The sequence below is a fragment of the Pseudonaja textilis genome, chromosome 4 (genome assembly GCF_049901715.1).
Source record: "Pseudonaja textilis isolate UNSWEBS1 chromosome 4, rPseTex1.2, whole genome shotgun sequence".
In the NCBI taxonomy this organism is placed as follows: domain Eukaryota; kingdom Metazoa; phylum Chordata; class Lepidosauria; order Squamata; family Elapidae; genus Pseudonaja; species Pseudonaja textilis.
This window is the reverse complement of record NC_141993.1, coordinates 5,963,061-6,034,691: the sequence shown is the minus strand read 5'-3', so window position 1 is coordinate 6,034,691 and position 71,631 is coordinate 5,963,061. Positions and strand designations below refer to the sequence as shown.

The window sequence follows — 71,631 nt, the reverse complement described above, 5'->3', positions numbered from 1 at the left end:
CAACTATGATATTATAGACAATGATTTCTCATCCCTTGATTGGCAATCTCTATTCACTGGATGCAATACTGTTGAAGACCATTACAACATATTTTTACTTGAAGTCAAAAGAGTCATCAAACTATATGTACCAATAACAACTCCACCCCCCCCCCAAAAAAAAAAAAACAGATTACCCATAACAATAAGGAAACTTCAATCCAAAAAGAGATCACTCTGGCGGAAAAACAAATCTGGTCACGTTGCCAACTTCAAAAGCCGATAGAAAAATTTATGCCACCAGATAAAGACTGAATGCACCAATTAGCACATTAAACAAGAGGAAAACCTTCTACTCACCTATTCCACCCGCGCTTTTTACAATTTTGTAAACAACAAACTAAAAGACTCAAGGTCCATCCCACCCCTGATAGGAACTAACAGTAAAGACTGCAACGACGACACTATTAAAGCCAACCTCTTTAATACATTCTTTGGTTCAGTATTTGTAAACAGCAATGGATCATGCCCAGTATTTCCTAGTCGAAACACAGAAAACTACAATGATCTAATACATATTGATTTTACAAAAGACAATATTGAAAAAGCACTACGCAATCTAAAACTATCTCTATCTATTGGACCAGATGGAATATGTACTTACTTCTTAAAAAAGCTATCCACTGCCATAGCTGAACCTCTAAGCATAATCTTTGAAAAATCTTTCAGGAACAGCTCCTTGCCTAACCTATGGTCACAAGCCATTGTCATCCCCATCTTCAAAAATGGAGACCTCATCCTAGTTGAAAATTACAGACCAATCTCTTTATGCTGCGTCACCTGTAAAGTCATGGAATCAATTATTAACCAATCCATTATCCTCCACTTAGAGACAAACAACCTACTCTCTAATAAACAATTTGGTTTCAGAAAAAATCTATCCTGTAATCTGCAACTATTATACTGCAAAAACATATGGACTACACAACTCGATCAGGGCAAAGCAATAGACGCAATCTACATAGACTTCTGTAAAGCCTTTGATTCAGTGGTACACAACAAACTACTCCGAAAACTAAAATCTTATGGTGTCTCTGGACACCTGCATAACTGGATAGGAGCATTCCTGTCAAACAGACAACAAATGGTCAAAATTGGGAGCGTCCTATCAAATTCTGTACCTGTCAATAGTTGTGTCCCCCAAGGCAGTGTTCTAGGACCAACTCTCTTCATACTCTACGTAAATGACCTCTGTGATCACATTAAGATCAATTGTATCCTCTTCGCTGGTGATGTAAAGCTGTTCAATCCTACAGACAATACTGCTACCCTTCAAAAAGATCTTGACTATGTTTCAGAATGGTCAATCAAATGGCAACTTCAAATCTCAACAAATAAATGCTCTGTCTTACATATTGGCAAAAAAAATTAGAAAATAAAATACGAGCTGAATAGTCAAGACCTTGTTGATGATCCAAGCTCTGTAAAGGACCTTGGAATACTCATCTCTAATGATCTAAGTGCTAGAGCCCACTGTAACTACATAGTCAAAAAGGCATTAAGAGTTGTTAACCTAATCCTACATAGCTTTTTCTCTGGTAATATCACACTACTAACTAGAGCATACAAAACATTTGCTAGACCAATACTCGAATACAACTCATCAGTCTGGAACCCACATTACGTATCTGATATTAGCACAGTTGAGAAAGTCCAGAAATATTTCACAAGAAGAGTTCTCCTCCACTTGTTGTAGAATACCTTATGCCACTAGACTTGAAATTCTAGACCTAGAAAACCTTGAAGAACGCCATCTTCAGTCTGATCTAAGTATGGTATATAAAATCATACATTGCAATGATTTACCTGTCAATGAATACTTCAGCTTCAACCATAACAACACAAGAGTACACAATAGATACAAATTCAAGGTTAACTGCACCAAACTAGATTGCAGGAAATATGACTTCAGCAACAGAGTGGTCAATGTCTGGAATATTCTACCTGACTCTGTGGTTTCTTCCCCAAACCCCAAAAACTTTAACCTTAGACTGTCTACTATTGACCTCACCCCTTTCCTAAGAGGTCTGTAGGGGGCGTGCATAAGCGCACCAACGTGCCTACCGTCCCTGTCCTATTGTTTCTTTTATTTTTCTTATATGTACCCATTTCATGTATTCATAACTATGTATATATTTATACCTATTATCTTGTAAGTGATTGACAAATCAAAATAAATAAATAAAATAAATAAATGTTCTGGGTTTCAGCCACTGGGTAAGAATGACAGTAATTCTATATATTGGTTGGCTAGCTGTCTTCTCTCTCTTTCTATCTATCTATCTATCTATCTATCTATCTATGTCTTTGTCTCTATCTATCTGTCCATCTATCCATCCCTATCTCTGTCTGTCTGTCTGTCTATCCGTCTATTCATTCACACACTATCATCTGTCTGTAGGTCTGTAACTATCTATCTATCTATCCATTCATTTATCCAGTCTATCTATCTATCTATCTATCTATCTATCTATCTATCTATCTATCTATCTATCTATCTATCTATCTATCTCTCCCTAGTGTATCATCCTTCCTTCCTTCCATCTATCCTATCTATCTATCTATCTATCTATCTATCTATCTATCTATCTATCTATCTATCTATCTACCTATATCTCCCTAGTGTATCATCCTTCCTTCTATCTATCTATCTATCTATCTATCTATCTATCTATCTATCTATCTATCTATCTATCTATCATCTATCTACATACTCTCTCACACTCTTTCTCACTCACTCACCCCTCTCTCTGTAGATGTCTCTCTCTCTCTCTCTCTCTCTCTCTCTCTCACACACACACACACACACACACACACACACACTTTCTCTCTCTTTCTCTTCCTCCTATAGCAGGGTTTTCCAATCTGAACAACTTCCAGATGTGTGGCCTTCCCAGCATAGCTACTGTAGAAAATCCCCCTCCCTTTTCTTTTTTTGTACAACCCTTCACACTTGTGCGTGGAAGAGGCCACAACCTAAGGAATGAAGAAGGGCAAATAATAGCATGTTCTATGCATTCTGTCACCATAATTGTTTTTAACCAATATAACACCTAAATGATATAAAGTATTCCTTGAGGGAGGGAGGGATAGAGGAAGGGTAATACCGTATCATTTGCAAAAGTCATCTTCCATGTCATATTTTCTTCCCAGGAGCAGCAGCTGCCTCCAGTCCAATCAATTTTAGCTCCCGCTCTGGTGCCTGACACTGTTTTCTCTTCCTTGGAGAGCTTAGTGCAAATTTGAAATATTTCAGCAACTGAGCTGTCCCGGGTACAATGAAACCATGACAAGCACTTTTTTTTTCCCTGGAGTGAAGGGCTGCCTTGTTTCTTCGAAATTTCCAATAAATCTTGTGACACCCTATGGCAAGACACAATGAAGTACGGGGCCAGCAGTATACACTGGGATCTTTGATGGCCACCATGCCTGCCAGATTTTGCATTTCTTGTCATCCCTGAAATTCTGGACCATTAAGGACAATAGATTTCTATCGCCCCAGTGGAATGGCTTAGCAGAACAGGGGATGGACATGACTTTATTGGAAGTCAAAACCCACCCCTCTCCTAGAAAAATGAAATATTTTAGGATATATTAAAAAGGCAGAATATTTCCCCTAAAAGAGAAGTAGAAACTCAGAGAGGCAAAAACTTTTCAGAATAACAAGAGTTGGAAGGGACATTGGAGATCATCTACAACTCAGCTCCCCACACCTTGGTTAATGGGCCATTAAGGCCCGGGCCAGTCTATTCTACATAACAAAGATCTACCTCCTTCAGGCAGAGCCATTGAATTGCCCTTCATTGCATCACCCAGCAAGTTTCAACCAAACTTAGCACACAGACAACCTACAAAGCTGTCTGTGACCTCTGACAGCAACCAATCAGGATACTTTTCCTGTGCCCCAGGAAGTTCAAAGCCCAGAGAGGGTATAAAACCCAGGGACTCTCAGCATCTCCTCCCCTTTTTTCTTCACCCAAGGCATATGATCCTGCCCACCATTAAACCATCTTTCCAAAAACAGCCTCCACGTTTCCACTGTCTTTCTTGCCACTTGGAACTGAGCCCAGAAGGATATTTCTTCCAACAACTTCAAGAAAGCCATAGCTGCTTTTATATGATCTTGAATACCTCACCTTCTTCGGTGTCTGTTGAGTAAATACAGATAGTCCTCGACTTACAACAATTCATTTAGTTTGATCAAGCAGAGATAGAAAGTAAGAAAGTAGAAAGAAAAGTAAGACCCAAGGAAAGACTAAGAAAGCAATGTAGTATCAAGTCTGCAAAATAAATCTGGGCTCCTCTGATCCCAGAAATTGAAGCTCACTCCAGGTTTGTAATACAGAAAATATAACCATGTATACTTCAACTTTTGTTCTACTTTATGGTTGTCATTAGAGAGTCTAGGAACTGCCAAATATGCCGCTTTTTTTCTCCATCAAATTCCTAAATGCGCCCTCTGTAGGCTTTCTCTGGAACTGCACCATTTCTCTTCTCACCAGCGGGCTGCTCAGCCGGTTTCAATTAACTTTGCAAGAATTTTATTAACAGAAACTATCTTGTGGATTCACACTTCATAAAAGTCTTGGGCAACTCACGTTATGTATTGCTATGGATTAAAAAGGCTGAGTCCCGATCGCGCTTTCCAATGCCTGCAGATTAAACTGAGAAAAAACATACATCTAGTCCTGGCTTGGAACGGCTGGGAAGGCAAGAAGGCTTTCGAGAGACTTGGCAGATACATGTCCACTTTCACAGAAAAGAAAAACTAACCTCTTCCTGCTCCCTGCTTCAAGTCATCGAAGATCTTATCTGTTTTATTCCAGGACAATCTGTCCAACAATGATTAAGCAGAACTTTGCCAGGAGCCATCTGCAATTCAGCAAAGGCTCCGCCCACTCAGCATGGGTAGTATGTTTAGGTTCAGGAGCTCACATTCAATACAATGTATGGAAAATACAAAGAAATTCAGGTATGTGATGTAAAACGCCACAGGAGCACTGTAGGGCAGGTCCCAGCATATGAAGCATAGCAGTGTGCTCTATTTCCTGACAGTGTGAACAATCCATTAGTGGAACAGCTTGCTTCCAGAAGTTATAGCTGCTCCATCACTGGGGGCTTTTAAGGAGAGATTGGACCGCCATTTGTCTGGAATGGTATAGGGTCTGAGCAGGAGTTGGACTAGAAGACCTCAGAGTTCCCTTGCAACTCTGTTACTCTGTTGTTATATTCCCAGCAATATCTGAAGCAAAAGCAACTGATTAACTCTTAGCACCCTGTTTCCCCGAAAATAAGACCCAATTACGATAGTCAACCAGATGGATGGATTTAGTACCCTGTTTCCCTGAAAATAAGACCCAACTGGAAAATAAGCCCTAGCGTGAATTTTCAGGATGTTCGTAATATAAGTACTACCCCCAAAATAAACCCCAGTTATGATTGTCAAGCAGATGGATTTAATACTGTATTTCCCTGAAAATAAGACCTAAGCAGAAAATAATCCCTAATGAGGTCTTTTGGAGCAAAAATTAATATAAGACCCAGTCTTATTTTGGGGGAAACACTGGTACTGTCATAAAATTTGTATTTCTCAGGATGGCTGTCCTTTGGACCAAATAGGTCAAATGCTTGAAAGCCACTGTTGTAGATCTTTGCCCCCTAAAATCGAGAAGCAGATCTGTGGAAGATAGAACAGCAGCCTTCTTCACGTTAGGCCTCAAATATATATATGCCTATCTTGCAGGCACCACAAGAGACCCTATTTTGCACTACAGTAGTCCTTCATTTACAACCATTTGTTTAATGAGTGCTCAAAATCACATAGGCACCCCAAAAAGTGACTTGTGACCATTTTTCACACTTAGAACCATTGCAACATCCCCATGGTCACATGATTTGGGTGCACTGATGTGTATTTATGACAGCTGCCCTGTCCCAGGGTGATGTGGTCAAAGTTTCTCAACTCAAAGTCAACTGGGCAAACCAGATTCATTTTAACGACTGAAATTTTTATTACTTAACAACTGCGGCGATTCCCTTAATGACAGTGTCTGAAAAGGTTGTAAAATGGGGCAAAATTCACTTAAGAGCTCTCTTCCTTAAAGGTAAAGGTTCCCCTCACACATCTGTGCTAGTCGTTTCTGGCTCTCAGGGGCGGTGTTCATCTAAGTAACAAAGCTGAAGAGACAACGCTGTCCGAAGACGTCTCCCTTGTCATGTGGCTGGCATAACTAAACACCGAAGGTGCACGGAATGCTATTACCTTCCCACCAAAGTGATCCCTACTATTTGCATTTTTAACATGCTTTCAAACTGCTAGGTTGGCAGAAGATAGGACAAGTAACGGGAGCTCACTCCATTACGCGGCGCTAGGGATTCAAACTACCGAACCGCCAACCTTTCTGATCGACAAGCTCAACGTCTTAGCCACTGAGCCACCATGTCCCTGTCTTCCTTAACGATGGAAATTTGGGGTTCAGTTACAGTCATAGATACACTTCAAAGAGTTTAGGATGGTTGGATACTGAGCTGGATTGCCTATTTAAATTATTTCTTAGTCTCAAAAGTGTTGGTGATACAACTTTATGGCTTTGTTTGTGTAAGCGAGCAAGGGTCAACCACATTCTTCTTCTTGGCCTTGTTCTGATTTCCCTTATTGGAACACTGATATTCTTGGATTTTCCTCTATTTCCTACAGGGAGAACCATTTCCTGACCATAATTTTTTACTTAACAACAGGGAATATGTGGAGTGGTATCTAAATACAGCAGAGGCTGGGATAGAAAGATATGGAGCGGCATGGTGAATATCTATTGGATTTAGCTATCTTACTTTGTTTTTATCTCAGTAATTTTAACCACAGCACAGAAAGAGAATTTATGTTTTACTTAATGGAAAAAGACTTGGGGCCCACTTTGATATCCAAATGCCCAGGATTTCCAGAATCAACATTCAGTTTTCGATTAGAGATGCTAGCGGTTAAAAAAAAACCCACAACTTCAGTCAGTCAGAATAGAGCTAGAAGGTACCCTGGAGGTCTTCTGATCCAACCCCGTTCGGAGACCCTATTTTCTAGAAATGCAAGAAAGATCTCTGGGTTGTTTTTTTTTTTTATATACAAATGAACAGATTGGACAAGTAACATTGGCAGTGAAATCCCCCATTAAATTCTCTCTGTGATTGTGTTTTAAACTAAAAGGAATATTGGGTACAGTTCAGACCACATTTGCAAGGAGAAGATAAGGACGAAAGGTCCGTGCCAGGATAAGAGATGAAATCAAGAAATTCTTCTGGTTTGCAATTTTTCACGCTGGGATTTATGAGAGTTGGGATCCAAGACATCTGGAAGACGCAAACATGTCAAAAGCTGATCTTATTTGTGTGCCGTTCCTCAGAGGTTGCAATCATTGTGAAGCACCGCCAAATTCATTTGAGAACTGTTTTGCTTACTTATTTCAAAACATCCAAATGGCCTCGGATACTTTAAACAATCGTGCACTTTTCTGCCTCCCCTCTGTCTGAAAGACATTACTCCATTCTTGCCATCGCTGGGCTGCAATTAATCACACCGGATGAAAGGTTTCTCCATTTTAAGGAGTGGGGGGGGGGGGTATAATTTACCAGTGCATGACGAAAAGACTCCCTCTGTTGGTGAACTGCTTCAAACTTCAGTCATCTTCTCCTGGAGACTTAATAACAGAGCTAGAAGGGACCTTGTAGGTCATCTAGTCAACCCCCCCCCACCCAAGCAGGAGACCCTACACCATTTCTGACAGAGGGCAGTCCAGTCTCTTCTAGAAAGCCTCCAGGGATGAAGCTCCCACAACTTCCGAGGGCAACTTCTGTTCCATTTGGTTGATTGTTCTCCCTGTCAGGAAATTCCTCATTTCCAGGTTGAATCTCTCCTTGTTCAGTTTCCATCCATTATTCCTTCTCTGGCCTTTGGGTGCTTTGGAGAATAGAATGACCCCCTCCTCTTTATGGCAGCCCCTCAAATATGGGAACCCTGCTCTCCTGTCTCTCCTGGTCCTTCTCTTCCCTAGACTAGCCAGGCCCAGTTCCTGCAACCATTCATCTTATGTTTTAGTCTCCAGTCCCCTAATCATCCTGGTTGCTCTTCTCTGCACTCTTTCTAGAGCAGGGGTCTCAAACTCACGGCCCGTGGGCCAATTGCGGCCCGCAGAACGATATCCTGTGGCCCCCACCGTGATATGAAAGTATAATATTAGTGTGGCCCTCAGAGGTAATGGACCTCTGAAGGAAGTCCCGCCCGCCGTTCCTCGTCATGGCTTCTTCTCCACCCTGAACTTTAACAAGTCCAAGTACTGGTCCAGACTTACTGATGATCATCTTCAAGCCATACTGAGGGTCTCATGTGCCTCCTCTCTTAAGCCAAATGTGGCTCAGATATGTGAGAGGAAGCGTTGTCAAGTCACTGGCAGCAAGGAGTACGCTGGAGAAGCCATGTTCTGAGGAACTGTTCATGACCTTCATTCAATGTTCCATTCATGTGTTCAGGACAGTTCATGTATTGGAGGAATCATTAACTGTTGATGACATTTGAGGATATTTTTTTAACAATGTTTTTTGTGGAATCCCTTATGCGGCCCAGCCTCACCCAGCCTCTGCCTCCAGCGGCCCCCAGGTAAATTGAGTTTGAGACCCCTGTTCTAGAGTCTCAACATCTTTTTCTGTGTCCTGGTGACCAAAACTGGATGTAGTACTCTAGGTGTGGCCTTACTAAGGCTTTTTAGAGAAGTATCAGTATTTCACATGATCTTGATTGAATCACTCTGTTAATGCGTTTTAGGATTAGAAAAGAAAAAAAAAAAGCAAGAAAGTCCAGTTGCTTCCTGAAAAAAAGCGTCTTTGGGACAACTATGACCTGGATGACTGAGAATCTCTACAGACTTTTAGCTATACCATTTGGGATGAACACCCTTGGAAGGGCGTGGGAGCAGAAATGGATTTCCAGAGGAAAACATTGCAGATTACAGGAACCATTTGCACTACTCAGGTGACCCTTAAGAAGACACAGACAAACCTCCAAGTGGCCTCAATGTCCCTCCCAAAGGATGCAAATGACCAGCTGTTTGTAAGGAATATAAATCCTTCCATTCCCCACCATCCAGTCAGAGCTGAAGAATCTTCTTGGGTGAGAATCAAAACATTTTCAAAAGAAAACAAGAAGGTCCAGTTCCCTCCCAAAAAAGCACCGATTTAGGATTGAATTGGCCTTTTTGGCTGCTGCCACACACTGCTGGCTCATATTTAATTGGTTGTCCACCAAGAATCCAAGATCCCTCTCACAGTGATTGCTATTGAGCCTGGTTTCACCCAGTCTATATGTGTACATTTGGTTTTTCTTGCCTAAGTGTAGGACTTTACTTTTCTCTATGTTGAATTTCCCTTTGCTAGATAGGGCCCGATGTTTAAATCTGTGGTTGCGCACGATCACAATGACATGTGAGATTTCATCTGGTCATCAGCAGTTTTTCACAACCTACAGCGAAAAGATTTTTCATCCGTTTCAGCTGTGTAATCACACAGCAATGAATGAGACATTCCCCGTGCATGACGAACCGAGTTCCAAGACTCGTGGTTTCAGATCTTCTCTCTGGAGTTATGGACCACTAGTGAGCTACCATAGGAGGGCAGCAAAGATCTGTGTAAGTCAGTTTTGTTTGGGCTACGTTGCATTTCTTTCTCTTCCGTTCTGCTTTGACTTTTGTTCACTCCTGACCCAAGACATTCCTTCTTGTTTGCAATTTTTCATGTGGCCATTTATGAGAGTTGGGATCCAAGACATCTGGAAGACACATTCGATCAGAATACAGCTGGAAGGGACCTTGGAGGTCTTCTAGTCCAACCCCCTGCTCAAGCAGGAGACCCTAAACCATTTCAGACAAGTGACTGTCCAGTGTCTTCTTAAAACCTTCCAGTGATGGAGCACCTCACAACTTCTGAAGACGAGCTGTTCCATTGGTTGGTTGTTTTCACTTTTCTCCTTAATTCCAGGTTGCTTCTCTTCTTGATTAGGGTGAGACTTCCAGAAAATCCCAGGATTGTTCTGAAAGTCTTGAAGAACTGAAAAAGAACATATGACCAAATATAAGAGAGTGTGTTCATAGTTTAGGAATGTCGTTTGTATCTGCAAATCTGACCCCTCCCTATTAGTGACTCAGGAACCAGGCCTCCAAAACTAACATTAAAGTTGAGGTTCTTACAGATCAGTGGTGGGATTTTTACTACTGGTTCTATGGGTGTAGCTTAGTGGGCATGGTGTGGCTTGGTGGGCATGGCTTGGTTGGGTGGCAGGATACTGCAAAATCCCCATTCCCTCCCCACTCCTGGGGGAAGATTACTGCAAAATTCCCATTCCCTTCCCACCCCACTAACCTGCTTTCCAGCTCCGTTCTCCTGTGCAGGGCAACAAAAGAAGATGCAGCCAATCAGCTGAGACTCAATGGGAGGCAGAGAAGAGATGGGGTTGGCGGGGCCAGTCAGAGGTGGGATTTGCCAGTTCTCCAAACTACTCAAAATTTCCGTTTACCAGTTCTCCAGAACTAGTCAGAACCTGCTGAATACCACCTCTGGAAGGGATGTTTCTTTTATGACCAACACCAGTCAGATATTGTGTCGTAGATTGGATCTATTGTTTGAGGGACCTGTCAGTTATACAATTACATGATGCCAACTTTACTGAATTACCTATCAATGCTTTGGAGAGCTGGAACAGGAGAAAAGGTGGACAGTCTTAAAATCTATCCTCGCTATGTTAGTTAAGATTCTATATAGATGTTAATCCATTCATATTTTCCAAAACAAGATGCTGCAGAGTGCAAGAATACCACCTCTGCCACAGATGCAGAGAAAGCATTTGGAACACAGGTCAATTCCAGTGCTTGGAACAATGCTCGGAAACTAGTTCTCAAGATCAGGTTTTCACCTTGTCCTCACAAGTGCCTGTTGATCCAGCTGAAACGTGCAGATAACTTGAAAGACAGCTCTACGAAGAGAATATTGTTTTTGTTGTAATTATCTAAAATATACCCAAGACATGCCTGGCCGTGATTATTCCTGCTTTCTCAAGAGAGAGTCTTAGCTCAGGATTCCACCCAAGCTGACAAACTTCAGTCCTGCCTTCTGTCCATACCTGATCACCACAAATACTGCTGGTTTGGACGGATTCCCCAGACTAAAGACCTGATGCTTCAGGTGTTGCCCAACCACTTCAAGAGCAAGTTGAGTTTCTCCAAAGAAACCACGTCACAATGGATCGGAATGACGTTTCAACCTGCTCACCTCCATCCATCCCTCTTCCTCAGCGAAGCACGCAACTGAGACGTTCTTCACCTCCTACTTCAATTTAGATAATGGGAAGAAGGAACCATAACTGAACATTGGCTGCTCTTATGATGCATCAATCTAGACACCTGGGCAAGGTTTTAGTTACAGTATAAAAAAAAAGATGGAAGGCCAAAAGGAAAGTCTGAAGACTGGGGGCATTGTCAGCAAGTCTTAGCTGTTAACTTTAGGAATTCAAGATATCAGAATCAGAATAGAGCTGGAAGGGACCTTAGAGGTCTTCTAGTCCAGCCCCCTGCTCAAGCAGGAGATCGTATATCATTTCGGACAGGTGACTGTCCAAGTCTCTTGTTAAAAACTTCCAGGGATAAAGCACCCACAACATCTGAAGGCGAGTCATTTCATTGGTTAATTGTGCTCACTGTTAGGAAATTTCTCCTTAATTTCAGGTTGCTTCTCTCCTTAATTAGTTTCCATCCATTGTGTCTTGTCCTGCCTTCGGGGGCTTTGGAGAATAATTTGCCCCCCTCTTCTTTGTGGCAGCCCCTCAAATACTGGAATACTGCTATCATGTCCCCTCTAGTCGTTCTTTTATCTAGACTAGCCAGACCCAATTCCTGCTATCATTCTTTGTATCTTTTAGTCTCCAGGCCTTTAAATCATCCTAATTGCTCTTCTCTGCACTTCTTCCAAAGTCTCAACCTCTTTTTTGTAATGGGGTGACCAAAACTGGAACTGCAATTTCCAAGTGTGGTCTCGCCAATGCAGTATAAGCCAGTGCTCTGAGAAGCTGTGGCTTTCTACAATGAGGTTAAACACAAATATACTTTCTCATAGGTGATAAAGATGATAAAGAAATGTAAAAGATGTCTTGACGTTGATATAATGATGAATAAAGTTTTATTTTATGTTTTTAAATTTTGAAAACTAAATAAAATTTAATAACAAAAAGAAATTACAAAAATAAACATAGTTTCTCAAATGTGTTCCTTACTAGCCACGGGCTTTCCGTTTTTTTGTTTTGGGAGTTCCCTTTTGTTAATTTGCATTTAAATAAGTCTTTTCCCTAGACTGGCTATATAGCCAATTCTTGCAGCCGTTCTTCATATGTGTTAGCCTCCAGGCCTTCAATCACCTTAGTTGCTCTCAACCTCTTTGAGAGTTTATTATCTTTCTACTGTTCTGCTTATTATTCTCTGGATGGGTATAAAGCAGACAGAGCAATTCCAAGCATCCATACAAAGTCTTTTTTTTAATTGGTTCATCAGGCATCCTAATCAACTCACAGTTATGATGAGGTTCTTCTTAATGTCCAATCCTCTGGATATCTGCATTGTGGTGCAGAAAGATAATAAACTCTCATCCCCATGATGATTGAAGCAACTGCATGGTAATGGATTCAGGCAAGAGTGAGGGAGCCTCCCCCAACCCAACAAGGGTCAATTTTGTGACCAATCAGGATTACAGATGTGACCGCAAGACATGGACGACATTTCCCAGGATACCTTAACTACATATACCACGATGCATTTCCTTAAGGGAACAGCTCTCAATTCCTAACTAAATATTCCAAATACCATTAACTCTAAACTGTCTGGACAGCACAGGGTGGCCAAACCTGGATGCAGTATTCCAGGTGTGGACTTGCTACGGTTTTATAAAGCAGTACTAATACTTCAGGTGATTTTGATTCAATGCCTCTGTACAACCAAGGATTGTGTTCACTTTTTTGGCTGCTGCTGCACATGGCTGGCTCATGTTTAAGGGATCATTCACTTAAGATCATTGTGAAAGTCACACTTCCTCAACAGAGATTGCACCGTTGGAAGAAATGTCCATCTGGGTTCAGTTCCAACTGGAAATATGGAGGCTGTTTGGGAAAGATGGTTTAATGGTGGACAGGATCACATGCCTTGGAGCTCTTGGGCAAAGAAAAGGGGAGAGAGTCCCTGGGTTTTATGCCCTCTCTGGCTTTGAACTTCCTGGGGCACAGGAAGAATATCCTGATTGCTTGCTGTCAGAGGTCATAGCTAGCTTTGTAGGTTGTCTTTGTGCTAAGTTTGGTTGAAACTTGCTGGGTGATGCAATGAAGGGCAATTCAATGGCTCTGCCTGAAGGAGGTAGATCTTTGTTATTTAGAATAGACTGGCCCAGGCCTTAATGGCCCATTAACCAAGGTGTGGGGAGCTGAGTTATAGATGATCTCCAACTGTCCCTTCCAACTCTGTTATTCTGAAAAGTTTTTGCCTCTCTGAGTTTCTACTTCTCTTTGGGGGAAATATCATACCTTTTTAATATATCCTACAATATTTCAATTTTTTCTAGGAGAGGTGTCATGCCCAAGACTTTTATGAAGTGTGAACCCACAAGATAGTTTCTGTTAATAAAATTCTTGCAAAGTTAATTGAAACCAGCTGAGCAGCCCCCTGGTGAGAAGAGAAATGGTGGATTTCCAGAGAAAACCTACAGAGGGCGCATTGAGGCATTTGATGGAGAAAAAAAGTGGCATATTTGGCAGCTCCTAGACTCTCTAATGACAACCATAAAGTAGAACAAAAGTTGAAGCATACATGGTTATATTTTCTGCGTTACAAACCTGGAGTGAGCTTCAATTTCTGGGATCAGAGGAGCCCAGATTTATTTTGCAGACTTGATACTACATTGCTTTCTTAGTCTTTCCTTGGGTCTTACTTTTCTTTCTACTTTCTTACTTTCTATCTCTGCTTGATCAAACTAAATGAATTGTTGAAAGTTGAGGTCTATCGGTATTTACTCAACGGACACCGAAGAAGGTGAGGTATTCAAGACCATATAAAAGCAGCCATGGCTTTCTTGAAGTTGTTGGAAGAAATATCCTTCTGGGCTCAGTTCCAAGTGGCAAGAAAGACAGTGGAAACGTGGAGGCTGTTTTTGGAAAGATGGTTTAATGGTGGGAAGGATCATATGCCTTGGGTGAAGAAAAAAGGGGAGGAGATGCTGAGAGTCCCTGGATTTTATACCTTCTCTGGGCTTTGAACTTCCTGGGGCACAGGAAAAGTATCCTGATTGGTTGCTGTCAGAGGTCACAGCTAGCTTTGTAGGTTGTCTTTGTGCTAAGTTTGGTTGAAACTTGCTGGGTGATGCAATGAAGGGCAATTCAATGGCTCTGCCTGAAGGAGATAGATCTTTGTTATGTAGAATAGACTGGCCCGGGCCTTCATGGCCCATTAACCAAGGTGTGGGGATCTGAGTTGTAGATGATCTCCAACGTCCTTTCCAACTCTTGTTATTCTGAAAAGTTTTTGCCTCTCTGAGTTTCTACTTCTCTTTTAGGGGAAATATCATGCCTTTTTAATATATCCTACAATATTTCAATTTTTTCTAGGAGAGGTGTCATGCCCCTGGTGGAGTCGGACTCTGAGGGAGAGGAGGAACAGCCAACAGGGAGTGGAAGTGTGGCTCCGGAGGTTGTGGAGGAGGCTGGGGAAGGGCAGAGACCGACTGAGCAGTCAGAGGAGGACCCAGGCCCATCCCCTCTCCATCCTAGGGCATGCAGGGAAAAATGTGGTCTACTCAGGAGGAGAGGGCCTTGATCCTCTTCATGGGCTGCAGGTGTGAGAACTACATAAGAGTTTGGACCTGCGTACTGGCAAACGCTGGAAACAAAGTGTGTTTTATTTTGGTCTGAAGTTATCTTGGTGGACGTCCTTCCAACAGACTGTGCCTTGTTATCTCCTTGAATTTAGTAAATACTTCTCCTGGTCCATTTTGGAATTTCCTTCATTGTACTTTGTTTTGTTTTTTTTATTTCACCTCTATCTGCTCATTAAGTTCAGACGGTATTGCTTCCTTTTGAAGACTATTTTTGAGTACATTTTATCTCTAACTGAGTATTATTGAACAGTGGGGCCAAGTTGGAGGCATTAAAGGACATTTATTTACATGTTGGATTTTATTAAGTTTGTGTTACACTCTGGGTCATCACAAGAGGGGTGGGTTTTAACTTCCAACAACACACCGGGAGGGCGGAGCAGGTAAAGTAGCTTCAGCCTCAAAACTGAGAGCATCTAAATTGTCTGGGTGTTGGGTGACAATAAAGCATTTTGTACCCCAGAAACAATGCTATCTGTCGCATCCCTGCCCATCCTTTCCCTGTTGAAGAGATGGAGAAGGAGCCTGCAAGAAATCTCTTCCACTTGCAATCAGACTTGGGACCACAATTCTGGTTACTAAGCAATGCAATCATGAAAGGGGTAACCAGGGGGCTGGATTTTATGAACATTTTTTTAAACCATAGCTGGTAAGCGACCTCGCCACGGTTATTTTGTTAAGTGAATAGCATGGTCAGAAAGTGAACCACGCTTTATGTGGTTAAACAAATCCAGCTTTTCCCTTTTGCACTAGCTCGTGAGAAGCTGGCTTGGAAGCTCAATCAGGGGACCACAGGATGCTGCAAGCTGTTTGCCAAGGGCTCAAATTACCATCAGGCAATCGTGGAGGTGGTATGAAGGTCGTAACTTGGAAGATGAATTGTAGCTCACTTTCTTTTGGCACCATTGCAACTTTGAACTCTTAAGTGTAAGTTGAGTGCCGTCTCTAATGAAGCTCAGTTGTTCATTGAGATTCTTAAGCAAAGGGCTGGACTAGAAGACCTCTAAGATTCCTTCCAATTCTCTTCTCTTCTCTTCTATCTTTTTTTCTTCTCTTCTATCCATTCTCTTCTCTCCCTTCTCTTCTGTCCTCTTGTCTCCCTTCTCTTCTCTCTCTTCTTTTCTCTCCTCTCCTCTTCTATCCCTTTTCTCTTCTATCCCTTCTCTTCTCTTCTCTTCTTCTCTTCTTCTCTTCTCCTCCTCTCCTCTCTTCTCTATCCTATACCTTCTCTTCTACCCCTTTTTCTTCTCTTCCCTTCTATCCTTTCTCTTCTCTTCTCTTCTCTTCTCTTCTCTTCTCTTCTCTTCTCTTCTCTTCTCTTCTCTTCTCTTCTCTCCCTTCTCTTCTCTTTTCTCCCTTCTCTTCTCTCTTCACTTCTATCCTTCTCTTATCTCCCTTCTCTTCTTTTCTCCCTTCTCTTCTTTTCTCCTTTCTCTTCTTCTCTTCTTCCCGACTCTCTTCTTTATCCTATCCCTTCTCTTCTACCCCCTTTTCTTCTCTTCCCTTCTATCCTTTCTCTTCTCTCCTATCTCTTCTCTTCTCTTCTCTTCTCTTCTCTTCTCTTCTCTTCTCTTCTCTTCTCTTCTCTTCTCTTCTCTTCTCTTCTTATTTTAGAACTGAGGTCCACCTTGCAATCTCAAAGCAGCTTGGAAAGAATGCCGCACTCAAACCTTTGCTAATTTAACTTGGGTTGTTCGACACTTCCTGAAATGAAATTGTCCCAGTGGATATTGCTGCAATATTACAGCAAGCGAAAAAATATAGTTTCAGTTCCTCTTTCCCAGGCATTTGACCAATGCAAGCCATACAGGCTCAGCTAGAAGTTTTGTAGCATGAAATGTCTGTGAAATTCTCCACTCTGGTGTTCAAGTCACACCCAGTTTCAGGAGTTTTGTAGTAAAGGCTAAAAGGCACAGTTCCCTATTGCTAAACTGGATGCTTGAGAAATACTCTTTCCTGTCCCACCCCACACACACCTTTGATCTGGTTACCATAATTGTGGGGTTGCATTAATGGCATGTTGGAATTCCCAGCAATCAGCCTGGGGTCACACTTGATCAAGCATAGAGTTCAATAAAGATTATTTTTCTTCTTGTAATAAAAGGTTAGTTTCTCTCCTAAATAGGAACTAATCCTGTTTTGTTTTTTTTATAGACCTAGAAGCGACAATATTGTGATAAAGGTGTACATATGAAATCTTAGTCTGATTTTTCACATTGTGTACAGGAGAAGGTGAATCTAATTAACGTATCCTAGGTTTTCTGCAGGTTGGATGTCTTCCACCAAATATGCTGTGACGTTGCGGTCCACTGGGTAGATAGTACTTTTTTTCCCCTGTTTTACTATCCAAATTATGGAGAGGTTCAGCAGCAAGTATTCTTGGAACCCTAATATGTAAAGTGTTCATCTTAGAGTCATTTTCAGAGCAAAGGCGAGGCAAGGTCTTAGTTGGTAAAAGCAACATCTGGTGATTATTGATGATGTGTCAGCAAATCAGTGTTGACTCTTAATGATAGATAGATAGATAGATAGATAGATAGATAGATAGATAGATAGATAGATAGATATCATAAATTAGATAGATGATAGAATAGAATAGATGGAAGGATAGAGATAGAGGATAGATAGAGTGATAGATCATAGATAGATAGATCATAGATGATTTACAGGTATGATTTATAGATAGATATAATAGATTAGATAATGATGGAAAAGAATAGAGTGATAGAGTGATATGATAGAGATAGATAGATAGATAGATAGATAGATAGATAGATAGATAGATAGATGATTTATAGATAGATGATTGTAGATAGATAGATATCATGGATTAGATAGATGATAGAATAGAATAGAGTGATATATGATATAGATGGAGAGATGATAGATGATAGACAGATAGATGATTTATGGCTAGATATTATAGATTAGATAGATGATAGTATAGAATAGATGGATGGATGGATGGATGGATGGATAGAGATAGATATATAGATAGGGTATAAATAGAGTGATAGATGAAAGATGAAAGATAGATAAATAGATGATAGATGATTTACAGATAGATGATTTATAACTAGATAACTAGATATAATAGATTATATAGATGATAGAAAAGAATAGGTAGGTAGGTAGGTAGGTAGGTAGGTAGATAGATAGATAAGAAAGAGAGAGATATATAAGGTAGAGGTAGAGATAGAGTAGTCCTAGATATAGACATGGACAGATTAGACAGAATCTGTTGGCTTGGTTTGAGAACAAAGCAATTAACTTTCCCTTTTCCCCTGGGGATCCCCTGTTATCAGTCAATGTCCATTGTAAAGTTCTCAAGTTGTTTGGGGAATCGGATCCTGTGTTTGCGCCATTCCCATCTCCGCCTTCCTTTGTCAGGGCTCCAACAAATCCACCCCCATTCAAATCAATAGTCTCTAGCTGCATCTCAGAGAAAATAAAATTGATTTATTAGAAGTGGCCGTGTTGGTGTTACCTGGATGCAGCCGATACTAAAATACATCATTCATTTTCCCCTTGACCCTGCTCTTCCTCCCACCCTCTGGATGTATATTCTCCAATGGGACACCTCAATCTCCAAGAGTCATCCATCATGCTCTCCAATAATCGTCTTATGCTCCGACAACTTTGGGCTGCTGAGGTGATCATCTAGGCATTTAAAGAATGCCTTGTTTTCCCGCACTCACTAAGACCAAAGGAGTATCTTTTTAGTTGACATCCTTCTGCTGACCTTCTGCTTGATTGGTGCTCCTCCTAGTCAGAACCGGCTCTACTTCAATACCCCCCACAACCACCCCGATTCCAATCTCTCCCCCTCCAACCATTGCAAATGACAGGCTGGCAAGACGTAATGCGAAGCAAGGGCAGCCATGACCATAGGCCTGCGATCTGCCACTCTGATCCAAGCGCTGATGAGGTAGGTTACCTAGTTAGGGTCATGAAACATTTGCAAGAAACCAAGCAAGCTCAGAGAGCACCAAGGACCCCTCTATTTGCCACAGCTGATCCAGAGGGCTCCCTTGAAGGACATGTGGTATGGACAACGTGTCAAGAAAGTTAAGATAGTTCTGATCTGGTTTGTATTGGCTTAATGTGGGTGTCAGCAACCTGCGGCTCTGGAGCCTCATGTGGCTCTTTGCACCTTCTGCTGTGGCTCTCTGTTGGGTGATCCCACCACTGGCTGGCCCCGCCCCACCCCTCACCCTCCCAGTTACTCCTCGCCTGGCCTGAGAAGGTAAAACACAAAAAACAGAAATGAGAAGGAGGGAGGCAGAGAGACCCATTTCCCACAGAAAACATGTGACTAGAGGGGGGAGTGACGTAGAGTTGGCCGCACCCACCCAGGTTTTGTGGCTCCTGGTGTTTTCTTTTCTGTGGGAAATGGGTCCAAATCAGAGGTGGTCTTCAGCAGGTTCTGACCAGTTCTGGAGATCCGGCAGTGGAAATTTTGAGAAGTTTGGAGAACCAGCAAATACCACCTCTGACTGGAGATTTTACAGTATCCTTCCCCTGCCACGCCCACCAAGCCACGCCCACAGAACCGGTAGTAACAAAATTAGAATCCCACCACTGGTCCAAACGGTTCTTTGAGTGTTTAAGGTTGCTGACCCCTGGTTTAGTGAGTACCAAGACATTTCAGAGTAGACTTGGACCACTGCAAAGACATACCATTCCGAAGCAAGCATTTTTGGCACGTTGAACGCTTTAATTCAGCTCTATTTATTTCATAAATTTAGATTGCTCCCTGTCTTAAACACATGGCTCTGGGCGGCTAACAACGAAGAACGGAAAACAATAAAAAGATCTTTGAGTAACACAAATAGCAGCCGAGCAACCAATCTAACAATGCTAATAAATCATCCTAATGGGCACAACCAGGAAATGGGCTCGCCAACCTCATAAGGCCTCCAGGCTTGATGGCAAAACCTGCTCTTTAAGGATTTGCAAAAAGCTACGAGGGTCAGGGCAAGTCTGACTTCTGGGAAAATTACTCCAAGTATCTTTAGATAAGGGCGGGAGAGGGAAACCCATTAGGTCAATAGAAACTACAGTAGAAAATGGAGTTATATAGATCAACCATTAAAAAACAAACAAACCACCAATTATATCAATTGTACTTACTGTTCGTCACTGCTGCTAATTTGAACAACACTCAAAAGCAGGAACTTGGCTTGAACCAAAGTTGCATTAATTCTTCTTTGATGGATAAGAATGGAGAAGCAGCAAATCCTACATTTTTAAAAGCAAACCTTCCATTTAAAATGTGTGTTTATTATGCCTCCCCGCTTTTTGGGGTTGTTAAAAATCCTGGAAATGTTCTATATGAATGTATTTGTACTCTTATGGACATGGTAAACTTTATATTGTGTTCTTTCTTTTACTGCTGTCAAATAGCCCAGCATCTTACGAAGTTGGCTGGCCTCTAAATTTAATAAACAAATTTTAAAATGGGGGGAAGGTCAGAAAATCATGACATTACAAAGCCGTGGAAATATAATCAATAAAATCCATCCATCAGATGATATTGTAACATTAAAACCAAAAGAGATCACCTTATTCCCTAGAATCTATCCATTACCTTTATCCTATAAATGAAATTTCATGGCCTGGTTGCATTTCATGGCCTGGTTGCATTTCTCTAGCGGGGAGTTTCTCTTTTGCTTTGCAAATACGCTCCAACTGCAGAGTGACACCCGAGCCCATGAATGTTTATGTAATCGCTGTTTGCTAATAATAAAGAGTGAGTGTTGCTTTGGGGAAAATTTGGGAAGCTCCTAAAATTAGAAGCTGTTTTACAGTGTGGGTTTCAGGTCAGACTATTTAAGCTCCACATTTAAATAGAGGAACTACTGTTTCAAGGAACTATACATAGGATACATTCATTTGTATATATTTTTTTCCTGGCCGGTGACTTCTCCGTAGGATTTTATAAAGGAGGCTATAAACTGATAGGGTGGGCACCCTAGGGGAAGAGAGTGCTCATTGTGTGGGGTTGGACATGAACATAGACAGACAGACAGACAGACAGACAGAGACAGAGAAGGGGGAGGGAGAGAGGGAAAGGGGGAGATAGAGGGAGAGGGAGAGAAAGAGAGGGAGGGAGAGGCAGAGGGAGGGAGAGAGGGGGGAGAGAGGAAGACAGAGAGAGGGCAATGGAGAAAAGGGGAGTTACAGAGAGAGACGGAGAGGGAGAGAGAGGGAGAGAGAGACACAGAAATAGACACAGAGAGGAAGAGAGAGAGGGAGAGGGAGTCACAGAGAGAGAGAGAGGAAGAGGGGGAGAGAGAGACACACAGAGAAAGAGACAGAGAGGGAGAGAGAGACAGAGGGGGGAGAGGAAGAGGGAGAGAGAGATACAGAGAGAGAGATGGAGAGAGAGAGGGAGGAGAGAGAGACACACACAAAGGGAGGGAGGGAGAGGGGGGAGAGGGAGGGAGAGGGAGTCACAGAGAGAGAGAGTGGAAGAGGGAGAGAGAGACACACAGAGAAAGAGACAGAGAGGGAGGGGGGAGAGGAAGAGGGAGAGAGATACAGAGAGAGAGAAGAGAGAGGAAGAGGGAGAGAGACAGAGAGAGAGAGGGAGAGAGAGGGAGGAGAGAGAGACACACACGGAGGGAGGGAGGGAGGGAGGGAGGGAGGGAGGGAGGGAGAGAGAGAGAGAGAGAGAGAGAGAGCTATATATAAGACATATATAACTGTAATCCTCAATCAAGGGTTGCCTGTACATGAGGTTTGTCAATCACCCTCCTCTGAACCCGAAGGATCTTGACTCTGTCATTTCTCAGAGTATCGCCAGGGTGTGCGCTATCAGGAAGGCATCCTATATCAATACTAAGATTATATAAGTTTGAGTAATGTAATCATCATCATCATCATTATGGCTGTTTGTATCAAAATGATTATACCCAGAGGCCACACTGTTCATGTATTGCTCTTGGATATATATTTAAAAATAAAAATCCAATAAAACTTTTTTTTTTTTTTTTAAAGGCATCCTATTATAGAATCCTTAGGGCTGGAACTGGAAGGGGCCGTGGAGGTCTTCTAGTCCAACCCCTGCTTGCCCAAGGCAGGAGAGACCGCATAGCATTCCCAACCAAAATGGTTGTCCAATCTTTCCTTGAAAACGTCCAGCGATGAAGCACCCATAACTCCAGGAGGCAAGAGCTGTTCATGGTTCTCACTATCAGGAAATTCCTTATTTCCAGGTTGGCTCTCGAAATAATGGCCACCTTTACCGGTATAATGCCAGTTTTATCGGCTCCGACCCAACTGGGCTGTTGGGGAGATTGCCATCAGGAGTCCTGGGAGACATTGGGTTAACGGCTCTAATTCTTTTCTTTTTTTTAAGAAGGGAGCACCTTAGACTCTCCAGGCAGAATACAGAATACAGAATAGAGTTGGAAGGGACCTTGGAGATCTTCTAGTCCAGTCCCCTTTGCAAGCAGGAGATGTAACATTTCAGACAAAGGGTTGTCCAATCTCATCTTAAAAATGCTCCAGTGTTGGAGCATTTACAACTTCTGAAAGCAAGAAATTCCACCGGTTAATTGTTCTGCTAGAAAATTTCTCCTCAGTTCTAGGTTGCTTCTCTCTGTCAGCTTTCAAGATTTTCTCCCTTTGCTTTGCATCTTTCGGCTGTCATAAGTAACGGGGGGAGGAGGGGGGGAAAGTACAGGAAGTGAGCTGGAGGGGTTACAAACTAGAACTGTATAAACTGGGGGAGGGAGTATATTCTTGCTTAGGTTTCTATTCCTTGCTTAGCTCTCTCTTCTATGCGCAGCTGCAAACCTTTATCGAACTATGCCAAGGTCAACGGACAGAAGCCTCATCACCACCTGGAGATGCCCACATGATGATATACACAACTTTTAATTGGAAGAACCATTTGAACTATTGGGGGGTGGGAACGTTGCCGTTACTTTGTATATGCGATTTACGGGCCCATTTTCTCAGATTCAGAATTCTTTTGTTGCTAACCACTTGATTTCCAGTAAAAGATATCTTTTCTCTAAGTAAAAGAGTCTTTTAAGTATTTCTTTCTTGGATTTTGAATGGAGCACCAGCTGACACTCTCCTTGATTAGTTTCCACCCGTTGCTTTTTTTTGTCCCGTTTGGTGAAATCACAAGACAGAAGTAAGACAGAGGAATGGCTGGCTGGTCCCTGAAAAGGAGTCTCCAGATTTCAGGCTGCTCTTCATTCTTCATTCTGAACCGGGTCTACCTCCGTCATTTGTAGATTTTCATAAAACCTCCCTCCTTTGTAACAGAGAATCACAAAGTTGGAAGGGACCTTGAAGGCCATCTAGTCCAGCCCCTCTCCTGCCCAAACAGGAGAGCCTATGCCCTTTTTGAGAAGTGGCTGTCCTTCTTCCGTTTGATTTTTAAGTCCTGCTTTTCGAGGAGGGCTGATGAGAAATTGTGTGTGGCTGCCCACTAAGGAGACGCCTCCTTCCCATTTTTTTTTCAAAAACAGAGAAGATTTAAGATCATTCCACGATTAATGTTACTGTTGTTGTCTACAAGTCAGGTGTGTGGTTTTTTTTAATGGATAATTTTTTACTAAAAGAAGATTTTGGAAGTTTTTGAAGACGGGACTAGACTAGAAGAGAAATAACACAGTTGGGAGGGACCTAAGAGGTCTTCTAGTCCAACCCGCCCAGTTAGGCAGGAAACCTTCCCCCTTTGTCCATTCTCTTCTTCAAAACTGCCCACCGGCCAGGTGAGGACCCTGCCTGGGACCCGGACCGGCCGCTCGGCTCCTCCTTCCCTCGCTGCGAAGCGCAGCCTTCCCAGCCGGAGACTTTGCGCGGGGGCGGCCGAGCTCCCGGCAAGGCCGAGAAGAAGGCGGAGGCGGCGGGCAGACTCCGCCTCGGAGCCCCGCAGATCTTCGCTTTCGTCCCGGAAGGGGAAAAAAGAAAAAAAAAAAGAGCTGCGTTCCGAGAACTCTCTGAGCCCGCCCGGGAAGAGGCGTCCCGTTCCCGCCGCCGCCGCCGCCCCGACCGCTCTCCTTTCAATACCTTGATCCCGCGGCTGGAGCCTCGCTTGGGCCAGGTAAGGGGCGGCGGGTTCGCGTCGGGGGGGTGGACGGGGGAGGACGGGGGCTGCAAGCTCGGAGCCTGGCTGTCAGGAAGGCAGGCAGACCGACAGGCCGACGGGAAGGAAGGCAAGACAGATTGGCAGGCAGGCAAGAAGACAGACAGACAGGAAGGCAAGCAGTCAGGCAAGCAAGCGAGACAGACAGACAGGAAGGAAGGCAAGCAGGCAAGCAAGACAGACAGACAGGAGGAAAGAAGGAAGGGAAGGGAAGGGAGGGAAGGAAGGAAGGAAGGAAGACTGACAGACAGACAGGAAGGAAGGCAAGCAGGCAAGCAAGACAGACAGACAGGGAGGAAAGAAGGAAGGGAAGGGAAGGGAGGGAAGGAAGGAAGGAAGGAAGGAAGGAAGGAAGGAAGGAAGGAAGGAAGGAAGACAGACAGACAGACAGACAGACAGGAAGGAAGGCAAGCAGGCAAGCAAGACAGACAGACAGGGAGGAAAGAAGGAAGGGAAGGGAAGGGAAGGAAGGAAGGAAGGAAGGAAGACTGACAGACAGACAGGAAGGAAGGCAAGCAGGCAAGCAAGACAGACAGACAGGGAGGAAAGAAGGAAGGGAAGGGAGGAAGGAAGGAAGGAAGGAAGGAAGGAAGGAAGGAAGGAAGGAAGGAAGGAAGGAAGGAAGGAAGGAAGGAAGGAAGGAAGACAGACAGACAGACAGACAGGAAGGAAGGCAAGCAGGCAAGCAAGACAGACAGACAGGGAGGAAAGAAGGAAGGGAAGGGAAGGGAAGGAAGGAAGGAAGGAAGGAAGACAGGAAGGAAGGCAAGCAGTCAGGCAAGCAAGACAGACAGACAGACTGTCAGAGGAAAGAAGGAAGGCAAGACAGTCAGACAGACATACAGGAAGGAAGGCAAGCAGTCAGGCGGGCAAGACAGACAGACAGACAGGGAGGAAAGAAGGAAGGCAAGAAGACAGACAGAAAAGAAGGCAAGACAGAGACAGACAGGGAGGAAGGAAGGAAGGCAAGAAGACAGACAGACAGACAAGCAGGCAGGCTGGCCAGGCCGCTGGACAGCGCACCCCGCCCCGCTTGGGACGGGAGCGGCTCTCCGGAGCGCGAGCGGCTCCTCCCTTCCCCTCCCCAACCCCGGAGGAGCCTTCAGGCAAAACATGGCTGTTGGGAAGGACGGGCGAGCGGAAGAAGAGGGAGCCCTTGGGCGGAGAAAAGGCGGCGCGGAGCCTCGGCCTTCTCCCGGGCAGGTCTCGCCTTGCGCGGTTTGCCTTGTTGCAAGAGTCCCGGACTCCTGCCCTTTGCCCAGCCGGGGTCGCCAACGTGCGCCCCCAGAGCTCTCCTCCGTCTCCAAGACTTCGAAGGCTCAACTTTCGGCCCCGCGTCTTTTAAGTCGGGTGCTGAATAAACTCCTTTTTCGGGCTGGTGGATTGCCAAGACATTTCTTGTTGGGGCGGTTGTTGTTGTTTTTAAACGAGGACACAGACATTATTTTTTTTTAATTTTATTTTTTGTCTAAATATTTTTTTTACATTTTTAATATAATCATTGCATCTGAACCCAACGACCAAACTTACAAACTCCTCCTAATTAAATTCATGTTGATTCTGCAATCTTTAACCTAATAATATTTCCACGTATTAATTCTATAATATTAACCTAATAATTATTCAACACACCAGTCATAATATTTACTTCTCTCTTTTAACATTTCTTTTTTTTTTTTTACCGGACACCAAATGGTTGGGTTTGCCCAACGTGGGAAAAAGACAAAACTAGCCAACTTTGGCTTGAGAAAAATGCCAGGTTTCAGAATGAGACCCCCCCACCCAATGGAAAATCTGGATTTGAATTGAGGTAGTGTGTGGGAGTAGGGGAAAAAGAGGGTAAAGTAGCCAAGATCTCATTTTAGCCCAATCTGAGTGGGCAGGGGTTGGACTAGAGGACCTACAAGGTCCCTTCCAACTCTTGATTATCTGTTAATTGAGTAGGTCAGACTTACTTCTTCTTTGGCAAGCCAAGAATATTGAGACTGAATTGGTGCTAGGAAGTTGGTCGATTGACATTAAAAATAAAGGAGAAAGAAGCCACAGAATACTATTTAACGTGGAACGGATTTTACGAATGATTAGAGATAAGAGGTAGAAATCAGATGAAGAAAGAGTAAGGCTATGTATGAATTAGATATAAAGATGGTTTATAATTATGAATATGCCAATATAATCAACAGACTTACAAACAGTTAATACAAATAGAAATCTAGTTTAAACTACTCTGTTACACTATTATTATTAATCTATGTATTAATATTTTTGTTATGTTTGTTTTTTGTTTTTTCTGTAAATAGTATGCCCTGACAATACACTGTATTCAAAATGTTTATTACACACACACACACACACACACAGTAAGTTGGTTGTTAGGAAATTGGACATCCTGTAGTAGAACTTTCAAGCAATAAATGAAGTTGTCTTTGAATCATAGTTTCTCCTGGTGATCATCTGATCATCTTCAGGTTACGTTTTGCAATAAAAAAGCAAAAAGCCAGTTAGCTTTCTTCTTGGTCTAATTTGAGGCTAAAGGCCTGGGGTTTCCTAGTGGTCTCCCATCCCAGCAATACTTAAGTTTTTCAAGATCTTCCTCTTTTCTTTTCTTTTTTGGTCAAGTTTTTTTATTTTGTATTGCTTATACATATCATTGGGTGAACAGTGTGATACCTGGGTATCATACATTTTAGTACAAATAAACATTATTACTCACAGTTATTACATTTCATTTTCATTGTTTCATATTGTTTAAATGTATCTCATACTACCGCCATTTGATTTCTAGATCTCCCTCTTATTATTACATATATCTTGTTATATTAAAATAGGTATATTGTTATTCCCCTCTTATATCTATTTCTATTCTAACTTTTATTCATGTTTTCAAAGACGTTTCTTTTCTTTTTTAAAATATTTTTATTGTACATTTTTCCTTAATATTCACCACAGTTCCAATTTTACAACATCATTGTGTACTGGTTATATATATCAAGTTTTTTGCTGTTTGGTGTTTCAATATACAATCCTAATACCAATCACAATATCACCCCAGCAAGTTTTTGGAGATCTGTCAAGGTTGCTTATGAATGGCAAACAGGAGAAATGCAGTGAGGGCCTAAAACATTTCTCAGAATCTGAGGAATTTTCCAACTGTTGCAGTTTTGTGTGTCTACTACATCTGTGTGCGTTTGTGTGTGTTTGATTCCTCTTTTTCTTTCTGGAATTGAAGCCCCAACAAAAGAGTTGCTTTTGTGCCTATCTTCTGGCAGTTCTTCATCATGTTGTGACTTCGGCTCCTTCCTGTTTCGGCTGGTTTTGTTGCCTATAAATCCAGTTCAGGGACGATCTCACCCGCTCCTATCGTGTTATTTTCCTGCACACCAGATACCAGTGAATCTGCTGTATCCAAGGGCTATTTTTGGAGACAGCCTCTTTGGAAGGACAGCTAACTATCAACGTAGGAAAACAGTGTATTCCTAATCCTTGGTGGGTGAAAAAGATTGCATGCAGATTCTGGCGACTTGGTATTATCTTTATCTCCTCCAGGTTATGGGGGGGGCTTGATATGACAGGGGCCCTTGACTTATGACCACAGTGGAGCCCCAAATGTATGTGTGCTAAGGGAAACATTTTGTGAAGTGAAGTTTTGTTTCTGTTTTATGACTTTTCTTGCTGCGCTTGTGAAGTGAATCACATTGTAACTTGGAACAGTCCCTAAACAAATGAGGTCTACCTGTATTTTTATCTCTCATTTATCTCATGTCTGTTGGAAGACAGATGGCCAAGCCGAGATCCGGGGCTTTTTATGGTCCACAAGTCAAGCTAATAACATGACCCCCATTGAACAAAAGGTTTTGTAGCAGTGGAACTTCTATCTTCTTGAAAAACGGGACAGCAACACAAAGTGCATTACCGAGTCTAATTTCCTTGTCTTTTTTTTTTTTCCTTCTCTTCATTAATTCAAGCACACGTTTCCTGGTGCATTTTAACCTTATGCAAACAACCTTTGTATAGCTCACGGCCTCTTTGTGCGTTGGCCAAGGCAAGAAGTCAGTACTACAGTTCTTACAGCTCAGGGGAGGAGAAAAATGGCCCCTTTATGACTTGTGGACTTCAACTCCCAGCATGTCTCAGGAATTCTAGGAGTTGAAGTTCACAAGTCATCAATGGTTTCCTTTGCTTGCTTTAGCTGGATGACCTTCCCAGAGAAAGACTGAATGTCTCTATTGTTAGTCAAAGGTCACTATTTGTTTTTGTTTTTTTAAAAAATATGAACTTTCGCTGTTGAATCCCACTAACTACAGGTAGTCCTTGATTTACAACCAAAACCGAGCCCTAAATTTCCATCGTTAAGCAAGCCCTAAATTTCCATCGTTAAGCAAGACAAAACCATGAGTTTTGTCCCATGTTATGACCATTTTTGTTGCAGTTGCTAAGTGAATCACTGCAGTTGTTAAGTGAGTCTGGCTTTCACAATTGCTCGTCCAAAGCCAGCTGGGAAGGCTCCAAATGGTTGATCCTGGGGCTGTGCAACTAAATCCATGCCAGTTGCCGAGTGCTGGAATTTTGATCATCTGACCATGGGGATATGTGAGGAGAAGGAAGAAAAGGAAGAAAAAGGGGGGAAGAGAAGGAGGAGAGAGGAGGAGGAGGAGCTGGAGGAGGAGGAGAAAGGAGGAGAAGAACCAGAAGAAGAGGAAGAGTAAGAAGAGGAGGAGAAGAAGGAGAAGGAGAAGGAGAAGGAGAAGGAGAAGGAGAAGGAGAAGAAGAAGAAGAAGAAGAAGAAGAAGAAGAAGAAGAAGAAGAAGAAGAAGAAGAAGAAGAAGAAGAAGAAGAAGAAGAAGAAGAAGAAAAAAAAAAAGAAAGTGGTCATCCCAAACATTCCAACTTGGTGAAGGATTCTTGCTAAATTTGACTAGATGTTTGACTAGAAATTATAACTACGATACGATGGTGCCAAGTTAAATACAAAACTTTCCTGTGAAGGCAAAGGCTTGGTTTGTATTTCACAAAACACAGTTAGTACCCAGAAAGCAGCCTGAATACAGAGTAAGCATTGAGGATATAGAAGCTGATCATTTGTGGGTTATACAGTATTTAGACAAGAGGTGTATAGATTTTGTACTTTAAGGGAACTTTTAAAAGTTGAGTTGCCTGCTAAGGAAGGCTTTGGCATCATAGACAATTCTGGAAACCATACAAGGGACATTCAGGGCCTACCCCCACCACTGAGTTAGCTTCTCCCCATCCTTGAGTTTGCAGAAAAGTATATGTTCACATTATGTGTTATCATCTGTGGTCACCATTTCAAGTCATGGCAGTCACTTGGTTTCTCCCCGAGGTCGTGAGAGGCCAGAGGTAGTGGATTCAGGGTGGGCTTCAAATTTTTTTTACCGTCGGTTCTGTGGGCGTGGGTTGGTGGGTGCGCTTTACGCACTCACAGAGGCTTTGTGTTGTGATTTGCCGGCAGCCTGTGCCGATGGCAGCAGAATCAGACATTGGGGAAGAATGGGGACCAATTTGGAGAGGACTCCGACGAGGGTCCTGCGTCCAATGCAGAGATGGGGAGAGGATCATCTGGGAGTGGGGTACTGCCTCTGGAGCCTCTGGAGTCTGGCAGCAGCAAGGCAGAGGAATAAGGGGAGCCTGTTCCCAGTGAGTGTGTGCCCAGAGCTGCTAGAAGGTGAGAGCTGCTGAGACAAAAGGGGCGATTTGAGAGTAAGGCTGGGAGATGATTTCCCCTCCCATAAGCAGAAGTGGTATTCAGCCGATTCGCACCTAATTGGGCAAATCGGTAGCAAGGATTTGGCATGGGTTACCGAACCGTAGCAACTTCTGGCTGGCTACGCCCCTGACCCGGTCGCCCGGTTTCTGCTCACTCGCTTGCCCGCCCCCCGCAATGCTCACTCGCCGCAGTTTAAAGGAGGACTGCTCCTCTGCCCTAGCCATGCATTTTCAAGCAGCCACTTGAAAACCCATGACTGTGGGTGGAGCAGCGGTCCGTTAACCTGCAAAACTGCTCCAAGGCTACAACTAGAAGTATCGCTTACCCTTGTAAGTAAAGTGCCTGAAGTGAGAGGGAATGAACGCTGGGGTTGGTGGGGGGGGGGAGAATCCAGCCATGGGGAAGTTTGCAGGAGGTGCAAATGCTTGTCCATTAACCTGCAAAACTTCTCCAATGCTGGATTCGATTCCCCTTGTGAGTAAAGTGCCTGGAGTGAGAGGGAATGAAGGCTGACAGGTGTGTGTGGATGTGTGTGGGTGTGTGTGGGTGTGTGTGTGAGAGAGAGAGAGAGGGAGGGAGGAAGGAAGAAAGGAAGGAAGAAAAGAAAGAAAGAAAGAAAGAAAGAAAGAAAGAAAGAAAGAAAGAAAGAAAGAAAGAAAGAAAGAAAGAAAGAGGAAGGAAAGAAAGGAAGAAAGAGAAAGAAAAAGAAATAGGGAGAGAGAGAGAGAGAATGTGGTGTGTGTGAGAGAGAGAGAAAAAGAAAGGAAGGGAGAGAAAGAAAGAGTCAAAGAGAAAGAAAAAAAGAAATAGGAAGGGAGGGAGAGAGAGAGACAGAGAAAACTCTATGCTATTATTAATTGTTCCATTATTTATCATGTGTTAATATTTTACACTGTCCCTACACCTAGAGTGATTCTACTGCCTTTCTTTTGCCCAGGGCTACCACATATTTTTCAGGGTTTACATGTCTTCAATGTCTATAGTCCAGAGCATAAATACATGTGTGTTTAACAGAGTTGAAAGGGACTTTGGAGGTCTTCTAGTCCAACCTCCTGCTCAGGCAGGAAAACTGAGGATGCCAAACTCTGAGTAGAGGTCCTGGGAAAGGTGTTAGAATAACAGAATAACACTTAGAAGGGACTTTGGGGAAAACCCTATACCATTTCAGAGAAATGGCTGTCCAGTCTTTTAAAAATTTCCAGTGATTGATCACCCAGAACTTCTGGGGAAAAGCAGGTCCACTCATTAATTGTTCTCACTGTCAGGAAGTTTCTCCTTAGTTTTAGTTTGCTTCTCTCTTTGTTCACTTTCCATCCATTGCTTCTTGTTTGCCTTCTGCTGCTTTGGAAAATACATTGCCCCTCCCTTTCTTTCTGGCAGCCCTTTAAAAGTCCCTTATCACACTCTTGGGCAAAGCATGTGTGCCATTTCCTCCTTTCAGTGGTCCGTGAAAGTACATCTATACTATGTAGATAATAAAGTCCAAAAAAAGGGTGAACAACATTTTTACAGAATTATAGTTGAGGCTTGGTGTGACAAGGAATGGCTGGGAAGGAAGGGGCTAGGTGAGGCAGCCCTCAACGTGAGTGACATTAAGTTGGCCACACCCACTCAGTCACATGACCACCAAGCCACACTCACAGTCACATGACCACCAAGCCACACCCACCAAATAAGCCATGCCCACAGAACCAGTAGTAAAAAAATTTGAATCCCACCACTGCCCATAAGGTATAAAGGACAGGCAAAGATGATGAAACCTTTGCAGGAAGCAAAGTCGTTCATTCTATTTGGATTAATCCTTGAAGCTCTGTGTGGATTTTGTACTTCGGTTGGTTTTTTTATAGTTCATTTGGCACTTTAGTTGTTGTCAGCAATTCAAAGGAGAGAAAGATGGGTGCTTATCTCGAGGGACTGTTTGGGACTCATTACGGGCTGGGAATGAATGTAATTCCCAGTGCTGCAATAAAACAAGACCTGTTTTTAAAATAAATGTGTGTGTAATTACGGGCTCAGAAGCTTTGGTCAGAACAGTTTTCTACTGACCTTCTCCTGCAATCCTTCACTCTCTCCGAGTCTTCAACAGATGACATGCAGAAATCCGCTGTGCCGCATGAAGCAGCTGAGCTTTAAAACCAGGAAATAAAGGTCAGAATATAGCTGGGGCAGGAAGGCCCAGCAGCTGATCATCGGAACGAACCAATTCGCTCACAAATGATCCTCAGAGCTACCGGTTCGGGCAAACCGGGTTGAACCGGTAGACTACCACCACTATAGTGGATTCTACACAGTTTCAAACATCATGGGGCGATGTTGGAATAAGAGGAAAAATGCTACTTCAACACTGTGGTAGTTAGGGATGATTTAACTTGTTCATGGGTTAGAAATAGGATAAAGGCCACATTAAAGGGTTGGGTAGAAATGTGTGTCTTGGTTAGTTGCTGGTGGAGAAACGCTTAGTTTATGAGTAATAATACCAACAGGAGTTTGGACATTAGACTCAATGATAACTAAAGTTTTGCTTTTTCTAAGTGGTGGAATAGGATAGAATTGAGTGGCATGGTGGCCTAGTGGTGAAGAATCTCACCTCCAACTTGGAAGGTAAAGAGTTCAATCCTGGGTAGCAGCAGATATTTCTCTCTTAGAGCGTAAAGAGAAAATATCTGCTGTGAACTTCACATAGGCCTCAGGGAGGGCATCCAGCCAGTAAATGCTCAGGTCTATCATATCACTCCAACTCTACCCTGAATTAAGGGAGTTACAGGGTCATAAAAAGGAAGTTTAGAACAGGATAGAATTCTCACAATCTGCTCTGGAAAGTTAGCGTTATATGAACTTTTGCAATGATGAAAGAACGTTAACTGAAGAATGGCAGCTGAGAAAGAAAGTTAAGTCTTTGATTCAAAAGAAGTCTGGTACAATTTTTTTTTTCAGATTAAAACAAAATTATTAAAAATCATAACGTTGATTTATTTCTTTGATTTCTGTTCTTCCTTTCCTCCAGGAACCCAGAACAAGTTGCACAGGGATCTGTTTTCATATGATTACAATAACAATAGGAGATACTGTAGCTAGCTAGCTAACTAGCTAGTTAGCTAAATGGATGGATGGATGGATCGGCAGATGATGGATGGTTAAATAGATAGATAGATAGATAGATAGATAGATAGATAGATAGATAGATTAGATAGATGATAGGTAGATACAGAAGGTAGATAAGTAGATAGGTAGGTAGATGACAGACAGACAGACAGGCTGGGCTCCCATACACACTTTTATCCACTGAATTTAAAGTACAGCTGCTTTGCACAGCACAGAAGAGTGCCGTGGGGCAGCTGCTGAGGCTACCGGGATCATGCAGGCTTGCAGGACGTGAGTTAGAATGCCTCTGCCGCCTGCACAAATGCCTCTGCGCCTGTGCAAAGTGTGCATTCGGCACCCACATGCATGCAAAGTGTGTGCATGTGTGCAAAGCACTCCCACCAAGCTACACCCACCAAACCGGTGGCAAAACTATTTGAATCCCACCACCGGTTGCAACCGAGAATTAGCTTGAATGGTTTTCTGTTTGCAGAGGTCAAATAACCGCCATGGGTTTCAACAGGATATGAAGAGCTCCACCACAAAAGCTACACACCTCTAGCTTTTAACTAGACATTTCTTCTGTTGGTTTGAAAAGCAAAGGCACAACCTCGGATCCGAAAGGCTCACTTATAAATCCACTGGGATTTAGGGGAGAAAAATGGCATAAGAATGAATGACAGTGAATTGAAATCTTCTTAGAATATATGTTTAGGAGAGGTACATTGGAGAAGTAAATGGGGGTGAACCTTCTCTTGCCTATTTGTTCACCCTGGCGTCAAACATGGCTGGACAGGGAAGCCTTTATGTTCTGTCCCCACTACACATTGGTCTGTGTGCAGCTCAGCCAATAAGTTTAAGATTCATATTTTATTTGGATCCCTCCTTGGATCCCTCCTTGGAAGGAGGCTGAGTAGAAAAATGTTTCCAGGCCTTCTAAAGTATACTTACAGATGAGTACAAGGGAAGGAAAATGAGCACATGGCTTAATAGCTCTGTTCCTTGTTTTTTTTTTTTCTAGCCCTGGAGCAAGACATCTAGCAAGTCTGTAGTAAATTACCATCTGTACATCAGCATGGCCTTCCTGGCTTGCCAATTTAGTTTTACTGTCCGAGGTGTCCTTCACAGCATCAGACACGATTATTTCGTGTTTTAAATTGGGAACATGGCAAGAAAAGAGAATTTCATCTGTTTTTTTCCTCCCCTCATGTTTTCTTTTAATTTGCAAATTACCATATTTTTCAGAGTATAAGATGCTCCAGTGTATAAAACACATGTAACTTTTGGGGAGGAAAATACAGAGCAATTTGCCTCCTTGCAGCAAACAGCAAACCGCCTGTTTCAGCTTCGGCACAGCCTGATTAGCACAAGCAGCTGATTGTCAGTTGGATCAGCCTCCCAACGATCAGCTGTTTCAGGCTGCAGGGATCACCATCGCCCATTGATGCAGCCGTGCGTCCCATTTTTGGCCTCCGCATCCTGTTTGCAGCCTCTGTGTGCCCCATTTTCTGACTGTATCAGGCAGCGGAAGAATGGGTGGAAGATGGGGTGCGTGGAGGCTGAAAATGGGGTGTACAGAGGCAGCAATCGGCAATGGCAATCCCTGCAGCCTGAAACAGTTGATCGTTGGGAGGCCGATCCAACCGACAATCAGCTGTTTGTGCTATGCCGAAGGCTGAAACAGGCTGTTTGCTGCAAGGAGGCAAATTGGATGGGAGGCAGAGGCCAAAGGGTGGGGGCCAGCAGGTAGGCGGGGCTTCGGCAACATTTGCTGTATAAGATGCACAGACATTTCCACCCACTTTTGGTGGTGGAAAAAAATGTGTCTTATACTACGAAAAATACGGTATTCTTTGGCTCTGAAAAGGAGTTGAGCTTTGAAATTCCACTTTGGCATCCTGTTGATGACAATGGCTGTTTTTTTTCCCCTTTCTCTCTCTCTTTTTTTTCTCTTTTTCCTATTTGCTTCCCACCAGCTGAGAGAGAAAGGTTCTGTTTGAATAGCTTAGGTGGTGTTGCTTGCAGAGGACAAACCCAGAAAGCATTCATGAACTTGATTAGTGCGGGAGTGGAGGAGAAGAGATGGAGGATTGTGGGTTCTTCTGGACCACCGACTCACATATTATTTGGGCCCTGATGCTGTTAAAACCAGTTGTGAGCTTGGAAAAAAAAAGAGAAATCTCAACGAGATTCAAAAATCAACCAATCTTTCTTTATTTCTATCTCAAATGCTAAAGTCATTAATTAAATCATCTGTAGCCCTCAAGCCAATGTTGGGAGAAATGTCCATCTGATTCAATTCCAAGCTGAGAGAAAGACACTGGAGACATGGAGGCTGATTGAAAAGATGGTTTATTGATGGACAGGACCACATGGGTTTGAGGTCCTGGGCAGCTGACCACATGGAGTGGAGAGTGAGGGGTATTTATACCTTCTCTTGGGCTTTGCAGTTGAGCTTCCTGTTCCTGTGCAAGAACATGTCTTCTATTGGCTGTTGTAGGGATCATAGCTGGCGTGTAGGTTGATTGAGCTCTCAGGTTTGGTTGAAGTTTGGACCCTAATGCATTATCATTTTTAAAAGTTACAAAAAGTGAAAACTTATCTTAGAGAAGCAAAATAATTTTTAAATCTACATCTCTGGGGAAAAAATATCAAAGTGATTTGACTTTTTCTCTGGATATGAGAAAGGAAACTTTGTTTAATGAGAATAAAAATTACCCTGTCAACAATGCTGAATCAATGTTTGCTGAAGGAATTCACCAGATGGCAACTTGCTGTAACGTCAATATTTAAAATGTTTTGTACGTTCAGGAGGAAATGTATGTTATGCACATGTGTAATCTATATATCTATGGTAGGCCTATCTACCTCAGCATTAAATATATGTCTGCGATGTACAAAAAGAACAGCTTTGAAGCTGTTGTGCTAACTGTTTTGCTGCACTACTTGCAGCCAGAGGCTGCTGGAGGTGTGTATCTGTGTGTCTTGCCATAAATGTGTGAGCATTTGGGAGAAAGTTGGAGCAACCAAGGGGTGTTTTGAACTATCCATGCCTTGTCCAGGTCACTACAATCTTTTTAAGTGGGTATATTTGTGTGTTTTTTTCTTCCAGATTTACAACATGAGTTATCCAGGGTACCCACCTGCAAGCGGATATCCACCTGGGGGTGGTTATCCACCTGCGGGTGGTTATCCACCAGCTAGTGGATATCCACCTGCTGCTCCAGGTAAGTCAGTTTCTTTCTTTTTCATTTAAGATCAGGTTGTTAGAACAGTTTGGTGGCAATTGACCCATAACAAAAGAGGGAGTAATGGGTACAGAAAAGATGCGATCGAATGTCATCAGTAGTGCTACGGATTCCCAAAGCGGAAGTAGCACATTCTAGGGAGTAGCGCAAAACAAGAGATTGCATAGTCCTGAACTGAATGGGGAAGAGAGGAAAAGGTTCAGGGCAGCCACACTCTAGAACCTCCCAAGTTCTAGGGAATATACAGTATTGTTTGAAGATTATCACTTTAGTCTGGCAAGATTCCGTCTAATAGGACTAAGCCAGGGGTGTTAAACACTCGTCATCACAGTGGTGTCACATGGTGTATTGTGACCTTCCCCCCTTTGCTAAACCAAGCATGGGTGTGGCGAACATATGATGCATCAGGCTCATGGGCTGTGAGATTGACAGCCCTTGTCTAAACAAATAAAGAACTGGATTCAATTGGATCTTTTTGTCAACTTTTGGCTTAGGCCTGATCAACCTTCTTGTATGTCACATTGAGATATTTTATTAGTTGCAACATGGAGTGATTCCCAACCTAGGTCAAGGAGAATGTGTTCCTGCATATCTAGAATGTTGAGTTGGTTAGACTTCTGGGCTTATCTCTTGTTTTTCATCTTATGATACAGATCAGAGAACTGTACAAGTGTACAACTGTACCAGCTGGTCACAATAAGCCAAACCTACAGAATATAGAATAACAGTCCTGAACTGAATGAGGAAGAGAGGAAAAGGTTCAGGGTAACCACAGTCTAGAATCTCTCAGGTTCTAGGGAATGTAGAGTATTAAGTCTGAGTTATAGCTTTAGTCTGGCAAGATTCTGTCTATTAGGTCTAAGCAAATGAAGAACTGGATTCGATTGGATCTTATTGTCATCACTTGGCTTAGGCTTGGCAAAAAAAATAAATAATTACAGACTAACAGAGTTGAAAGGGACCTCAGAGCTCTTCTAGTCCAACCTCCTTCTCAAGCAGGGGAGACTGTACCATTTCAGACAATATATTTATCCGATATCTTCTTAAAAACCAGCGTGGAAACACCACAACTTCTTAAGAGAGAAAGCCTGAAAGAATCCTCTTCCTTCAAGAATTTAGTACCATGCATTTCTTTGCTAAGAATACTACTGTATTCTGTAAATTGTTATTCTAGTTATAGATCCTTAACAGTTGAGAACATTCAACAAATATCTTACAACATGGGTGGGTGTGTGATGGCCCCTTTCTTTTTCCTGCAATCAGTTGCTTCTTGGTGAGGGTGATAGAATTCATTCTGCTGCTTGTTGTAGACTAGAACATCTCTAGCTCTATTATTTATCCTTGAGGGTTAGAGTCAAGATTAGAACAGAGACTAAATAATTAGAGAAAAAGGACTATATCTAGTTTCACCAACAGGTAGCAAAGCAGCTACCTGGACTAGCATTGTTTCAGTAACTAGTCCTCAGCTAATATTCAGCTAGGTTGTGTGTTTTCACTCATTTGTGGTGCTTTAACTTCCAGGCAGTAATCCCTGGGGTGCCCCCAGCTACCCTCCTGCAAACCCTCCTCCAATTGGATTAGAAAATGTTGGGAGCTATGCTAATCAGTTTAATCCGGATTATATGGCTGGCATGGTAAGTAATTCCCGTTTGAAGCTGAAGCATCTTAGCGTACCATCTGAAGCAAATTGTGGGAATTGTGTTCCCCAGTTTTGCCTTCTGTTGTTTTTCTATCATCTTAAGGAAGTTAGGCAACCTCTAAATCTAATTAAATAGGAGCAAAGGGTTTAGATCCTGGAATTTGGGCATTGTTAGGGCTATTATATCTGGGTTGTAACCAGAAAACGTGTTACCAAACATTAATGTCCCTTGGGACGATGCCAAAGATCCTGTGAATGATCGAAACGCTGGAAAATACTTGCCTCCCCATGTGCTCTGCTCAGAACCTGATGATGACCTGATGATGATGATGATGATGAACCCAAATACTTTTTAATTGTCTAACTGGGTTAGACAACTAGATAGTAATCAAGAAGTCCAGAAAATGTTTTTTTGCTACCATCTGAGAGTTGCTTGCAACTTTGCAGTTGTTCTTATGACAGTGCCACCACCACCATCATTTAAATTTATTGGCCGTCCAATTCCATGTTGTTATGTCTTTCCTCTAGAAGCTCAAAAGAATATACATTGGAGGCTCCTTTCATGTTATCCTCACGCCAACAACTTCTTGACGTTGGTTGGGCTGGGAGCTTCCATCATTGAGGATGGGCTGAGTTGGCCTTAGTTCTAGTCCAGCATCTTAACAACTGAGTCGTGCTTGTATGGAGATACCAAAGATGCTTTTTCAAAAAAAAAACCCACTGAACTTTCTTTGTTTTTTTTTTTCCTTGAAGACCTAAAGGTGCTTTTTTTTTCAAAAGGGAACTGGACTTTCTGTTTTTTCTTTGAAGACGTTTCGCTTCTCATCCAAGAAGCTTCTTCAGCTCTGACTGGATGGTGGCGAATGGAAGGATTTATATTCTTTACAAACAGTTGGTCATTTGCATCCTTTTAGAGAAGGGGTCATCAAACACGACAGCCTTAAGACTTGTGGATTTCAACTCCCAGAATTCCTCCTCCAGTCATGTTTGCTCAGGAATTCTGAGCATTGAAGTCCACCAGTCTTAAACTTGCCAAGTTGGAAGACCCTTGTTTTAGAGGGTTGTTGAGGCCACTTGGAGGTTTGTCTGTGTCCTCAGGGTCACCTGAATAGTGCAAATCAGTGTGGAGCCTTCTTGGAACTGTAGACTGGAGATAGATGGTGTCATTTCCTTCCCTCTCTGTTGAGAGAGAGCTGTTCAATTTGGATATAGATGGCCTTTTTCACCATCCAGTCGGAGCTGAAGAAGCTTCTTGGATGAGAAGCAAAACGTCTTCAAAGAAAAAATAAAAAGTCCAGTTGTCTCTCGAAAAAGCACCTTTGGGACAACCATGACCTGAATGACTGAGAATAATCTCCATAAACTTTTTACTCAAAAATGTTTGGCTTCTCATCCAGGAAGCTTTTTCAGTGAGAATTGAAGAAACTTCTTGGATGAGAAGCGAAACGTCTTCAAGGAAAAATAAAAAAAGAAAACTCAAGGAAAATCTAGTTGCATCTGAAAAAAGCACCTTTGGGGACAACCAGGACCTGGATGACTCGATCGCCCTAGATGCATAGGCACCAGGCAACTTCTCAATGCAATACAATCAAGAGAACTGAAACCGTTCATCTCCTTCCTTTCCCCGCCTTTCCTACTACACTCAGACAATGTTGTCCTCTTGACAGCACTGTGGAGAAGAAGTTTGCTGGCACGTTGTGGTGGTACAAAAGGTCCTTGGTCTTTGAGTACCTGGTGGTGTTTTTTTTTTCTTCCAGGCTTCCAATCTGTCTGGAACGTTTGGCGGTGCCAATGTGCCCCAGGGACTGTATCCTTCAGCGCCTGGGGGCTACCCTTCTGCAGCTCCAGGAGGGTTCGGACAACCTCCACCACAGGGCCAGCAGCCTTACGGGGTCTACCCTCCAACCCCCGGAGGAAACCCTGCAACAGGGATGCCGTCATATCCATCATATCCAGGTGGTCCGATGGCACCTGCAGCAGCCCAACAGCCTCAACCAGTGCCATATCCTGGGCAGCAGCCCATGCCAAGTTACCCATCTGGTCCAGCTGTTAATCCTTCGATGCCATCCTACCCAGGTCCTTCCATGCCCACCGTCACCCCTGGAGTAGTAAGTTTCTTCCTGTATATTTTGTCGTTCTCCTTTTAGTAGGAAGGGGAAAGAGGGCAGGTGCTAAATCTGTGCAGCATAGACTTCGTAGTTTCTGAGAACGTGAGGTCCTGTCACACCAGAGGTGGTATCCAGCGGGTTCTTCTGGAGAATCGGTAGCAGAAATTTTGAGTAGTTCAGCGAATACCGCCTCTGACTGGCCCCGCCAACCCCACCTATTCTCCGCCTCCCATTGAATCCCAGGTGATCAACTGGGTCTCCTTTGGTTGCCCCGCACAAGAGAACAGAGCTGGAAAGCAGGTTAGTGGGGTGGGGAGGAAATGGGGATTTTGCAGGATCCTTTCCCTGCCATACCCACCAAGCCACGCCCACCAAGCCACGCCCATAGAACTGGTAGTGAAAACAATTGAATCCCACCACTGTGTCACATGGTGTGATTTGAAAGGGACAGTCCCTTCAATAGAGTGACAAAAGTTTTAAGTGTGGCCCGCAATGGTGTATTTTTCTGCTGTGTCTTCAGCTCGTCCCTTGCAAGGGCTTTCTCTTCTGCCTGATTCCAAGGGATGGAAGTTCTCACACATTGTGCTGAACTGAATGAGGAAGAGAGGAAAAGGTTCAGTGTAATCACTGTCTAGAATCTCTCAGGTTCTAGGGAATGTAGAGTATTAAGTCTGAGGGTTATAGCTTTAGTCTGGCAAGATTCTGTCTATTACAGAGGTGGGCAACTATGGCCCCTTTATGACTTGTGGACTTCAACTCCCAAAATTCCTGAGCTAGCATGGCTTGCTCAGGAATTCTGGGAGTTGAAGTCCACAAGTCATAAAGGGGCCATAGTTGCCCACCTCTGGTCTATTAGGTCTAAGCAAATGAAGAACTGGGTTCAATTGGATCTTATTGTCATCACTTGGCTTAGGCCTGAAAAAAAATAAATAATTACAGACTAACAGAGTTGAAAGGGACCTCAGAGCTCTTCTAGTCCAACCTCCTTCTCAAGCAGGGGACTGTACCATTTCAGACAAATGGTTATCCAATATCTTCTTAAAAACCAGCGAGGAAACACCACAACTTCTTAAGAGGGAAAGCCTGAAAGAATCCTCTTCCTTCAAGAATTTAGTACCCATGCATTTCTTTGCTAAGAATACTAGTGTATTCTGTAAGTTGTTATTCTAGTTATAGATCCTTAACAATTGAGAATGATCCCATTCCAGACAAATTGCTGTCCAATCTCTTCTTGAAAACCTCCAATGATGGAGCATTCACAATTTCTGGAGGCAAGTTGTTCCACTGATTAATTGTTCTCACTGTCATGAAATTTCTCCTTAATTCCAAGTTGCTTCCCTCCTTGATGAGTTTCCATCCATTGCTTCTTGTCCTGCCTTCTGGTGCTTTGGAGAATAGGTTGAGCCCCTCTCTTCTCTGTGACAACCCACCTAAATATTGGAAGACTGCTATCATGTCACCACTAGTCCTGCCTTTAGCTAACTTGAGTTCCTTGTGTGTATGATTAATGAATATTTGGTGTTTTCCTTGCATTACTACAGTCTGCAAAGCGAGGCACGGTCCATGATGCTCCATCCTTTGATCCTTTGAGGGACGCAGAAGTCTTGAGGAAAGCCATGAAAGGGTTTGGTGAGTAATCCGTGTCTGGCCTTTGTTCTTTTTTAATTGTGGAAGCCCAGCACTGTCCACTCTTGGTTTCGCCAACTGGTGTTGTGGCCGCCAGCAGAGCTCGCAGCAGACTCGGACAGTGAGGAGGTTGGGGAGGAACATGGGCCTGTCCTGGAGTCTGGGGAAGAGGCAGAGATGGGGCCAGGGCCATCTGACAGTTGTCAGCTGCCTTCAGAGTCAGACATCAGTGAGGCAGAAGAACAGCTGGAGCCTGTTCCCAGTGTGTGCATGCACAGAGTTGCCAGAAGAAAGGAATAGCTGAGGAACAAGGGCCGACTTGGAAGTAAAGCCATAGGTGGACAGCGAATGGCCCCTCCCATAAGGAATAAAAGAGGAACAAAAGGGGAATGGGTTTTGCAGGAGACAATCAGTTCATTCTGGCATGCTTGCCAAGTATTGCGATGTCTGAAAGATATCAGCCTGGCCCCTCTCCAAGCCTGATAAAGGTCTGTAATTGGAAACTATCTTGAAAGACTGTTGGCCGGGACCTTGTTGGATAGGAAATTCACTGTAAATCAAATAAAGGAAGTTTATCAGGATGAGGACTCAGCTTTATGCTCTTGGGGAAGCCTCAGTCATAACAACTGGTACCTTTGGATGAAGCTTAAGAACTAAATATTTTACATTCCTGCTTAGGAACTGATGAACAGGCCATTATCGATTGCCTTGGAAGTCGCTCGAACAAGCAACGGCAGCAGATTTTGCTCTCATTCAAAACAGCTTATGGGAAGGTGAGACCCATAATAATGATACATATTATTCTACTGCACACTTTCCTACTTAGGGCCTGCATCTGCACCCTGCTCGGTAGTTTTGCCTGGCCTTGAAAAATTAAGTATTCCAATCTGGTTAGAACGTGAATCAGAAATATAGCTATAAAGATTGGCAGAGAAGAAAGAGATAAAAGCGGAGGCCCAAGGGAAGCAAGCCATATAGTCTCTATAGCTGTCCTTTTGCTTGGTTGAGAACCTGTAGCTGGTGTAGAACGTGCCATCCAGTTTGCTGAAAGGGACATCCAATGGTGGACATCTTATCCCTCTGTTGAAAAAAGGCCACAGGCTAACAGTAGTCTACCAAGTCACATTTTCAGTTTTGTTTCGTATGTTTAAAGAGGCATGGGGCACAGTGGTTTGTTGCAGGCAGACTCTGCCCCACTGCCAGCAGTTCGATCCTGATTGGCTGGAAGTTGACTCAGCTTTCCATCCTTCCAAGGTCGGTAAAATGAGGACCCAGATTGTTGGGGGCAAGAGAGCCACTTAGAGAGGGCTGTAAAAGCACTACGAAGTGCTATATAAGTCTAAGGGCTATTGCTATTGCTATTAAGATCATGAAAGACATACTTTACTACTGTTGTGGGCATGTGAACTCAACAGACATACATGAAACGGTTCAGGCAATTTCAGAAGGTCCCAAGAAACATAATGGGTTAACACATTACCAAGGCTAATTGATAACTGTCATCAAGATACTGCCATACTACTCCTATTAGTACTCAAAGTAGTATCTCTATTGACAAGCCATGAGGAATAAGGACTTTTCGTCCTCCATCCCTGTCCACATTTCTATGCAGGTCCTGCCCACCGTCTTGAGAAATGAGCTGATGTAGATAGTGTAGTACCCAGTTCACAAAAGTTTCTCACTTCCCACATGGCTCGATTCTCAAACCCTGCTCACAGCCACACAAGAAGCAACGGTGTATGTGTGTGTGTGTGTGTGTGTGTGTGTGTGTGTGTTTAGTATGGGTTGGATTGCAAGGGAATGGGTAATGGAATGCAAGAGCAGTGACTCTGCAGAGAGGTGACCTGCTGCGAAAGTCCAAGAGAGTCTGTTTTCCAAACAAACGGAACGTAATTGGCTGGATGGAATAAAGTGACAATGGGAGATCTATTTGTGCATGAAAATGTTAGAATTGGCTTTGCTACTTCCATATCCATGGCAGTAAATGATACTCTTGCCAACAAAAAGTGGCTTCTTTATCTGCTGCACACACTGAGTGTGATGGTTGACACCCCTTGTTGTGTGGGACTCTTTGTCTCTGACCTTTCATATCACTGAAACATAAATATTTGCCATAGAATATTTTATGTTATCATAAAAGAGGACCTGACCTGGCGGGGGGCTTGCATTGCAGCACAGGTCAAAAGGGCCTGGCAGAGATTATACTATCTGAGACTTCTCAGAAAACAACAACAGAATGAAAACTGCTGGTGACTTTCTACTGTTGCACCATAGATAGTATCTTAACTTACTGCACCTCTGTAGGGTTTGCCAATTGCACAGTGGCAGATAGGACAGCGCTCCAGAGGGTTAACATCATCGCTCAGAGGATCATGGGTTGCCCTCTCCCCTCTTTGGAAGAGCTTTAGAGCTCCTGCTGCCTTAAGAAAGTTCAAAACATTCTCGAAGATCCATCTCATCCTGGGCACCCTTTTTTTTTTTTTTGAACTATTACCTTCTGGCATACAGTACAGGACAATAATAAAAACAAGGACAAATAGGCTGAAAAACAGCTTCTATCTCAGGGCAGTAGCTCTTTTGAATTCTACAGTATAGTGCAGTGTTGGTGCAGTGTCGAGGGTTTTAGATTCAATGTGTGGAGGGTGAAGGCTGTGTGTGTTTATTTTCATGGTCATGGTCATGATGTGCACTGAAGATGGTGTTTGATTTCGTTATACGAGGTGCAATGACAATAAAGTAAAGTAGAAATAGATACATTTGGAGTTTGCTTCTGCTAAATGTCATTAATGAAGGTACCGTTCCAAACCATGCTTTCTTCTCTATTTTTGAACTGATTAAAACATTAGGATTTGATCAAGGACCTCAAGTCAGAGCTCTCCGGAAACTTTGAGAAGACGATTTTGGCAATGATGAAAACGCCTGTCCAGTTTGATGTTCTGGAAATCAAAGAAGCTATCAAGGTTTGTATTTAAAATAAAACGATGCCTCTATCAATGTTTTGTTTGTTTCGGAGTTCGTTTTATCTTTCTCTCCTGTCTCCTTCCAAACTTACCCTCAAAATAATATTTTTCTCTTGGCTTTTTCTGCTGGCTATCAGCAGAAAGGCCTTGCATTCAGGCATGGTTTGCCTTGGCTTCTCTGCATCTATCATACATCCCTTTTAGGCTATTGAAAGTGCCTTATTTTTTTTGGAATATGACACATTTTTTCCATGCCCAACAGTGGGTGGAAATGTCTGTGCATCTTATGCAGCGAATGTTGCTGAAGCCCCGCCCACCCACTGGCCCCCACCATTCGGCCTCTACCCCCCCAGCAATTTGCCTCCTTGCAGCAAACAGCCTGTTTCAGCTTCAACACAGCCTGATTTAGCACAAGCAGCTGATGGTCGGTTGGATCGGCCTCCTGACCATCAGCTGTTTCAGGCTGCAGGGATCGCCATTGCCTATTGCCATCTCTGTGCACCCCATTTTTGGCCTCCGCATCCTGTTTCCGGCCTCCGCACAACCCATTTTCCACCCATTCCAATCCTGGCTACCTGTATGGGCTGATAATGGGGCACACAGAGGCCAAAAACAGGATGCGGAGGCCAAAAATGGGGCGCACGGAGGCATCGATAAATGATGGCAATCCCTGCAGCCTGAAACAGCTGATTGTCGGGAGGCCGATCCAACCGACAATCAGCTGCTTGTGCCAAACCTAAAACAGTCTGTTTGCTGCAAGGAGGTAAATTGATGGGAGGCAGAGGCAGATTGGGTTTTTTTTCTTGCTTTCCTCCCCAAAATTTAGGTGTGTCTCACACATTGGAGTGTCTTATACTCCGAAAAATATGGTATTATGTAAGTGAGGTGCAAAACATTCGAATCATAGTTTTGAATTTGAAATGCCCTATGTCAGTTAAGAAATGCCCCGTCACAAATGCAAAACTACCATTTTGTATGCAAAGTGGGGTGTTTTGAGTTCACTTATGACTCAACCTCATCTGTTTTGTGCATTCCTAATGGTGTCTGTATCGAAGACAGATGATGACAGATAGATAGATAGATAGATAGATAGATAGATAGATAGATAGATAGATATGATTTAAGAACTGCAGTGATTCACTTAACAAAAGTGGCACGAAACGTCATAACAAACATCTCACTTAGCAACATGAATTAGGGTCTCAGTTGCGGTCGTAAGTGAAGGACTCCCTGACTTACAGAGAGAATCTCCTGCATAATAATGAGAATAATGAGGTTTTCTCCCTCTGCTAGGGTGCTGGCACAGATGAAGCCTGCTTGATTGAGATCCTGGCATCTCGTGACAACAAGCACATTCAGGAAATCAGCCGAGCATTCAAGACAGGTGAGTTTTATCGCTCAGAATCAGCCCCGATCTGATCTCCAGCAGAGAGGCAGGTATGGTGAGGACCAAAAAACTGAGTTGTGGACATGGGTCTTGTGTTCTCCTAGAGGTGGAGTGCGGGGTTATGGGGCCATGGGGAAAAGTTCTCCATTTTTATTTTTATTTTTTGCTGGGTTGATTTATCGGCCCAGGGCCAAGATGCAGAGTTTACATTTGGAAATATACCCTGTGGATATATTCCCTTTCTGCTTGGCTGCTGTGGATAGAAGGGATAGCCAGGCATGGCCAATAACTTGGGAAACAGCCCAAAAGAAAGGAAAGGCTGAGATTTCCATCCAGTGGTGGGATTCAAACATTTTTACTACTGGTTCTGTCAGCGTGGCTTGGTGGGCGTTGTAGGGGAAGGATACTGCAAAATCCACATTCCCTCCGCACCCCACTAACCTGCTTTCCAGCTCCATTCTCCTGTGCAGGGCAACCAAAGAAGGTCCAGCCAATCAGCTGGGACTCGGGAGGTGGAGGACAGATGGGGGCGGGGCCAGTCAGTGGTGGGATTTGCCGGTTCTCTGAACTACTCAAAGTTTCCATTACCGGTTCTCCAGAACTGGTCAAAACCTGCTGAATACCACCTTTATTTAGGACGAAGAGGGGGAAAAAAATTCAGGCCTGGTTTTAAGGACAAAAAGAAGGGCAATTCTGCATCTGTTGAAGTCCATCTGGGTGATATGTACATAGGAAGCACAATCCAGTGGTTAAAGCATGGAAACGGAGAGATTGTGAATTCTAGTTTCCTCATAGGCTGAAAGCTAGCTGGGTGACCCTTGTGCCAGACAAGGTCTCTCAGCCCTAGGAAGGAGACAATGAATGTCAATCAAATGGCAACTTCAAATCTCAACAAATAAATGCTCTGTCTTACATATTGGCTGAAAAAAATCAGAAAATAAAATACAAGCTAAATAGTCAAGACCTTGTTGAGGATCCAAACTTTGTCAAGGACCTTGGAATACTCATCTCTAATGATCTAAGTGCTAGAGCCCACTGTAACTACACAGCCAAAAAGGCATTAAGAGTTGTTAACCTAATCCTACGTAGCTTCTTCTCTGGTAATATCACACTACTAACTAGAGCATACAAAACATTTGCTAGACCTATATTTGAATACAGCTCATCAGTATGGACCCCATATCATGTATCTGATATTAACACAATTGAAAAAGTCCAGAAATATTTCACAAGAAGAGTTTTCCACACCTCTACTCATTGCAGAATACTTTATGCCACCAGACTTGAAATTCTAGAACTAGAAAACCTAGAACTACGCCGCCTTCATTCCGATCTAAATATAGTATATAAAATCATACATTGCAATGTCCTACCTGCAAATGAATACTTCAGCTTTAATCATAACAATACAAGAGCACACAATAGATACAAACTCAAGGTTAACCGCACTAAACTTGACTGCAGAAAATATGACTTCAGAAACAGAGTGGTCAATATTTGGAATACTCTACCTGACTCTGTGGTTTCTTCCCCAAACCCCAAAAACTTTAACCTTAGACTGTCTACTATTGACCTCACCCCATTCCTAAGAGGCCTGTAGGGGGCGTGCATAAGTGCACCGATCGTGCCTACCATCCCTGTCCTATTGGTTTTTATTTTTCTTATAGATATCTATTTCATGTATTCAAAACTATATTTATTCTTATACCTGTATCTTGTAAGTGATTGACAAATAAAATAAATACTAAATACAAACCACTTCTGAAAAAGTCTTGCCAAGGGACTTGTCCAGGCAGTCTCTGAGAGTCAACCTCCTTTCTGTTTACATACGTTACATTTTTTCTAGTTTTGTTATTTTTAATATTTTAGTTCTCAATGCAGAAACTTGTTTTAGCTTGAGCTTTTATGATGTGGGCTGGCCAGAGTTGCTTGACAGTGTTGTGCATGGGAAAGGGAAGGGAAGGAAAGGAGAAAGAAAGAAAGAAAGAAAGAAAGAAAGAAAGAAAGGAAGGAAGGAAGGAAGGAAGGAAGGAAGGAAGGAAGGAAGGAAGGAAGGGAAAGGAAGGAGGGAGGGAGGGAAAAAAGAAAGAAGGAAGGAAGGAAGGAAAACAAGACAGACAGAAAGAAGATAGAAAGAAAGAGAAAGAAAGAAAGAAAGAAAGAAAGAAAGAAAGAAAGAAAGAAAGAAAGAAAGAAAGAAAGAAAGAAAGAAAGAAGAGGGAAGGAAAAAGAAAGAAGGAAGGAAGGAAGGAAAAGAAAAGGAAGGAAGGAAAGGAAGGAGGGAGGGAGGGAAAAAGAAGGAAGGAAGGAAGGAAGGAAGGAAGGAAGGAAGGGAAGACAGAAAGAAAGAAAGGAAGGAAGGAAGGAAGGAAGGGAAAGGAAGGAGGGAGGGAGGGAGGGAGGGAAAAAGAAAGAAGGAAGGAAGGAAGGAAGGAAAACAAGACAGACAGAAAGAAGATAGAAAGAAAGAAAGAAAGAAAGAAAGAAAGAAAGAAAGAAAGAAAGAAAGAAAGAAAGAAAGAAAGAAAGAAAGAAAGAAAGAAAGAAAGAAGAGGGAAGGAAAAAAGAAGGAAGGAAGGAAAAGAAAAGGAAGGAAGGAAAGGAAGGAGGGAGGGAGGGAAAAAAGAAGGAAGGAAGGAAGGAAGGAAGGAAGGAAGGAAGGAAGGAAGGAAGGAAGGGAAGACAGAAAGAAAGAAAGAAAGAAAGAAAGAAAGAAAGAAAGAAAGAAAGAAAGAAAGAAAGAAAGAGTGAGTGAGTAATGGGATCCTTGAATTTTCCACCCACTGCTGATATAGAAGAGAAACTGAAGTTTAATTTAGATGGAAAGAGGCAGCCAGAGTTCTCCTAGATGGGAACATGGCTTGTTTCCAGGCTCTGCCATCAGGAGCTCAATGGAAGAAAATGTCTGCATTGTTGAAAAATAAAGTTGTTATGTGAGCACAAGGGTGTGGTGAGAAATTCCATTTGGGAATTCCTTGAATGCTCTTTCTTTCACCACTTTGGAAAAACAGTAATTTTTGAAGGGTAAAACATAAAATACATGTACGTGTTTATGAAAGTGTTTCCACCCTAAACCAGGTGCACTTTTATCTATAAATGTATTACACTCACTTTCTTTTCCTTTTCCCATTTCCTGGGGTTGCCTAATGTTGAGATAATACCCCTAAAAAAAAAACATAATTAAAACTGACTTTCCTTGGTTTTTCACAGAATTTAAGAAAACTCTGGAAGAAGCCATTAAAAGTGACACATCTGGGCATTTCCAGAGACTTTTAATTTCACTCTCTCAGGTATGTAGATGATTATTCAATACCATGTTTATGATTGCTTAATGTCATCTTCACAGATGTGTATCTTGACAAACTCATGGATTAGAAATTTGGATCTAACTTCTAACCAGAGTTAAAAGCTAAATACTTTCAGCTACATTAAAGGGACATATGATGGTAAACAATATTCCTGATTTTTTAGCCAGCATTAGCTAAAGCAATTCTGATCGTGGCTTGTTTCAGCAAACCAGAACTTAAACCGAGTGAAGTCCTGATGAATGACAGCGATAGATGTTTTGACGAAATCAAGAAACGATCTGATTGAGACTTAAGCCATTGTGGAGCTCTCAGTGCTTTCTGATTTTGACTATTTTATTGCAGACATTTCATGACCCAACTAGGTAACAACATCAGTAGATGGGTAATGAAACATCTGCAAGAAAAAAAAAAAAAAGACCAGACAGCATCAAGGGCTCCACAATTCAACTCTGAGTTACAGAGAGTCCCTTCTATTGGTACTCAACTCATTTTCACAATCCGAACTAGAATTCTTTATTGGCCAAGTGTGATTAGACACACAAGGAATTTGTCTCTGGTGCAGAAGCTCTCAATGTACTTTTAACAAGAGTGACAGATCATAGTCATTGTAAAATATATATTTATTCATCATAAATCATAAGATACAACACTTAGTGTTAGGCCAGGATACTAAATAAGCAATGAACATAAATCATACTTGGATACTAAATAAACAATTTAAACTGTAAGATACACACAACAAGTTATAGTCATAAGAAGATGAGGTGACAGGTAATAGGGAAGATGAGAAAATGATGGTAATACTGTCTTTCTAGAAAGTTTGACAGTGTTGAGGGAATTAGTTGTTTAGCAGAGTGATGGCATGGGGGGAAAAACTGTCTTTGTGTCTAGTTGTTCTGGTGTGCAATGCTCTATGGCAGTGAGGGTGAACCTTTTTGGGCCCGAATTCCCAAACCGGAACATGGGTACATGCCCGTGCATGTGTGTGTACTGGAGCACCAGTGCACACATGCCTATTTTTGGGGTGTTTGGGGGTCTGTTTTGGGCCGTTTTCAAGCCTTTTGGGAGGTGTTTTTGGCTTGAAAATAGCCCCCAAAATGGTCTGTTTTCTTGCCATTTTTCAGGTCTTTTCAGGCTGTTTTTCAGGCCAAAAATGGAGACGAGGTGGGCACTGTGCATGTGCACACCAGAAACCAGAAGAGCAACTGGTGGTGGCACGCATACCCACTGAGAGGGCTCTGCGTGCCATCTCTGGCACACGTGCCACAGTTTCACCGTCACGGCCCTATACCATCGTTTTGAGGGTAGAAGTTGAAACAATTTATGTCCAGGACATGAGGATGTAGACATTTTCACAGCCTTCTTTCTGGCTCTCCAGAAAGAGAGACTAACTCAAGGATTGGTCAAAGCAAATGGTGAAGCTTAATTGACCCTCACTCATCCTGAAAAAAGAGCTAACCGGAACAGGATCTCCTCGTAAAAATATCCCAGAAAAATAATCCTGATTCTGATTTCAAGAAAAATAAGAAGTATGGGTCTGTGTAGAAATTAAGCTCTCTACTTGAAGAAACCCTCCCTAACGTTTCATCTGTAATCCATCCGTTAAGGGGATTTCAGTTACATTTTATCGTGCAATTTTGATATCCTGCAATCATAGCTCTTAAAGACTTTGCAGGATTTCCCTCCCTCCATTTTGATCAAGATAAATATTTTCAATATTTCACTTTGTAATGTGTAATGTGTAATGATAGAAACACATAATGTACAAAGGTAAAGGTTCCCTTCGCACATCCGTGCTAGTTGTTTCTGGCTCTAGGAGGTGCCAGTGCTCGTCTCCGTTTCAAAGCCGAAGAGCCAGCGCTGTCCAAAGATGTCTCCGTGGTCATGTGGCCGGCATGACGAAACACCAAAAGCGCACGGAATGCTGTGACCTTCCCACCAAAGGGGTCCCTATTTTTCTACTTGCATTTTTTTTACATGCTTTCGAACTGCTAGGTAGGCAGAAGCTGGGACAAGTAACGGGAGCTCACTCCTTTACGTGGCGCTGGGGATTTGAACCACCGAACTGCTGATCTTTCTGATTGACAAGCTCAGCATCTTGGCCACTGAGCCACCGTGTCCCTGTACACATACTTTATACATGCTAAAATAAAAGGAGGATAATGGCCCGGCAGCGTAAACCGATTGGCTTGACTAGCAGGTTCAACAATGGTATTTTAAGGGTGTATGTACCTACAGAGTATTTGTTTAAAATTGTAGTTTGTGTCTTAATATGAGCCTTTTTGAAAAAAATTTCCAGGGCAACCGAGATGAAAGCAGCAATGTGGACATGTCCCTTGTCCAGAGTGATGTTCAGGTTAGTATACAGCTGATGTACGCGTCTCACATACATTTTTAAAAGATTTGCAGAATAAAATTGCTGACACCAAATGGAAAAACTTCTTTTTTTTAAAAAAAGAAGAAGTTACTTTTTACGCTGGATATTTTTGCCTGTAATGAAATCTAAGACCGGTTTTTAAGGCAATGCTTTCCCTCCTAAAGGCAACTCCATTATTTAATTTAGCTTTTATTTCCTTGTCCACCAATGCTTGCTTTAAATAAAAAAAAAAAAAGGTTTCATCCTTTCTCTGAGTTCCTTTATCTGATCTAGAGACCATCAGGATCATAATTAGGCAGGAGGTCAAAATATTTATAAAGATCTTTATATAAATATAAAATATTTATAAAAAATATTTATAAAGGGATCAAATTATTCTACAAAGACTAGAGGGCAGGACAAGAAACAAGGGTTGGAAACTAACCAAAGAGAGAAGCAACCTGGAATTAAGGAGAAACTTCATAACAGTCAGGACAATTAACCAGGTTCCATCACTGGAAGTTTTTAAGAAGAGTCTAGACAGTCTCTTATCTGAAATACTATAGCTTCTCTTTCTTGAGCAGGGGGCTGGACTAGAAGACCTCCAAGGGCCCTTCCAGCTCTATTCCATTCAAGCTGTAAATGTTCTATAAACAGGCAACATCGAAATAGTGAATTTTACTGATATTATGGAGGAAGAAAAGTGGAAATGTAACACCAATCCTGTTTGGTTTTGCCATTCCTTTATTTGGCAGGTACAGCTCAAGTTTGCCCTCTGGGTAATTCCATTCTTCAGGGCCAAAGTTGTTCCAATTAATAGTTCCAGGAATTAAACCTTAATCTCAAAATTTCAGGAGAACAAAAGAATCAGCCATCAAGAAGAGCAACTAACTGGGTTGGGATCGTGAGATAACCCAATACTTTATCCCTTTTAGGCTCTCTATGCAGCAGGAGAAAGTCGACTCGGGACAGACGAATCCAAGTTCAATGCCATTTTGTGCACCAGAAACCGAAATCACCTAAGGGCAGGTAAATTGCTCAGTCTCTTAAATCCTGCAAGCGAGTCAAGGTGACATTCAGAGTTTATGTAATGTGATCCTCTGAAATGCAAGCGATCCTTGGTATTTTCTGTGGATAGTGGTTACTAACCCTTACACTGAAACTTTGACACAATTCAATACGTTTCTATTCAGGAGTAAGTCCACTAAGTCTCGTACGATTTACTCCCAGGTAAATATGCAGAGGGTTGTAGGCAAAATGCTTTCACGCAGAACAAATATTGACTTTTTCATTTCGGTCTCTTTCTGCAGTTTTCAATGAATACCAGCGAATGTGTAACCGGGATATTGAGAAAAGCATATGCAGAGAAATGTCTGGTGACCTTGAATCTGGAATGCTGGCAGTAGGTGAGTGATATCTTGGTGGCCAAGACAAACCATCTGTCGGTTCGGTAGTTATTGAAAAGTTTCTTACTTTTGATACCTTGGCCCAGCAAATATTATGATATTCCCTTGATAGGGGAAGTTCCAATAAATGAAATAGTTATAGCTGAGAATTGAACTGTGGGACTCTTGCTGCTCTCTGAGTTTGGTTGTTTTCTTGCAGATGTTTCATTATCCAACTAGGTTATATCCTCAGTGCTAGAAGATAGTGGGATTTGTTATCTGGAGCAGCGGTCGCCAACTGGTGGGCTGTAGCCCACTGGTGGGCCTTGAGAAAATTTTGGTGGGCCATAGAGAAATCTCACCCCCAGAGTACCCCCCCCAAAGCAGAAACACAAGGCTGCACTACCCACATGGCCCGCAAGAACCGTCCCTGTCCACTCACTCCTTACCGTCAAACTTGCCTGCTAAATTATTTTCCTTTTTCCGACCATCAGGTGTTCTGCTCTGCCAGGAGATGTAGATTAGCTAGGAAGCAGGAAATGGTTGGATTTCTTGCTTTCTAGCTAATCTTTAGATCTTCGGCTCTGCTTCCCTTAGGACTGAAGGTTTGGTTGCAAGTAAATTCAGCGCAGACTCACGGCAAGCAAATTTGAGAGACTGAGCTAGCCGATGGCAGATAGATAGATCACTGAATGATTCTGTGAGCAACTCAATCTGCCTGCTTTGCCTGATTTTGGGTAAAAGTTGCTCTTTTTTATAAAAAATTCAATATTTATATAAATATTTATAATATTTACATACACGTCATGCCCAACCAAGCCACACCCACAAATTAGGCCACGCCCACAGAACTGGTTAGTGGTCCCTAGGATCTAAAATTATGAGTTTGGTGGTCCCTGAGGTCCAAAAAGTTGGCAACCCCTGGTCTAGAGCAGATCCCACTCCCTTCTAGCACTGATGATGTTACCTAGTTGGGTAATGAAATGTCAAGCTCAGAGAGTACCAAGGACCCCACAGTCATCGTTGTCCTCCTCCTCGTCCTCCTTCCCCTCTTCCTCCTTCTCCCTTCTAGCACTGATGATGTTACCTAGTTGGGTAATGAAATGTCTGCTGGGAAACCACCAAGCTCAGAGAGTACCAAGGACCTCACAGTCCTTCTTCTCCCTTCTAGCACTGATGATGTTACCTAGCTGAGTAACTGAGATGTCTGCAAGAAAACAACCAAGCTCAGAGGGCAGCAAAGACCCCATAGAGCAGAGGTCCCCAACTTCTGGGCTGCAGCCTGATATTGGGCCATGGCCCATTCAGAACCAGGCTACACAAGCAGTAAGCGACTGTGTGCACACAGGTCTATTTGTGTGAGCAGCAGACGCTCACATGCACACCTGCCTCTCACATGGAACCATTCCTCCTCCCCAGTGCTGGTCCACAAAGCCAGAAAGGTTGGGCAGCCCTGCCATAGGGGAAGTTTCCGAGAACTCAGTGTTGGCGTGATGACAATGGTGTTGAATTTCATTTTTACCAGTTCATTTAGTGTATCTGTCTTGATCATTCTCTTGTCCGTTTGTCTTCCCTTGCTCTGACTGATAGAGCATAGAGGCATGATGAATAAATTTAGTACTTCTAGTAAATAAACAGTGAAATGGTTCCTTGAAAATAATATTTTGAACTTTCAGATAAAGGAGAAGAAAGTGCCATAAAGCACAGAATTCCTGTTTTATGAACAGAGAACATAACTAGCTGCACAGGGTTTGGGGGAAAATGTTAGTGTTTTTTCCCCTGTACTAAGGCTATTCTCTTAGTTGGCCTTAGCAACAGTTTTTGTGTGTGTGTGTGTGTTTCAAATCAAGCTTAATAAGTGCTTAAATATGAAAGGGTGAATTCCAAAATCGCACTGTGCCAAAGCGGGAAAACATTTTAGATCTTCTTTGAGAAAGTTGCATAACTATAATTTTGATTTGCAGTTTGATTCCTGAGACTTTTATCTGCCATTTTGGTGTTGTTGGTAATACTCCTTTGCATTCTACCATGAGTTAGAAGTTACTTAACCTAGGAAAATGACAGTCTAAGTACCAGGAAATCAAGAAGTGCCCATCAAAATGATGGCCTTAAGAAAATTGCCTGCTTTCCACCTCTCATCTGCAATTGTGCCAGATTGGATTGATAAAATATGATGCATGCAAAGCATTCTTGGAGATTTAAAATATGTGATAAAAGTGGTTATATAATTAAAAAAATGTTTTCCATTGACTTTCTGCCTACCTACTGAATCTAATGAAAAAAAAAACTGTGCTTCTCTTTGGCTTCATTAAGGATTGTGTATCTGGTAATTGTAAGCAGTGGCTGCGTTCATTTCTAGTAAATAGCTAGTGAGTAAGTTAAACTTGTGCTGTGTTCATCTCTATGACCCATTTAAATGTGGCTAATGAAAAAAGAGCATGTTGTTGTGTTACGTTTGCAGTGATATTTGCTTTTGGTCCTTTCCAAGCAACCAACAATCCACTAAGGGCATTTTGAGCCATCAAGATGCTACATAAAGGGGAACTACATCATTAATACCATTAAGTGGGCCATTTTCTTTGACGTTTGCTGTGCTTTCCTAGTATGAATTGATGAAGTGTCACTAATGTGTCGTCTCAATTTCCTTTGCAGTGAAGTGCATGAAAAACACACCGGCTTTCTTTGCAGAGAGGCTGCACAAGGCCATGAAGGTAACTAAGACAGAAACCTAAAACACTCTTTAAAAAAAAAATCTTGCGCTCAAATATTCAAGGGATCTAGGCTTTATTAAGAAAAATGTGTTAGCTTACTGCATGGGTATGGAAGGTAGATGTGAGCTGGGCTTGCAGGATTAAGGCCAGGATAGCTACAAATACATGTCACTGTAGCAGAGGGAGGGAAGGCAGGCAGGCAGGCAGGCAGGCAGATAGATGGTAGATAGGTAGGTAGGTAAGTAGGTAAGTAGATAGAGATATGAGAGAGAGAGAGAGAGAAGGTAGATAGGTAGATGATAGAGACAGAAGGTAGGTAGATAGGTAGGTGATAGATACATAGATAGTAGGTAGGTAGGTAGATGATAGATAGATAGATGATAGATAGATAGATAGATAGATAGATAGATAGATAGATAGATAGATAGATAGATAGATAGATGATAGGTAGGTAAGTAGATAGAAGAGAGAGAGAGAGAGAGAGAGAGAGAGAGAGAGAGAGAGAGAGAAGAAATAAATATAGGTGTAGATATAGAGTAGATAGAGATATATATTAAGGATTAAAAAATATGTAGTTCCAGTAAACTCAAACAAGTACAGATGGTTTCCATCCATTGCTTCTTGACTTGTCTTCTGTTGCTTTGGAGAATAATTTAAGCCCCTCTTCTTCGTGGCAGCCTCTCAAATACTGAAAGACTAATTTTTTTCGGACCCCTTCTGTCATCTCCTTTAGGGGGCGGGAACCAAGGACCGGACTCTTATACGCATCATGGTCTCACGAAGTGAAGTTGATCTGCTGGACATCCGGCAGGAATACAAAAGAATGTATGGAAAATCTCTTTACACGGACATCTCGGTAAGGCCCGGGCAAGGATCAAGTTTTTATCCAGGCTCTTATCTTTGGGTGGCAGCATAGAATATCAACCAATCTGTTGCTTGACTAGAAAGGCTGCCATTGAGAATAATTACACATTGGCTTTCCTCACACAATATGCTTAAAATGCCATGTGTTGTGTGAACAAAGGAACTTGGGAGTTTCTCAGAGGTGGTATTCAGCAGGTTCTGACCAGTTCTGAACAATAGTAGAAATTTTGAGCAGTTCGGAAAACCGGCCAATCCCACCTCTGACTGGCCCCACCCCCCTCTATTCTCTGCCTCCCATTGAGTCCCAGCTGATCGGCTAGGTCTTCTTTGGTTGCCCTGCACAGGAGAAGAGAGCTGGAAAGCAGGTTAGTGGGGTGGGGAGGGAATGGGGATTTTGCAGTATCCTTCCCCTGGAGTGAGGTGAGAATGGAGATTTTATAGTATCCTTCCCCTGACACGCCCACCAAGCCTGCTCACCAAGCCATGCCCACAGAACTGGTAGTAAAAATATTTGAATCCCACCACTGGAGCTTCTGGTACCTAAAATGCTAACAGCTAGTAGAAAAGATCTGGTGTTGGAATGGTAGTTCATAAACTCCCAATTGCAGCAGTAAAATGTGGTTGGTGGGACTGATTGTATAACACACCTATATATTTATGGAATCAGCTGGCAGAGTCTCCGTCAAAGTGCAGAGAAGGGAACAGAGGCAACTGGCCATTGTTTTTCCTTGGAGATGTTTAGCTTCTCATCCAAGAGGCTTCTTCACTTCTAACTTAGAACAGTTTCAACTCAGAACCGAAGAAGCTTCTTGGATGAGAAGCGAAATCTCTTCAAGGAAAAAACAAAGTCCAGTTGGCTCATGAAAAAGTAGCTTTGTGACTACTTTTGAGAGGTTTGTTGGTAAGCCAGCTATTCTGTCCCACTTCTTCACTGTTCTTTTTTTCCTTTCTCTTCCAATCTGGGGTCTTGTCTCTGTTTTACTTTCAGGGTGACACTTCAGGGGACTACCGGAAAATCCTGCTCAAGCTGTGCGGAGGGAATGACTAAGTAGAACATCTGGAATTTTAGAGGGTGTCTTTCAAAATAACAGCTGGCTTTATATTATCTTTTCCCATAAAGCTGTCAAAATTCCCACTGCTGGATTGGATTGATATTCCTAATATGTTCCATCCTCTAAAAGTATATAATAAATACAGGATATATATATATATATATAAAGTCTGCTGTAGTTAGATAGAGATATTTTTGTTGCATTCTTAGAGAAACTCTGCAAATGTTGCTGTACCCTTTAGAGTACAGAAGGATCCTATATGGTTTTGTGTGCAATATTTTGTCTGGGCTGTATGGACTTTTTTTAATTGTTTGAAATGCATGGAATGTCATTGGTATCTTTTTTAATCCGAATCAAAAGTGCCTGCTCTAAAATGTGCTGGGTTTGATTCCCAAAGATTATTTTATTTCATTACTGCTTGAGGGGAGAAACACGCATCGGACTGGTGGCCTGGGGAAAAAAATTTTTTTTATAGTCATGGGAATGTGGGATTTTTCTAATTCAATTATCTCCTCTTTCCCTTAGAAGAGAAGGGAATTTGGCCAGGGACAAGCTTGATGTATAATCAAAGCATCATTGGGAGAACGTCAATGAAGACTCAATCATCCAAGCCAAAGGTATCTAAAAGGTGGAATCCTGGCAACGGCAACAAACTGTTAATCTGGGACATTTCCTTGCTTATCCAAGCAACTTGAACAGTCAAAATTGTTCGGAGTTTTGCAGAGTAAATTCAGCGCCAGAAAAGTAAACACAGATGGCTGGGGCTTCATTTAACTTCTTTATAAACACATAAATTTTACAATACCAGTTGTAGATTTCTCCAACATAGAGCAAATTCAAACAGAAGCAGACATATCACAGGCTCAGAGCAGAGTAGTAACTCAGTAGCTCAGAAACAGACATCGGTTTTACTTTAGTTCAGCAGGGAAGCAAACAAGTTAGTTTCTCTTTCAATAGACAAACTCAGAGCTTAATTTAGCTTCAAAGCCGCAGAGCTTAATATAGAGCCACGCCTAGGCTGCGTCTAGTTTCACTTTCCAAACAGTCCTCATTGGCTGACTTAGTTGCTATGCCTGTTCATTGGCTGATCTTGTTACCATGCTCTATTCCAGTTCATGAATATACTCTGGCAAAAATAAAACAATTAATTAGTCAGAGAGCCTAATTTTTTTTTATTTTGACTGATGAAGTTGCTTGGATGAGCAACAAAATGTCTCAGATTAATAAAGTCTGATGCCATTGCCAGGATTCAACCTTTTAGATGACTCATTTGGAGAACTCATTGGCATGTGCCCATGAATGCTTTTATTCCTGATACTAATTTCAATGTTGGATGACATCATTTTTATTGGGACAATGAAAGGGGGAGAAGAATTAAATCTCTTCCTGTATGCTATGAAAATCTTCCAGCCCACTGATCAGTTTAAATCAGTTTTCTGGAAAAACGGACTGGCCATCCCAGTTCATACAACTTCTTTTTCAGGGATATTGATTTGCAAATAATTTGTAATAAGAACCAAGCTGAGTATCCACATTTAAAGTGAGCTGGAGCATTATCTATCCTGCTTTTCACAGAAGTAGATCCCCCTGCCAAAAAATAGATCCCCTGGTTTTTAGAGCTCAGCCCTCCTCAATTACACATTTCTCTTTCTTTATGGATTAACCTGTTTCTTAAATTGTGCTACATTCATTGCCTGCTTTCTATGGGTGGTACATGCCAAACTTTTCTCCATTAGTGATTTGAGTTATTCCTTTTAAACCAAATGTATTTAATCGTTTTTAAAAATACACACAGAGAGAGACATTGTTTAAATAAAATTATCTATCTTTTCAGTTTCTTGCAGCACTTATTTGGGCCATGTGTTCGAGATATAGATTCTCGTGTACTGCTTTGATGCTGAATTGGATTGCTTCATTTGTTATTGTGGCTAAAATGTTTATGACCACGCTTGGAATTTTGCATCCAGTTTTGGACACCACCACACAAAAGAAATGTTGAGACTCTTTCTATAAAGAGTGCAGAGAAGAGCAACAAAGATGATCAGGGGCTGGAGACTAAAACATATGAAGAACGGTTGCAGGAGTTGGGTATACCTAGTCTAGTGAAAAGAAGGACTAGGGGTGACACAGGGTTCCAACATCTAAGGGGCTGCCACAGAGAAGAGGGGGTCAGCCTATGCTCCAAAGCACCCAAAGGAAGGACAAGAAGCAATGGGAGGAAACTTATGGAGAGATCCCACCTAGAACTAAGGAGAAATTTCCTGACAGTGAGAATTGACCAGTGGAACAGGCTGCCTTCAGAAGTTGTGGATGCTCCATCGCTGGAAGGTTTTAGGAAGAGATTATCTCAAATGGTCTAAGGTCTCCTGCTTGAGCAGAGGGTTGGAATAGGTGGCCTCACGGTCCCTTCCAGCTTTGTTATTCTGTTCTGTTTGAGTTGTTTTGGTATATATCATGACAGAGTTTTCCGCTTCCCCAGTAAACACTGCAGCAGAATTCAGTTTGCCCAAGAGAAATGACCCAGAGATGGATCATTCTTTTGTGGCCAGTGACGGCCTTCTCCTTTTTCTCCTTTCTCTCCTTTCTCGTTGCACATTCACTTTTAAAAAGTGAAAGTCTGTCGGAAGAAACTATTGGAATGCCAGTTGATGTCTCCGCATCCTCCTGCTGTCTTCATTCCATCAAATCCAGCTGTTATGAAAAGCTTACACCCAAAGGCTGCCAATTTTAGTTTTGGCCAAACATTCCATAAATGGAATCCAGAACTTGAGAAAACGCTGCATTAAGGTTACTCTGTAGCTTCTGCTCCAAATTATCTTGGGCTTTGGGTTCATGCTGGGTTTGAAAACAGCTTGATCCAATGAAATGTTCCATCTTGTCCAGCGTTTGGCTTCGGTTTCCTACAGAGGCCATCTGGATGCTTCAGAGAAGAAGAGCATGAACACCAAGAACAACATACATTGACAGTGTGCTAAGTTCATGTCCTGCCCTGATTTTTTTCCAGCAATGCCATTGACATCTTGCTGGGATTTATTGATTTATTTTGTTCTATTTTATTTGTTAGTCAAACATGTACAAGGTAACAAGTATAGGTACTACATAGACAAGAACAAAGGAAGTAAATACAGATAAATGGGGACAGTAAGGCAGGGTTGGTATGCACTCTGGTGCACTTATTCACGCCCCCTTTAAGGATCTCTTAGGAATGGGGTGAAGAGGTCCACGGTAGACAGTTTGAGGTTGAAGGTGTGAGGGGTTGAGGCTGTAACCACAGAGTCCAGTAGAGCATTCCAGGCATTGTCCACTCTGTCGCTTGAAGTCATATTTTCTGCAATCGAGTTTGAAGCGGTTCACCCTGAGTTTGTATCAGTTATTTGCCCGTGTGTTGTTGTGGTTGAATGAAGAAGTTTGTTGACGGGCAAGATGTAGCAGACAAGTTGCTTCAGGCACATAAATTAGACCGTGCTAACAAGTATTCCTGCATTGCTCATTTTTAAACTGTTCTCATCCAGCATGGGAGATGAAAATAGAGGCAAACAGGTCTTTATTTTTACCTGACGATGATCCTGTCTCATCACTGGACAAAGAGGTGTACCAGAGACGTCAGCAACAGGGAAGTGCTTACTTTAATAGCTCTTTAAGTCAAATCACATAGCTAATACAGACTGGGAAAGATAGAAGCGCAGTGTAGAAAGAGCAGGCTTACCAATTGGCCAGTCCCAAATGGCTGTTTGTCCAAATGCCCACTAGGGAAGTTGTTTTACAAGTTGACTAAATTTGTTTATTTATTAAATTTATATGCTGGGCATCTCATTGTCTCGAATGACTGTGGTAGGCTAAGTTTCAAGTAATAGAATAACAGAGTTGGAAGGGACCTTGGAGGTCTTCTAGTCTAACCCCTTGCTCAATCAGGAGACCCTATAACATTTCAGACAAATGGTTATCCAATCTCTTCTTAAAAACCTCCAGTGTTGCAGCCTTGTCTCTTCTTTTTTTTCTTTTTGACCATCTGGGGCAAAGAACATTTTTAGTTATTACATTTTAAGGTTTGGCTTTCTAGAAAATCCCTTGAAACAACTTTTAACAAGGTCAAGCTCAACATTTTCATATAAGCCTCTGACCTGAATCCAAGTCTTTCTTCTGGAGCTCCTTGGTATTGTTTTTCCCTCTTGCATTTTGAATGGAAGGCCAAATTATTTTACCAGAATAAAATCTGAGTCTTTGGGAATTTTTTAAATTTTATTTTCAACTTCCCAATCTAGTTTTATTGGTCTCCTGTTCAAGGACTAAGCAAGCCCTACTCTGTTTCGTCTACTAAAAAACATTAGCCGGTGCTACTATACCTAGGGACAGATTTTGTACTGACATGACAAATGTTTACTCAGCACTTTATAAGACCACTTTGGTTTCAAGGTTGATGCAAAAGGCAACTTGAAGGCTGGCTCTGGTGATGGAAAGTTCAGAATCTGGATTTTCAGGCTGTCGTCTGGAAGCTCAACTAGGATCTAGGAAAAGAAAAAGAAGCTGGGTAAATCACTTTTTCAAGCATAGCAAAAGCCATCGACCAAAGACAGCTATGAATAACATTCAGTCCGGTCTTTCCAATAACCAAAAGGAAAAAAGAAAGCCTTCTGCAAATTGTTCGTCCTTCTTCAACCACTTTGTAGACTATTCCAAAGTTCAACTTCTTATATGAAGCAGATTTTCAGAGGCCTTTAGCCTTTCTGCTTGCTAAAAAAATCTTTATTTTTTAAAGCAATGTGGTCAAGTCAACTCTTGATGGATACGTGGTCACATTTCAAGAATAATGTAGAAGTGGTTTGAAACTGTGTTCCTCCAGGATGTTCTCTTACCTTTTTCATTCTGTCTTATAATGCTAGCACATTCTTCTAATCTTCTGTCCAAGAATAGACAGCAATAGCAATAGCAATTAGATTTATATACCATTTTACCCCCAACAATCTGGGTCCTCATTTTACCAACCTCGGAAGGATGGAAGGATGGGTCCACCTTTAGGAGGAAGGAAGAAAAGGAAGGAAGGAAGGAAGGAAGGAAGGAAGGAAGGAAGGAAGGAAGGAAGGAAGGAAGGAAGGAAGATAGCAATAGTAATTAGACTTATATACCACTTTACCCCCAACAATCTGGGTCCTCATTTTACCTACCTCGGAAGGATGGGTCCACCTTTAGGAGGAAGGAAAGGAAGGAAGGAAGGAAGGAAGGAAGGAAGGAAGGAAGGAAGGAAGGAAGGAAGGCAGGCAGGCAGGCAGGCAGGCAGGAAGGAAGGAAGGAAGGAAGGAAGGAAGGAAGGAAGGAAGGAAGGAAGGAAGATAGCAGTAGCACTTAGGCTTATATATCATTCACAACCCTCTCTAAGTGGTTTACAGAGTCAGAACCTTGCCCCCAACAATCTGGGTCCTCATTTTACTGACCTCAAAAGGAAGGAAGGATGGGTCAACATTGACTCAGGATTGAGGGAATCGAACTCCTGGCAGTGGGCAGACTTAGCCTGCAATACTGCATTCTAATTGCTGCACCATCACAGCTCTTTGATGTTTAAGATATTACCCAGCTTAAGCTATGGGCCCAAAGTCAGCTATCTATTCATCAAAGGACATTTGATTCATGGAGTGAAGGAGCTATTCTTACGTTCCCATCCCTGTATCTAATGGTGCCAGGATATTCCTAGCTGCATTTAGCTTAAGGTTGATGTATTTAAATGTTGTGTACATCCCTCTTTCATTTTACATGATTCTGTTCCACATTCTGCGGCCTCCTTGACTTCCTTTTCATCTCTAGGGAAGACACCGAGGTCCACTGAGGATGGACTTAACATTCCATTCTTGCAAGGTTATATTTAAAATGTGAGCTAAATCAAAGAAGGTAAACCCAGGTTTATGGAAGATACTCAGTCATCCAGGTCATGGTTGTCCTGAAGGTGTTTTTCCAAAAGGCAACTGGACTTGGTTTTTTTTCCCTTGAAGATGTTTTGCTTCTCATCCAAGAAGCGTCTTCTGTACTGAAGTGAAAAAGCTTCAACTTGTAGGAGGTTCAGTGAACTGAAGACGCTTCTTGGATGAGAAGTGAAACCTTTTCAAGAAAAAAAAACAAAGTTGCTTTTTGGAAAGTGCCTCTGGGTAAACCCAGTGGTGGGAGGCTGCTGGTGTAACAACTGGTTCGGTGATCATGTGCTTCGTGTGAACAGCTTTCCAAATAAACCTTATCTGCTATGTTACTACTGGGGAGTAACACAGCTGAGGAATGGCAATCTGTTCGGTCACGCAAATCAGCTGAGAGGATATAGGTAAGTACAGCGCAGGGGTGGGCAGGCCCATATAATTATCAGAGAGAACCGGTTCTTTGCCAGCTGATCATCGGAGCTAGGGGTTCATCCGAACTTGTCCGAATTGGGAGAATCCCACCCCTGGGTAAAACCATGTTAGTTTGCCAGTGCAGCAGTACTACAAAACCCATATTTCAAATCCATCCTACGTGACCCTCAACACATTGGTGGAACCCTCCCAGAGGGCATTTTCAGTAGCAAGGCTCCTAAAAAGGGAATAATCGTGCCTTCAAAATAGTTGGAGAACTTCTAAGAACTCATACACTCCATTTCTCTACTCGTTGATTGGGTGGTGACATTCAACAAGCTCAGCTCCACTTCTTACCTCCGAAGAGATCTATCAGAGGGGTCCCAGGAGCAAGCGGCTTCGTCCAGGCAGTTTCACTGACATCGTTGAGTAGTGACTTGACTTCGGAGTCCAAGTGCTCAACTGTTTTTTCCAATTGCTGATGGAAGGAGAGAAGGAATTGGGGGAACTTATTGGCCTTGTTAATGCAAGCTTAAGACCTCGTAACTCATCCACCCAACATGCTAAGGTTAGTGGTAACCCTGATTTGGTTTCTTCGTGGCTTAAAGTGTTATGGAAACCCAACCTTTTTGGTGAGCCTCTAATTTAGTTTCTTGTGCAACCTGTGTAGGTTAATTCATGAATCAGGTTCAGAAAGTTGTATAAATAGAGCCCCCAAGTAATCTGTTAATTGCAAATAATAGGAAAATGAGAAAGGATTCCGAACAATTTTGACCGAGGTTGCTTCTGTCAACAGATTGTTGATGTTAGAAGCAAGTTTTGCTCAAGATCACACAATCTCCAAGCTGTAGTTTGTAGCAAATGCCTCTTTTTCTATTCAAACAATTTATCAAGGGGAATAGTCAGTGGTGCCAGAATAAGTATTGCTCTTGTGCAAGACTCTACTTGAGGTTTAAACAAGAAAGTCCTTAATCCAAGACTGTATCCATTGCGACACTGGATAACATGTGCCTCAGAATCAACACACTCTGACTTAATTCTGAATGGAAAAGGAACATTCTTAACCATTTGCTCATTAGTGGATTTCCATTGAAGTGTAAATCACATTTGACCTTGCTCAACTTCTTTCACAATGGCTCAGGATGAGCTAGGAATCACCACTTGAGCTGAACTGAACAAATGCAGTTTTTTTTCTAATACTTTGGATCATATAACTCATTTTTGTCTATTTCATTAGCAGGTCCCCAGTCTTTAATGTAAAAGTGATGTTCCTAAATTTGCTACTCAAATCCTTTCTTCCTCCGTCGCTTTCCATCTGTTTTTTTCTTTTCTCCCTTCCTTCCTCTTTCTCTCCTCCCTCCTCTCCTCTTCATCTGTCTTTTCCTTCCTCCCTTCTTTCCTTTATTGCTCCCTCCTTCCCTCTTCATCTGTCTTTTCTTTCTTTCTTTCCTTCCTTCCTTCCTTCCTTCCTTCCTTCCTTCCTTCCTTCCTTCCTTCCTTCTTTCCTTCCTTCCCTCCCTCATTCCTTCCTTCCTTCCTTCCTTCCTTTCCTTCCTTCCTTTCCTTTATTGCTCCCTCCTTCCCTCTTCATCTGTCTTTTCTTTCTTTCCTTCCTTCCTTCCTTCCTTCCTTCTTTCCTTCCTTCCCTCCCTCATTCCTTCCTTCCTTCCTTCCTTCCTTTCCTTCCTTCCTTTCCTTCCTTCCTTTCCTTTATTGCTCCCTCTTTCCCTCTTCATCTGTCTTTCCCTTCCTTCCATCCTTCCTTCCTCCCTTCCCTTTATTGCTCTCCCCTTCCCTCTTCATCTGTCTTTTCCTTCCTTCCTTCCCTTCCTTCCTTTCCTTCCTTCCTTCCTTCCATCTTTCCTTCCTTCCCTCCCTCATTCCTTCCACTTTCCTTTCCCTCCTTCCTTCCTTCCTTTCCTTCCTTCCTTCCTTTCCTTTATTGCTCCCTCTTTCCCTCTTCATCTGTCTTTTCCTTCCTTCCTTCCATCCTTCCTTCCTCCCTTCCCTTTATTGCTCTCCCCTTCCCTCTTCATCTGTCTTTTCCTTCCTTCCTTCCCTTCCTTCCTTCCCTTCCTTCCTTTCCTTCCTTCCTTCCTTCCTTCCATCTTTCCTTCCTTCCCTCCCTCATTCCTTCCACTTTCCTTTCCCTCCTTCCTTCCTTCCTTTCCTTCCTTCCTTCCTTTCCTTTATTGCTCCCTCTTTCCCTCTTCATCTGTCTTTTCCTTCCTTCCTTCCATCCTTCCTTTCTTCCTTCCCTTTATTGCTCTCCCCTTCCCTCTTCATCTGTCTTTTCCTTCCTTCCTTCCCTTCCTTCCTTTCCTTCCTTCCTTTCCTTCCTTCCTTCCTTCCTTCCTCCCTTCCTTCCTTTCCTTTATTGCTCCCTCCTTTCCTCTTCATCTGTCTTTTTCTTCCTTCCATCCTTCCTTCCTTCCCTTTATCACTCCCTCCTTCCCTCTTCATCTGTGTTTTCCTTCCTTCCTTCCTTCCTCCCTCCCTCCCTTCCTTCCTTTCTTTCTTTCCTTCCCTTTCCTTTATTGCTCCCTCCTTCCCTCTTCATCTGTCTTTTCCTTCCTTCCATGCTTCCTTCCTTCCTTCCTTCCCTTTATCACTCCCTCCTTCCCTCTTCATCTGTCTTTTCCTTCCTTCCTCCCTCCTTCCCTCCCTCCCTCCCTCCCTTCCTTCCTAAAACCTCAACAGATCACTTCCCTTTCTCTGAAAGTTGACATCCACACCATTTAAGTTGCTGAGGTTGGGAAATGCTGCTCTAGATCTTCTGGGTTTTTGTTTGCATTTCCTGCAACCTAATTCCAGAACTGTGCGCTTCAGTTTGCCCCATGGAATAAGGACCATCCTTTGCAGGGAAGTGGTGATAAGAAGCACCCTGCGTTTTGATCCATTGCATCTTGTTACCTCTTGGATAGCATCCAAGCGCTTGTGGGTGCTGCTGGGGTTATCACACCAGTCATCTTGCTCTGAGGCAGCAGGATCAGCAGCAACTAGAAAAGGAGAAAAGCAAAATGATCTCACAGCTTTAAAGCTCTAGAGTCTCAACATCCTTTTTTTTACATCGTGGTGACCAAAACTGGATGCTGTATTCCAAGCGTAGCTTAAGTTAATGAACCCTAGCTTGGAAAAATCCCAGATTCCATTAGTCCTTTTTTGAAGTTGGAAATACTACTTCCTTTGTTTTCTTCTGAATGGTTCCTCTCTCTCTCTCTCTCTCTCTCTCCCTCCCTCCCTCCCTCCCTCCCTCCCTCCCTCCCTCCCTCTCTCTCTCTCTCTTGCCTCAGAAATGCAGAATAAGTTCCCCACTAAGGAAGAATAATGAACTGTGATTAAAGAGCAAGAAAAGCTCTCCTTTGTAATTCCTTGGACGTCCATCAAGGACTAAATCTGGTTTGTCGTTGAGTCCCCACCCACTTAAGAATGAGGAGAACAAACCAAAACTATGTCCATCTTGCTGCTTTCAACATCAGGGAATTGGTTTCAAAGAAGGTTTGAAAACTATTCTCCACACTCCAAGGAATGAAATGGAAGAGACTTTCAACAAAGCCTTTTCTGAAAATAAAAAAGCCACTTTATGGAGGATTTTTTCCCCCCATCATGTTGTTATAAAATGAAAGCAAGTTTGATGATTGTAAAAAGCATAGACTGCCAAGCTTATAACTTGGCACCGGGTTTATAACTTCTCATATTTAGCCCTCAGGGTGACTGCAGTCCATGGATATGTCTATGTTTCTTTTTTCCTTGGCAACAACATCAGTTTGACTTGCCACGACTTTCTTCTGTGTTGTTCCTCCAGCTTCCCAGACTAGTGATTTGAGATTGCCTGGTTAGACCTGGCTAAGCTTTTTTAGAATCGACCAAACCGGTTAGGTGTGGTCATCTCCTCTGGTAGAAATCCAACATCAAGTTGGGTTGCAGAGGCTAGTTATCCAACTGTGAAACAAGGCATTAAAGGTTAAGAGATGCTCTGTGTCAGACATCGATGTGTTCCAAGATAGGTCAGCCTAGGCTGAAAGAGGAAGGCAAATTCTTTGGCAATAGAAATAGATAGAAGAAAAGGTAAATTGCATTTTTCTCCCCCTTGGTTCCGGAATTAACCTTCAAACTACGTAATAATTAACCTGAGTTATGGCCAACAAGAGAAAACTTTCCTGCTAGGGGAATGCAAAAGAAGAGAGAATTCAGTGCAAGCGAAATAATTTTTTCCACATGAGATCCCAACATCTGCTTGGAATTTCATGGGCCACTGAGAACACACCGAGCCAATTTCAGTCCTTACTCGGCACACCCTCCTGCTTCACCGTGATTTCTCTTTATTGAAATACCTCTCAGTTCTGCTGAAAAAACATCTGCAGATTCCAAATCTGGCCACTTCACCCATCCAACACAGGAGGTAAGGGAGATATATTTCAAGGGGGTAAGCAGTCTTCCAATATTTCAGGGGTTGCCACAAAAAAGGGGTGTCAATCTATTATCCAAACAGAAGGAAGGACAAGAAACAATGGATGGAAATAAATCAGATTGAGAAGAAATTTCCTTTAGAAGTTGTGAGTGCTCCATCACTGGAGGCTTTTAACAAGAGACTGGATAGCCACCTGTCTGAAATGGTATAGGATCTCCTATTCAAGCACCTTCAAGATCACTTCCAACTCTGTTTCTATTACACCTGCCTGCACTTGTGCAATGAAATATTAAACTCATAAATGCAATGAAATCAAGAAACTTTCCACTGTGAAACGTACCGTACCAATGATTGTAATATCATTGCTTGATCCAAAGATGCTTTTTCAAGAGGCCAGTGGATTTCTTGTTATTTTTTTGAAGATGTTTCACTTCTCATCCAAAATGTTCGATGAAAAGCAAAATGTCTTCAAAGAATAATAAAGTCCAGTTGCCTCTTGGAAAAGCACCTTTGGGACAACCATGACCTGGAGAACCTCCATAGACATCATTGGCTTGATTTACCATGTTTATGTAGCGAAGAAGATCCAAGTTTTATGAGATCCAAGAAGCCACAATGACATTGCATGTGTGAGGACTTCATCAATTAAATGATAATCAAGGCATCCTGACAAGCCCACCATGGATGCCCATGGTGAATGCTTCAGCCCTGCCTCTCTTCTTCTCACGAAATAAAAACCAGGATTGCTTCTCCAAAACTAATAATTAGAAGAAAGGACCCAGCAGCCATTCCTGACTTCATAAGCAATTGCAAATAATGCTGAGGATGGCCCTTCACAAGGAAGACCAGACTAGGAAGCTATAATTATGAACACTGGTGTTGTTTTGTCTGTGGAGATTCTCAGTCCCCCAGTTAATAGTTGTCTCAAAGGTGCTTTTTCAAAAGGCAACTGGGTTGTTGTTTTTCTTGAGGAAGAAGAAGTAGTTTCGCTTCTCATCCAAGAAGCTTCATCAAAACTGATGAAGTTTCTTGGATGAGAAGCAAAATTTCTTCTTCTTCTTCTTCTTCTTCTTCTTCTTCTTCTTCTTCTTCTTCTTCTTCTTCTTCTTCTTCTTCTTCTTCTTCTTCTTCTTCTTCTTCTTCTTCTTCTTCTTCTTCTTCTTCTTCTTCTTCTTCTTCTTCTTCTTCTCCTCCTCCTCCTCCTCCTTCCTCAAGGGAAAAAATCAAGTTGCCTTTTCAAAAAGCACCTTTGAGATAATGCTATTTTTTGTTTTACATTTATAGTAATAGAATCTTTCAGGTCTGAACTTCATTCCGCCTCCCTCTTTATCTTCTGGGAACCAGGGAAGGATCCTTTGAGTTAGGTCAAGGAGAAAGCAAGTTAGTTTTTCAATGGATGAAGTGCAGGCTTTATTCCAGAGCAAATAAAACCATGTTTTTGGTGGATAACAGCCAAGAATGAGAAATGGATGTTTGTCACACACAAAAACTATGACTGCAGATGAGACAATTGGACTGCTGAGATCACTGTCTCCTCCAGAGGATATTTCTTGAGAAGACAGCCTAGTCGCTTCCACGCAAGGTAATTGCTTTCTTGAAATGTTCAGTAAGATTTAGATGCTGGAATTCCCTGCCAAGGAACTGTGGCATTTCCTAGCAATCTCACGGGAATTTCTTGAGTGACAAAATGAGTAACGATGCAGAGCAGGGTTTCTGAAATGACGAGCAGATTCCAGCTCCCAGAATTCCCCAGCTAGAAACCCCTTGCTTCTGACCCAACAATTTTTCTAAACAAAACCGTTTTAAAACAAATACATAGAAAGCAAGGAGAGAAGCAACCTAGAACTAAGGAGAAATTTCTTGACAGGGAGGACAATTAGTCATGGGATAGAAGTTGTGGGTGATCCACCACTGGAGGCTTTCAAGAAGAGATAGGGTAGCCACTTGTCTGCTTGAAAAGGGGGTTGGACAAGAAGACCTCCAAGGTCCCTTTCAGTGCTATTATTCTGTTCGGTTCCATTATGGCATAGGGCAAGGAGATGCCAGCCACTATTAATGTATTATTTTACAGAAAAGTTTGGGTTTTGGGGGGAAAGACCATCCTGGCAAACGAGGTAATTGTTTTTGGCTAAAGGATAGTTTTGTTTATCCAGCTCACCTATGCAAATGGGGTTAGGTGCAATTTATTCTCTTCTCAATTTAGAATGGGTTTTGTTTAGTTTGGTTTTGGTTTTGGTTGGTTTTGGTTGGGTTGGGTTGGTTATTCTGTTTTGTTGGGAAAAGAAGACATGGGACCATGAGGACACAGAGATGAACACCTGGACTTGTCCACACAAGTCCAGATATTGCCAAAAAGCACCCCAATTTGGAATGGGATGGAGTTCCTCTGTAAACAGATCAACCGTCTATTGTTACCGTAAGATGGTCTGATTCACTCCATTCTGGCCTGTCTACTGGCGAAGGTATCCTCTCTCCAATAGATGACATCAGTGGAGTTAAAAATGATCTTGGCTTAAACAAGTGTCTGCTGTGGTTATGCTTGCTTGGGTGCCCAGAAAGCAAATAAATCTGTTTTCAGACACTCACATAGTTTTAAGAACATTGAATTCATGTTTTTTTTTTTTTGGATTATAACACTTTGCCCTTAATATATCGTGGGTTTGTTTTTTTTAAAAAAAAACCTTTATATTTTACTCTAATTCTTCTAACAGTTCTGTGAGAACTTGGGTCTCTTAATAAAATCTGCTTATAACTTTCCCTCAGAATCCTTTTTGTTTTTAAAGTTTGCAGCTCCCCAAACACTATATACAAATATTTTTAAACCAAGCAGGGTTGAACCTTGGTCAGGATTTGAAGGAGGGACCATCAGGAATCCCCAAGAGCATATTTTAGAAGGAAGACAATGGCAAACCACTTCCACGTCAAGCAAGAAAACTACAACAATGGATCTGTGAAGAATCAGACTTGACTTAAATTGAACATTGCACAGGATTGCCTACGTAACTCTCCGATAAAATGGTGTCATTGCTATTCAGAGATACTGGTGATGGTAGCGACCCTCCCTTTTTCTGTAGAGTTATTTAAAGTTATTAAATATTTAAACATACAAGTCTAGTAAGGCCACAGTTGTAGTGGAAACAGGTTCCTGGTGTTAAGTTCTCCTTTAATTTATGTTGGCTTATTGAAAATATGTTCCCTGCCTCAGGACAGCAGAGTAAATATTCCATGCAGTTATTTTAAGATACATTCCTGATTGCTTCTCAGTCTAAGCCTAGAATAACAACGCTGTAAAGAATGTGGTGGTTATACAGCACCAAGATCAGAAACCTTTGAAAAGGTTCTGAAAAGGAAAATGGATTTCTGCTTCGGTTCTCAAA

General features: G+C 42.4%; 2 protein-coding genes across 2 annotated transcripts in view; one reads left to right on the top strand and one right to left on the bottom strand.

Moving 5' to 3' along the window:
• The first annotated feature begins 23,688 nt into the window (after nt 1–23,688).
• ANXA11 (annexin A11) lies at nt 23,689–59,368 on the top strand. The gene is made up of 15 exons (XM_026711045.2): nt 23,689–24,043; nt 36,004–36,118; nt 37,661–37,773; nt 39,536–39,886; nt 41,428–41,515; nt 42,191–42,285; nt 44,359–44,472; nt 45,766–45,856; nt 49,070–49,149; nt 51,467–51,523; nt 52,459–52,552; nt 52,834–52,929; nt 55,561–55,619; nt 56,353–56,475; nt 57,472–59,368. Exons 2-15 carry the CDS (start codon nt 36,013–36,015, stop codon nt 57,529–57,531), a joined length of 1,527 nt encoding a protein of 508 aa, XP_026566830.1. The 5' UTR covers nt 23,689–24,043; nt 36,004–36,012; the 3' UTR covers nt 57,532–59,368.
• A 1,775-nt stretch (nt 59,369–61,143) lies between these two features.
• The window catches only part of PLAC9 (placenta associated 9), a 12,511-nt gene continuing 2,023 nt past the window's right edge, over nt 61,144–71,631 (bottom strand). Inside the window, exons 2-4 of the mRNA XM_026711047.2 lie at nt 66,757–66,842; nt 64,201–64,321; nt 61,144–62,040 (exon numbers count right to left, since the gene is read on the bottom strand). Coding sequence (XP_026566832.1) covers nt 62,030–62,040; nt 64,201–64,321; nt 66,757–66,842 — 218 coding nt within the window. The 3' untranslated portion in view covers nt 61,144–62,029. The remainder of the gene's footprint in view (nt 62,041–64,200; nt 64,322–66,756; nt 66,843–71,631) is intronic.

Coding starts and splice junctions, on each gene's coding strand:
- ANXA11 (XM_026711045.2), top strand. CDS start 36,013: ATGAGTTATCCAGGGTACCCACCTGCAAGCGGATATCCACCTGGGGGT. Junction 39,887..41,427: donor CCACCGTCACCCCTGGAGTA/GTAAGTTTCTTC, acceptor GCATTACTACAG/TCTGCAAAGCGAGGCACGGT. Junction 41,516..42,190: donor GAAAGCCATGAAAGGGTTTG/GTGAGTAATCCG, acceptor ATTCCTGCTTAG/GAACTGATGAACAGGCCATT.